Here is a 72,089-nt window from a genome sequence, read left to right on the forward strand (position 1 = left end):
TCACATAACGAGCATCGATGGTTTTAGGAGGTTCCCCATCTCCATGAGTAGCAAGTACACCTATTTTTTTTGGTATTTCGTGTTCCATATCCATAACTACAGATAGAGAACAACTAAGAACAACAAATAAAATCTACTTAGGGATAAAGCAAACAAGCACACATGAGAATATTCACCCCATGCTATTGCTCCCTGTCAACGGCGCCAGAAAAAGGTCTTGATGACCCACAAGTATAGGGGATCAGTTGTAGCCTTTCTCGATAAATAAGAGTGTCGAACCCAACGAGGATCTAAAGGTAGAATTTATATTCCCTTTAAGTTCTATCGACCATCGATACAACTCTACACACGCTTAACGTTCGCTTTACCTAGAATAAGTATGAAAATAGAAGTACCTTGTAGGTGTAAAGGGATAGGTTTGCAAGATAATAAAGAACGTGAAAATAAAAGTTAGGTGCTATTTATATAAAAAACAATTAAGTTAGTTTAACGAGTGTGGAAAAGTGGTGGAAGGATTTGCGAAATTGTCCCTAAGCAATTGACTACGTTACTAGACCGATAGCTAGTTTTCATGTGGGAGAGACCACTACTAGCATGTCATCCCTTATTTGGATTTCAATGCACTTATGATTGGAACTATTAGCAAGAATCCGCAACTACTAATGTTCATTAAGGTAAAACCCAACCATAGCATTAAAATATATATTGGTCCCCCTTCAATCCCGTATGAATCAATTTTTATGGTAGGCGGAAGTTGCTGTAACCCTTGCCCTCCAATGCATAGTCCTATCAACATATTACTAACCCTCTGGTGTGATCCACATGCACGCTCATATGATGGGCAACAAAGGACAGCAATATAACCACAAGAAAATTAAACCAATCATAGAAATTCACCAATTACCCGATAGGACAACCAAAATCTACTCAGACATCATAGGATGGCAACACATCATTGGATAATAGTATGAAGCATAAAGCACAATGTTCAAGTAGAGGGTACATCGGGGATCTCTCTCTCTCTCTCTCTCTCTCTCTCTCTCTCTCTCTCTCTCTCTCTCTTTCTCTCTCTATTTCCTTCTATTTCTGTGCTCCCAGATTCTAGCCTTTCACCATTTTTTAAACTCCTGGTGATCCGTAACTCCGATTTGGCTGAAATTTAACACAATTTTTATCCTGATATTAGCTTTCTTGCAGCAAAAGAAGGGAACCAACCGCCCTACGGGGTGGGCACAAGCCTCCTTGCCGCGCCTTGGGTAGGGGGCGCGCCCCTAGGGCATGTGGGCCCATCGGGCATCGTTTCGCGTTGATTCTGATTCCCAAAAATCACATATGTTTCAAAATAAATCTTCATAAATTTTACTCAAAAGATATAAGTGAAGTGCAAAGAGCATTCTATAAATCAACCAAGGACTATCTCATACCAGCATGTTGCATTAGTAAAATAAAAATAAAAAGCACATGATGCTCCATGATTTACGCATATCATGTGATGAATAAAAATATAGCTCCAAGTAAAATTACCGATGATCGTTGAAAGAAAGAGGAAGCCTTCTGGAGCATCCCCAAGCTTAGTTGCTTGGGAGTCCTTGAATATTACCTAGGGGTGCCTCGGGCATCCCCAAGCTTAGGCTCTTGTCACTTATTATTCCTTCATCCATCATGATCTCACCCAAAACTTGAAAACTTCAATCACACAGAAATTAACAAAACCCTCGTGAGATCCGTTAGTACAATAAAACAAATCACCACTTTAAGTACTATTGCAAACCCATTCATATTTTGTTTTTGCATTGTAGCTACTGTACTATAACTTCTCCATGGCTTATACTACTGATAAAATTGATAGTTACATCAAAACTAGCAAAACAATGCATCAAAAACAGAATATGTCTTAAACAGGACAGTCTGTAGCAATCTGAACATATACCATACTTCTGTAATTCCAAAAATTCTGAAAATTTAGGAAAAAATAAAAAAATGCATAGCAGTACTGTGTAAAAATTTCAGAAACACTAGACGTTCCAGTAAAAAAAATGAAAATTCATGCGCTATAGCCAAATTTTTTGTTTTTGCACTGCACATACCAAACAAGCAATCTAATCATCCTAAAAGCAAATCTTGGCACATTATTTTTATAATACAATGGATTTGTACAAGGGGATAATTATTTTTGTTAAAAAAATTCTGTAATCGAGATTCACTAAGTTTCCATGAGCATGAACAAAGTTCAAGGATGTCCCCCACTTCAACGGTGTTCCTCTTTCTCACTTTCACTTTTCCTTTTGAAAAGTTTTAGGTTCCCCACTTTATTTTTTTGTTTTTAAACTATATAAAAGCACACAACAGAATAAAAAGACTCTCTAAAACTTCCGGGTTGTCTCCCTGGCAGCGCATTCTTTAAAGCCATTAAGCTAGGCATATAGTGCTCAAGTGATGGATCCACCTGGATCCCAAGGTATATCAAAGCCAATTTTCATTAACAATGATTTGTGATTTAGTAGTGAGCACAAAGTAACATATATCATGCAACAACGAAGTCTAACTCTCTTCCTATGCATCATCACGTCATAAAAGAACAATTCATGCACATCAAGTAAAGGCCAACGCATAGTATAAACAGTTTCTTGTAATTTTATCGTATTGGAAACATAGAGGGCGGAGATGTAGTTCCTCTCTCAGGATAATTGCAAGTAGGAGCAGCAAGCACATGCATATTATATTTATCAAAATCCTCATGTGCAATAGTATAACGCAACCCATCAACATAACCCTTAATAAGAGTAAACTTCTCTGATATGGTGTAGCTGGGAGAATTCAAAAAGATAATAGGAATATCATGCGTGGGTGCAATAGCAACAATTTCTTTCATAACATAAGGAACTATAGCAAGTTCATCTCCATAAGCATCATTCATATTGCCATCATGGCCACAAGCATAGCAAGCATCAATTTCACCGAAAAGGGATATTTCAAACAAATCCAAGGGATCATAGCAATCATCCTTCGGTAAGAATGAAGGGAAATTAAACAATGTATGAGTTGAAGAGTTACTCTCATTAGAAGGTGAGCATGGGTAGCTAATCCGCTCTTCCTCCTTTTGTTCTTTGTTCTCCTCATCATCTTTTTCATCTAATGAGCTCATAGTGTCATCAATTTCTTCTTCCATAGATTCCTGCAAAATATTAGTCTCTTCTTGGACAGCGGAGATTTTCTCAATAAATGCATTAATATCGACATTGTATTCATAATTCTCATAGCAATATTTAAGTATAGCAAAATTTTCAGGCCTATAAACATCATCATCAAAAGCTTCATACTTTTCAAACAAAGATTCAATTTCATAAGCACCCTTAAGAGAAACAAATTCTTCCATTCATTCCACATCATAGTAATCATATCTACCATTAGCATAAGAAGCTAAGGTTTCATTATCATTAAATTTGCATGAAAAGGGAAGGTGTGGAGCCTTCATCCTAGAGAAACAAGTAAAATCATATCTCCGGCATAAATTCCAAGCATACCAATGCAACTTATCAATTTGATCCCATAACAGTTTCCCTTTTTGTGTCCAGAGATAATCCCTAAAGTATCCACGTTGATCCAACGTGTCTCCCATTATCAAGTTGAACGGGGTTTTCTCAGGATTATCTAAGTAGTGTTCAATATTTTTCACATAACGAGCATCGAGGGTTTTAGGAGGTCGCCATCTCCATGAGTAGTAGGTACACCTAAATTTTTTGGTATATCGTGTTCCATATCCATAATTAAAGATAGAGAACAACTTAGAACAACAAATAAAATCTACTTAGTGATAAAGCAAACAAGCACACATGAGAATATTCACCCCACGCTATTGCTCCCCGGCAACGGTGCCAGAAAAAGGTCTTGATAACCCACAAGTGCAGGGGATCAGTTCTAGCCTCTTTTGATAAGTAAGAGTGTTGAACCCAATGAGGAGCTAAAGGTAGAACAAATATTCCCTCAAGTTCTACCAACCACCGATACAACACTACGCACGCTTAACGTTCTCTTTACCTAGAACAAGTATGAAACCAGAAGTACTTTGTAGGTGTTGTGGGATAGGTTTGCAAGATAATAAAGAGCACATAATAAAAATTTGGGGCCCTTTAGATAAAGAAACAACTAAATTGGTTTTATTAGAGAGCTTTTTGTCACAAGAAAGTTATTTGTCCTTAGCCAATCGATAACTAGACCGGTAATCATTATTCCAATTTTATATGAGGGAGAGGCATAAGCTAACATACTTTCTCTATTTGGATCATATAAACTTATGATTGGAACTCTAGAAATCATCCGTTACTACTAAAGATCATTAAGGTAAAACCCAACCATAGCATTAAAGTATCAAGTCCTCTTTATTCCCATACGCCATAACCCACTTATCCGTGTTTAGGCTGCTATCACCCCCGCAACATAGACAATAAGCAAACCATGAACATATTGCAAACCCTACAATGGGAATCCCTCACACTTGCGCGACACAGAGAGCACCATAGAACAGCACCAATAATAAAACATGCAACTCAAACCAATCACGATCACCAATCAACCCATAGGACAAAACGGATCTATTCAAACATCATAGGGTAGCCATACATCATTGGGAAATAATATATAGCGTTGAGCACCATGTTTAAGTAGAGATTACAGCGGGTAGAAAAGAGGTTACACCGGTGCATAGACGGGGGAGAGTTGGTGATGACGGCGGCGAAGTTGTTGGTGTAGATCGCTGTCACGATCATGGCCCCGGCGGCGTTCCGGCGCAACCGGGAGAGAGGGGGAGAGAGCCCCCCTCCTTCTTCTTCTTCTTTGACCTCCCCCTATATGGGAGAGGGTTTCCCCTCTGGTCCATGGCCTCCATGGCGGCGGAGGGGCGAGAGCCCCTCCGAGATTGGATCTCTCTCTCTCTCTCTCCATCTATTTTTGTGCTACCAGACTCTGGCCTTTCACCGTTTCTTAAATTCCCAGAGATCCGTAACTCTGATTAGATGAAATTTTAACACGGTTTTTATCCGGATATTAGCTTTCTTGCGGCCGAAGAAGGGCACCAATCGGCTTACGGGGTGGCCACAAGGGCCCAGTGTGTGCCCCCTGCCTTGCCGCCGCCTCAGGAATCGTCTTGCGTTGATTCTTTTTCCCAAAAATCACGTATATTCCAAAACAAATCTCCGTAAATTTTATCGCGTTTGGACTCCATTTGATATGGATTTTCTGCGAAACAGAAAACATGCAACAGACAGGAACTGGCACTGGGCACTGGATCTATATGTTAGTCCCAAAAATAGTATAAAAAGTTGCCAAACGTATATGAAAGTTGTAGAATATTGGCATGAAACAATCAAAAATTATAGATACAATGGAGATCTATCAGCCGAGCCCTATAGCGCCACCACCACCAACCTGTTTGTGGGCTTGCGCCACTGCCTCCAAATGACTCCGCCGCCACCATAGCTCACAATCGTACCACTACCATCTCTGTCTGGGATGGCCGCCCAACCGGGCCTCCTGTCACGCATCAGCAGCCGCCAGTCCCCACACCCGGCCGGCGTGGATATGACCGGATCAAGCACCGCCGTGCAGCATGTCGTGCCACTACCGACTCGCGCGCTCCACTGCGATGCACCGCCACCTGCCAGTAGGTTGCGCCATCCCTCCCTGCCACCACCTATGCGCGCGCCACCCGACATGCCAGTCCTACAAGCTGTGTGGAACCGCGCCCAGAGAAGGAGCCCACCACGGCCCCATATCCAAGCGAGGGTAAAGCAGATGTCGCCGCCGCTGATGGCGCGTGGGCTTTTGTCAGCAACTCCCGCCGGCGATGGCGGGGGGAGGGGAAGACGGTGGGGCTGGGTCAGCCAGCTAGAGTTGGGCACCCGGGCCGCCCGCGGGGGGACGACACGGGGCGAGGATTTTACTCTGAGTGTCTCTACTTTTAGCAAATTATGAACTGCAGATTTGCTCCCAAGGGTAAGAGTACTAATTGTTCAGATCTCTGTAGTCCCAAAGAAAGGTGCTAATGCTTGTGCAAATTCGTTTGCATTGAATTGTAGCTAATTTTCTTCCCTAATGTTGTTTTTGCAGCTGTGGCCCAGGTTGCTGCTACTTGTGATCTGCGTTTGGATTTCCTTGAAGAGGAGAGGATGATACAGTACAATAGAAATAAGTATTTCCCTTAGTTATGAAACCAAGGTTATCAATTCAGTAGGAGAACCAAACAATAACTAGTAAACAAAACTTGCACACAAACAACAAACACTTGCAACCCAACGGGTAGCGGGGTTGTCAATCCGTGGGTTATGAGCAAGATTAAACGGTATAATTTTTTATAGATAGATCGAACAAACATACAAAATAAAATAAATAAAAGCAAATTGCAACGAGGTATTTTTGGTTTTAATAGATGATAAAAGAAAGACTCGAGGGACATAGTTTTCACTAGAGGTTTCTCTCATAAAAATAGCATACGGTGCGCAGACAAATTACTGTTGGGCAATTGATAGAAAATCAAATAATTATGACAATATCCAAGGCAATGATCATACATAGGCATCACGTCTGAGACAAGTAGACCAAAATGATTCTGCATCTACTACTATTACAGCATGCATCAACCGCTAGGGAACTTAGTGAGAAGCTCAAGGAGTCGGACAGCTTCGTCTTGAAGTCCAAGGCGAAAAGTGGAGGCCCGGAGCAGGTGCTTCTTAGGTACAGTGTTTACACCTATTTCAGCCACCCTTTCGCTAACGCATGTTCTTTGCAGGTGGACATGGAGAAGCTTGTGTCATTGCTCCTCTCCATCTTCTTGCTGTAAGTTTGGATATTGGAAGAGGTTCAGATTTGACATATGTGCTCCATGGCATGCGCTTTTTGCATTGTTTGCCTGAGCTAGCAACTCACCACACAAAGCTCGAGAAGGTAACTTGCTCATCCATTTCATCATATATGAATTTCTTACCCTGTTCATTTGAATCTTGATATGCTGCGAGTTCTCTCTTTCTCCATGTCATAGTTTACTCATGAATCACATCATATGGTCTTTGTGTCTTGTCTCTGAATCAGAAGGAGTACCTCATTTAAGACCTTCATACTAGAAGCACATATCTTACGATAGTACCATTATTTCTAATAGGAAGATTCCAACACTTTATAAGAAATATGAGTACTTAAATAAGAAATTCCAGCAATAAAGAAGACTCCAACACTTGATAGGAGATTTCATTATTAAAACCGATTTCAACACTTAATTATAAGACATTTGCTCAATAAAAATTTCCAACATTTAATAAGTCATTCCAGCAATAAAGAAGATTCCAACACTTGATAGGAGATTTCATTATTAAAAACAGATTTCCACACTTAATAAAACAATTGCTCAAAAAAAAGTTCCAACACCTAATAAGACATACCTACAAGAAGAGATATTTCAACACTTAAAAATGAATTCCGATAAATAAAGAAAATATTTCAACACTTATTAGGAGATTTCAACAATAAAAACATATTTCAGCAATTAATAAGATATCTCAAGAATAAAAAAATATTTCAACACTTAATTTCATCTTTTATAAAGATTTCAGCAATTAGTAAGACATTTAAGCATTAAAATAGATTTCAACATTTGAGAATAGATTTCAACACTTAAAAACACATCCTGACAAACAATAAACATATTTCATCATTAAATAACACATCCCAGCAATAAAAACAGACCCCGGTGAAAAATCTAATATATTTGTCTCATCTCTCATCCTAGCCCAACCGATAAAGTCTGTGTGCTGACTCACTTTGACCTGCAACATTGTTCAAAAGCAAAAAATTCCCAAACCTTCCAGTCGCCACTATTCCTGCTCAAACCAACATTTCTGAACAGAATCCGCCCACGACCATGTCGCACTATGCTGTCCGCCAACGGACCTCGTCCGCCGCATTAACACCAACCTCAATGATCTCAATAGTAACACTAGCACGACGTGGCGCTGTGCTCTTGTGTAGTTGTCCCCGTCACAGGTGGTCATCCTCGACGGTGTCGGTAGCCACCCTGCCGCAACCTCGCTTCACATGCGGCGCTCCTTCAACCTTGAACCCATCCCTTTGGGCGCGCTCTGCATCGGCTCTAGCAATGGATGTCTTGCCCTTGGCCTCTTCAATCTTTTCACGACCATAGAGGTTTGTTTGCCATCAATCATCATTGATCTATAATGGTAGGGGCGTTTCCAAGCTTGTATTCTCACCAAGCCCGGCAGGCACGACTTCCTTGCCCCCGCCATATGCGATGCTGATAGGCTCGTCTGTGTCACCGTGGGGGATAGGAGGTGGACCTTCCTCAACCCAGTGTAGCTTAAGGACACAGACCACCTCGTCGACCTCGTGTACCATGAAGAAGGTAGGGTCTACTGCCTCACTCGGTGTGGATATTGAAAGTGCAACTATCCCTAGGTGGTTTTGGTAATTCATAACAACATATAGCTCATTGAGCTAATGCTATTCCAAGACTATTATTTCAGGAAAGCTCAATGAATGGCATGGCATGGATGATGAAAGTGGATCCCTCAAAATACTAAGGACAAAGGATTGGCTCAAGCTCAAAAGCTCAAGACTCTTCATTTTACATTTTAGTGATCCAAGATCACATTGAGTCTATAGGAAAAGCCAATACTATCAAGGAGGGATGAGGTGTTTCTTAATGAGCCTCTTGCTTCATGTGCTTAGTGATATGCTCCAAAATCCTCAACTACTTTCCCACATCCACAAATGACCTAAACCTAAAGCCAAAATTGGTCACACCGATTCTTCCTATCCGGCGCCACCGATTCCAAAAGTCATAGCCACTGCCACAAACCCTAAGCAAATCGATCTTACCGATAGGCTCTCGGTCTTACCGAGATGGGGTTGGAATCTCTCTATTTCCCTTCGTAACGTTTCGGTCTAACCAAAGTGAGCGATCGGTCCCACCGAGATTGCAATGTAAACTCTGTTTCCTTTTTGTAACATTTCGGTCTCACCGAAAAGAGCAAATTGGTCCCACCGAGTTTACCTGACCAACTCTCTGGAAAGCTTATTACCAAATCGGTCTCACCGAGTTTGCGTAATCGGTCTCACCGAGATTACGTTATGCCCTAACCCTAACCGAATCGGCCTCACCGAGATGCATGTCAGTCCCACCGAAAATCACTAACGGTCACTAGGTTTACTAAATCGGTCTGACTGAGTTTAACGATTCGGTCCCACCGAGTTTGGTAAATTGTGTGTAACGGTTAGATTTTGTGTGGAGGCTATATATACCCCTCCACCTCCTCTTCATTCGTGGAGAGAGCCATCGGAACGAACCTACACTTCCAACTTACCATTTCTGAGAAAGAACCACCTACTCATGTGTTGAGGCCAAGATATTCCATTCCTACCATATGAATCTTGATCTCTAGCCTTCCCCAAGTTGCTTTCCACTCAAACCCTCTTTCCACCAGATTCAAATCCTATGAGAGAGAGTTGAGTGTTGGGGAGACTATCATTTGAAGCACAAGAGCAAGGAGTTCATCATCAACGCACCATTTGTTACTTCTTGGAGAGTGGTGTTTCCTAGATTGGCTAGGTGTCACTTGGGAGCCTCCGACAAGATTGTGGAGTTGAACCAAGGAGTTTGTAAGGGCAAGGAGATCGCCTACTTCGTGAAGATCTACCGCTAGTGAGGCAAGTCCTTCGTGGGCGACGGCCATGGTGGGATAGACAAGGTTGCTTCTTCATGGACCCTTCGTGGGTGGAGCCCTCCATGGACTCGCGCAGCCGTTACCCTTCGTGGGTCGAAGTCCCCATCAACGTGGATGTATGATAGCACCACCTATCGGAACCACGCCAAAAACATCTGTGTCTCCAATTGCGTTTGAATCCTCCAAACCCTTCCCTTTACTTTCTTGCAAGTTGCATGCTTTAATTTCCGCTGCCTATACACTCTTTGCATGCTTGCTTGAATTGTGTGATGATTGCTTGACTTGTCCTAAAATAGCTAAAATCTGCCAAACTCTAAAATTGGGAAAAGGTTAAGTTTTTTATTGGTCAAGTAGTCTAATCACCCCCCCCCCCCCTCTAGACATACTTCAAGGTCCTACAAGTGGTATCAGAGCATTGGTCTCCATTTGCTTTGATTTCCATAGCTTTTGGTGGTCATAGCCTTGGTTTCACAACCTAGGAGAGTATGGCGTCTAGCGAGGGAAATTATCACCGTAGAGGTCCTTACTTTGATGGTACTAATTTTGCTAGTTGGAAGCATAAGATGAAAATGCATATTCTTGGACATAACCCCGCCATTTGGGCAATTATTTGTATTGGCTTGCAAGGTGAATTCTTTGATGGGAGAGAACCGAACCGTGAAGCTAATGCGGAAGAATTGAAGATGTTGCAATACAACGCTCAAGCATGTGACATCATCTTCAACGGATTGTGCCCCGAAGAATTCAACAAAATCAACCGTCTTGAGAATGCAAAGGAAATTTGGGATACTTTGATTGATATGCATGAAGGTACCGAGTCCGTCAAGTAATCCAAGTTGGATGTGCTCCAAAGTCAGCTTGACAAGTTCAAAATGAAGGATGGTGAAGGTGTTGCTGAAATGTACTCTAGGCTTGCTCTTATCACAAATGAGATTGCCGGCTTAGGGAGTGAAGAGATGACCGACAAATTCATCATCAAGAAAATCCTAAGAGCATTGGATGGAAAGTATGATATCGTGTGCACATTGATCCAAATGATGCCAAACTACAAAGATCTCAAGCCAACGGAAGTCATTGGAAGGATTGTTGCTCATGAGATGTCACTCAAGGATAAGGAGGAACTTCACAACAAGTCAAGTGGTGCTTACAAAGCCTCAAGTGAAGCCCCCACATCATCAAGTGAGAAACCAACCTTCAATGAAGAATTGACCTTAATGGTGAAGAACTTCAACAAATTCTACAAAAGTAGAAGCAAAGAAAGAAGCTCCAAGTCAAGGTCTTACAATGACAAGAGATCTTCTAGTCGAGAGCGTAATTGCTACAATTGTGGGCGACCCGGACACTACTCCAATGAGTGTACGACACCCTACAAAAGAAGAGAAGATTCTCCAAGAAGAAGGAGTAAAAGAGAAGAATCACCACCAAGAGAGAGGAGGAGTAGAGATGATCGTTATGAACGAAGACCCTCACGGAGAAGTAAGGATTCGGAAAGAAAGGACAAGCCATCAAGGAGCTACACAAAACAAAGACATCAAGCTCATGTTGGTGAATGGGTTTCCGGCTCCGACTCCGACAATCACTCCGAGAGAAGCTATCACTCCGACTCCGAATATACTCAAGATGAAGGTGTTGCCGGTCTAGCACTTGTGTCAACCAACTCCTACGACATATTTGACTCACCAAATGAAGGTGTTGGAAGATGCTTCATGGCCAAAGGTCCAAAGGTAACACATCCCGAGTATGTTGATTTTAATAGTGATGAAGATGACTTGCTTGTGGATGGTGATTTACTTGTTGACAACTCTAGTGATGAATACTATGACGAAACGTCAATTAATCATGCTAATCAAACGAATGACAATGATAAGGAAAAAATTGAGCTTCTAACTAAAGAACTAAACACTCTTAAGTTGGCTCATGAAACTATATTCGAAGATCATCGAGAACTTTTAAAGGCTCATGAGAAGTTACGCTTTGAAAAGCTCAATCTTGAGCAAGAGCATGAGTTCTTAAAGGCAATCAATGATGATCTCCGCAAGAAAAGTTCTTCTTACATTGCCAAGCGTTTACTCTTATCTACTTACATGCCTCAAGTCAAGTCTAGTAACAAGTACAAGAAAGATACTTCCTCTAGTAGTAACAATAATAATGTCAAATCCAATGTTGTTGCTTCTAGTAGTTCTCTTGATTCCACTAATGATTCTCTTAGCCAAGTTACACTTGAGCAAGAAAATAGTTTATTGAAGGGAATTATAGAGAAAGGTGTTTACAAGAGCCTCGCCAGGAGTAAGCAACTCGAGGAAATTGTACGCAAGCAAGGAAGGCACTGGAAGAATCAAGGTGTTGGTTTTGAACGAAAGTTCAACGCCAATGGAGTTGAGTGGGAAGAATATCAATACCCCAAGACAAAGTTTGTTCCTCAACAAGAGAAGTATGATCCTACTTCCTTCAAGGGGACACAAGCTCAAGATGATCTTCCACCACAAGACCACAAGAACAAAGGCAAGGACCAGCTTCAAGAAGAGATTGATGCATTTGAAGAAGCACCAAAAGCCTCGTTCAAGTGGGTCCCCAAGACTACGTCAAGTTCTACTTCATCAAGTACAACTACAACTCCAAGGATTCCCATCAAGATGATGTGGATCCCGAAGAAGAAGAACTAGAGAGTTCTTGAGGGTGACTCTGCCAACATTCTTCGCTCATATCATTTTGGCAAGAACGAGTGCAATCAACTTTCACATCTTGCACTAGTTCAAGGAGTCACAAACCCTCATGTTGGTAAGGCAAGGGACAAGGTAACCTAATGTTTTCATGGACATCATCTTGTGTGTGCATCACTCTATGTCTATGGATATTCTTGTTTGTTCCTTGTGGGACTAACCCATGTAGGCAAGTTGAAAGTGCAACTCACTCCAAAGGATTGCTCCAAATGATCTACATCAACATTGAGCATCTACATCTTCAACACCTACATGAAGTCATCATCGACAAAACCCAAGGTTAGTTCATCCCTCTAAGGGGGGATCTCACATCTAGGGGGAGCTTAACTCTAAGAATTGAGTCAAAGCAACTCTAATGGTGTGAACACATTAATGCATTATGTAAAAGTGGTAACCCAACTTGAGCTTAAACGATGAGTATGACCTATGATCAAATGTTCTCATTTGACTCCTAAGTCAATATACTCATGTATAGATGACCTAGTCATCGCCAATTGCTTGATAGATGCTAAGATTGGTTGTGCATGCTTTGCCACATATTTCAATTGCCATCTTATTGTGTGAGCATGTTGGTGCATATTTTACTCATTCAAGGACATCCACTTGTTGTTTTGTTTGTTTGGATTCTTTTCTTTGTGCCAAGTGGATGGACAAGAATGCCTAAGAACCTTCTTTAGCTATCTATGCTTTTCTCGTCTCAAACTCTATTCATGCTACATCACAAAATTTGATCAAGTCATATTCGAACCACTCTGTGTGAGGAGCACTCGGAGTCCCCGATTCGTCATAGACATAAACTTCCAAAACCTCTTAGTGATTCTCGGTCTGACCGATTCTTCCATTTCGGTCCTACCGAGATCATCAAGTTGATCTGAGTTTTCAATCTCGGTGCAACCGATTTGAACTTTTCGGTCTCACCGATTTGCTGTAACTGAACACAGTTATGCATCTCGGTGCCACCGAGTTGTTCCACTCGGTCACACCGACAGGGTCGAGCTATATATATAGCCATGGGCAAAATTTTGGAAATTCCTCCGAAACCCTTCGCCCGCGCAACAGCTCGCTCTGCCATCGTGGTCTCCGGATCGTCTCCTCGTCGCCAGCAGCCTCCTGTCGCTGGTCTCCGCCACCGTCAACGGATTTCATCCCCGCCGTTGCCGCCGTAGCAAGTCCACCGCCAAGTTAGGGTATGGACTTAATCTTTGTGCAATCCACGTCTGATTCCTGGCACATTGTTTTCATATTGATTCTTGCCACGATTGAAACTCTTCTATCCAGCCAAAGTAGTTCATAGATTAGATGTGATTCAAATTTTTAGGGTTAGGATTCCGCCGAAACCATCTCGGACCCACCGAGTTGAAAAACTCGGTCTCACCGATTTGGCTTATGCCATTGCACTAGTGACTCTCGGTCTGACCGAGAATTACTAATCGGTGCAACCGATTTGAGGATTCTATGAAACCCTAGCAGTCTCGGTACCACCGAACTGAAACTCGGTCCAACTGAGATCATCAGTTTAGGTTCCAAAACTGCTTAGGTATCACCGAGTTTGAAAATCGGTGGATCCGAAATGCTTTCGGTGGAAGACTAAAACTGAAATTTTGAGTCATTCTTTTGCAAAAACCTCTGCATTTTGTGATGCTCATCTTTTCTATCTCATCTATAACTCTTCACAGGGTCAGCAGTCAGCTTTTCCAGTATGTCTGATCAAAGTGACAGCCAGAACAGGTCAGAAGAGCAAATGGACTTGAGTGAGGGCACTAGTCCCTCAACTTTAGATGAAGGGAGCAGAAGTACTCCTAGCAATTTGCCTAAGGCTGCAACTAGACAAAGAAGGAAAAGAACTTCAGATTCAGAGAATGAAGATTACAAAGCTGAGGAAGATTAGGCTACTTCCAAGAAAGTGGTGCTCAAGAAGAAATATGGATCAGCAAAGGATACAAAGCTAGGCATGAAGACCAAAAGGCTTGCAGGAAGACAACCATTGTCCAAGGCCAGAGCATCAACTCAACTGCCTAAAAGGCCTGAATCCCAAAGAGCCAGCTGCTGAAGGAAAGAAGAGGAAGGAAAGGGTCAAGAAGACCATGGCCAAAATTGTTGGTCAACCTTCCATGATGGAAGAGGAAGAGCTTGCTGCACCAGCTCCAAAGGCAGCTAAGCTAATGGGAGATGCAATCAGATCAGGGGCTGCAACATCCAAGCCCAAGGAATCACCCAAAGCTGCCTCCAAGGCCAAGCAAGTTCCAAAGAGGAATACTAGGAGTATTCCAGCTGCTGAGAAGAACAAGGCCCTAGTGCCCAATGTTGCTGAAGATTCAGATGAAGAAGGACAGGTTCTAAGAAAGCTCAAGCCCAAGATACCAGACCACAGTGATGCCCATCCTGTGGCTGAGGACATGAGAATCAGGAAGGATTCAGGGCTGAGACTATGGAGAATGGAAGATCCATATGCTTCAAGAAGAAGAACTGTTGTTGACTACAGGTTCCACACAAAGGAACAACAGGACTTCTATGAAACAATTCTGTTGGACAAGAAGCCCATAGTCTGTGACATGAGGTGGGTTGACTGGAAATTCATCAAGGAAAATGAACATCACTATCCTGGAGTGCAAGACAGCTTTGTTGCTTGTGGAGTTGCAGATTTTGTTGGACAGAAGTTCACCAACTGGAATGATGAGCTTATCATGCAGTTCTACTCCACAGCATACTTTTACCCAGATGGAAGAATAGTTTGGATGTCTGAAGGTACAAGGTACCAGTCCACTATTGAAGAATGGGCAAGTCTGATCAATGCCCCCAAGGAGAATGAGAATGACCTAGACAGTTATGCAAAGAAGAAGTTGGGTCACAATTCAATGGCTCACATGTACAAGGGAATTCCAGACAAGGCATTAGAGACTCACAAGTTTGGATCAGTTCACTTTCTGCTGTCAGGGTTGCCAACCATAAATTGGATTCTGAGGCACACTTTGTTGCCCAAGTCTGGTGACCATAACATGATCAGAGGGCATGCCATCAACATGTTGCATATGTTTGATGTGACACAGAAGATCAAAGTCATGAGCCTAATCATTGAAACAATCAAGAGGACTGCAGCAGATCAGAAGAGGAGCTGTGGATATGCACCTCAGATTCAAGAATTGATAAACTCAAAGATGGGCATAGGAAAATATCAGTTGGATAAGGAACACTTTCCACTTTATCCAGACATTGAGGACAATGAGGTTGTCATGAATGAAGATGATCCACAATCAGTTCAAGCTCAGGAGAAGAAGGAGAAGGCAAAGAGGGAGAAGGCTGCCAAGATGCCAACTCAAGAGGAGGCATCTGAATATTTCTTGAAAACCAAACAGGAGCAGCTTGGTTACTTGATAGCATCATCTCTGAGGATTGAGAAGGGGTTGGCCACCCTAACTCAAAACCAGGAGAGCCTGGAAAGAATCATGGAACAAAAATTCTATGATCTAGATGTCAAGGTAACTGAGATTCAGTCAGTTGTGGAGCAGCTGCAGGATGACATGCAGGAGAGGAAGGGCAAGACTACCACCAATGTGTTTGCCAGAGTGCCCAGAGCCCAGAGGTCAGTTGCAGTGCCAGTGACAGACACTAGAGCAACAACTTCAGCACCAGCCACTGCCCCTACAGTTCCAGTGCAACCAGCTCCAGCACCAACTCCTCCAGCTCCATCCACTTCAACTGAAGCCTTCATCCAAGGAGCCATCTCTACACCACCACCAGAAGATCAAGCCTGAGAGTCGATCTAGCACTATGCATTTTCTATGAACTTTTTGGTAACTTGTTGCCAAAGGGGGAGAAAAATGTATAGATCATAGGCTTCGAAAGAGAGTGTGTTGCTTTTGTTCTCTCTTGCTTTATTTGGTGGTTTTTCAATCTTTGTTTGCTTTTGGTTGAGATACTATGCTTGTGAGACATTGATGATCATGTGTTTGATCATAAGCTACACTTATGCATGCTTGATATTATCCTATCTATTTTATGTGATCACTCACTATGCTTGGTGATGAGTGCATGTATTCATTGTTTATTATTTTGAGCGCTCCACCAAGATGTATGTGACATGGAAGAGTAACCCATGAGGCTAATTCATTGTGCATTTGCAGTCCAAAGCAAATCTAAAACTATGCACAAATTTAGGGGGAGCTCTTGCTTATCACATACTTCTCAAAGCGACGATGTTATTTAAATTTTATTATCATTTGTCGAAGCTTTGATCTATATGTTGTCATCAATTACCAAAAAGGGGGAGATTGAAAGTGCAACTATCCCTAGGTGGTTTTGGTAATTCATAACAACATATAGCTCACTGAGCTAATGCTATTCCAAGACTATTATTTCAGGAAAGCTCAATGAATGGCATGGCATGCATGATGAAAGTGGATCCCTCAAAAGACTAAGGACAAAGGATTGGCTCAAGCTCAAAAGCTCAAGACTCTTAATTTTACATTTTAGTGATCCAAGATCACATTGAGTCTATAGGAAAAGCCAATACTATCAAGGAGGGATGAGGTGTTGCTTAATGATCCTCTTGCTTCATGTGCTTAGTGATATGCTCCAAAATCCTCAACTCCTTTCCCACATCCACAAATGACCTAAACCTAAAGCCAAAATCGGTCACACCGATTCTTCCTATCCGGCGCCACCGATTCCAAAAGTCATAGCCACTGCCACAAACCCTAAGCAAATTGGTCTTACCGATAGGATCTCGGTCTCACCGAGATGGGGTTGGAATCTCTCTGTTTCCCTTCGTAACGTTTCGGTCTAACCAAAGTGAGCGATCGGTCCCACCGAGATTGCAATGTAAACTCTGTTTCCTTTTTGTAACATTTCGGTCTCACCGAAAAGAGCAAATCGGTCCCACCGAGTTTACCTGACCAACTCTCTGGAAAGCTTATTACCAAATCGGTCTCACCGAGTTTGTGTAATCGGTCTCACCGAGATTACGTTATGCCCTAACCCTAACCGAATCGGCCTCACCGAGATGCATGTCAGTCCCACCGAAAATCACTAACGGTCACTAGGTTTACTAAATCGGTCCGACCGAGTTTAACGATTCGGTCCCACCGAGTTTGGTAAATTGTGTGTAACGGTTAGATTTTGTGTGGAGGCTATATATACCCCTCCACTTCCTCTTGATTTGTGGAGAGAGCCATCGAAACGAACCTACACTTCCAACTTACCATTTCTGAGAGAGAACCACCTACTCATGTGTTGAGGCCAAGATATTCCATTCCTACCATATGAATCTTGATCTCTAGCCTTCCCCAAGTTGCTTTCCACTCAAACCCTCTTTCCACCAGATCCAAATCCTATGAGAGAGAGTTGAGTGTTGGGGAGACTATCATTTGAAGCACAAGAGCAAGGAGTTCATCATCAACGCACCATTTGTTACTTCTTGGAGAGTGGTGTCTCCTAGATTGGCTAGGTGTCACTTGGGAGCCTCCGACAAGATTGTGGAGTTGAACCAAGGAGTTTGTAAGGGCAAGGAGATCGCCTACTTCGTGAAGATCTACCGCTAGTGAGGCAAGTCCTTCGTGGGCGACGGCTATGGTGGGATAGGCAAGGTTGCTTCTTCGTGGATCCTTCGTGGGTGGAGCCCTCCGTGGACTCGCACAGCCGTTACCCTTCGTGGGTTGAAGTCTCCATCAACGTGGATGTACGATAGCACCACCTATCGGAACCACGCCAAAAACATCCGTGTCTCCAATTGCGTTTGAATCCTCCAAACCCTTCCCTTTACTTTCTTGCAAGTTGCATGCTTTAATTTCCGCTGCCTATAAACTCTTTGCATGCTTGCTTGAATTATGTGATGATTGCTTGACTTGTCCTAAAATAGCTAAAATCTGCCAAACTCTAAAATTGGGAAAAGGTTAAGTTTTTTATTGGTCAAGTAGTCTAATCACCCCCCCCCCCTCTAGACATACTTCAAGGTCCTACAGAGATGTCCATGTGCTTCGCCTGTCGGAGCGTCCTCGTGGCCGGGGTGGACCAGACCCAAGCGCACTACCAGCCATGGTTGAGCCCTTGTTGTCCTCTTCCAGCCTTCCATTCGACTTTGCTGGTAGTTTTGCCACACCATACGACATGGTGTCTGGTTACACTAGTGCCAGTCAGGCACTTGGGTTCAAACTTTTAGGTTGGGGAAGCACGTGCAGTTATACATGCAATATTCATATACATGATCACAAGAAACGCTGTGTCTCGGTTCCGGCGAAAACCTGAAGATGTTGTTCATGTGTGAGCTCAAAAGGAAGCTTGTGGTGGTTGATTGAGGGGGACACTTTAATGGTTGCAGATGGGAAAAATGCTAATGTGTTGCCGACGATCAGTCCCATTTGAATTAGGGACCGTTCACATACGAGTCTGCTGACATTTTCCTTCGATATATATTGACGCTAATGATGCTACCATCTAATATTGATTCACCAGAGACGTTCTATGTCAGGCGGCGATGATGCTACCCGTCTGATTTAATCTTGATTCACCAGAAACATGTCACAGGATCAATTTATACACAAAGAAAAATCTTAGAAGCGATAGATTGACCAAAACACAATACCGATAATCAACATTCTATATCATGAGCATGCCCACCAAACTGGCAGTGTAAAATTAACAAAAATTGATTGGGCATCAATGTTTGAAAAACTGAGTTATCGGCAATAATTGGTAACAAAACTTAAAGATTGATGCAACATGTCAAATCAAATTGCAACAACTAATGTATGAGATACTTCTATTCCAAATTATTTTTTCACACAATATCCATTAGGTCCCGGGAAAAATATAGGTAATTCAAATTGAACCTAATGATGACGTGGGAGAGGAGGCGGGTAAAGGAGAGCGGGTCATTTTCATGGACACCATGTCAGCAGCAGAGGGTTTCAGACAATCTTTCTTGCACGCATCCATGGACGGATAGCACTCTTGATTGAGGAGACAACACAACCAGACCCATCCAGCTTTGCATGGTCTATTGTTGACACAAAGCCCATACGGTAAATTGATCTTCTCATCCACGTCTTCTTCGCCCATGATCCGACCTATATATGGAACAACAAATGAATTAGGTGTGAAAGAATTAGCCATTGATATGGTAACTGATCATTATGGACTGATAACGAAACAAGTAACAGGCAATGAAAGGTGAGAAAGAACTGGTAAATCTCTGTGGAACTGCATACATTGCACAGTAGGCGTGCAGCATAGGAGATGGAGAGATAGTAGCAAGCCTAGAGCGTAGATGTGAATCGTGTATTTGTCCATCATCTTCTGATGAAGTTTGAAAATGCTAGGAACAAGATATGCATGCTTGCTCTATCAACACACGGCCTGTATATATAGAGAAGGGAGAACCGGTGCAGAACCGATCAAGCAATAAAATAGTACCTATTAATTGGCCTGAAAAACATATTGCAGCAATTAATAAGACATCCGAGCAATCAAAACATATTTCAGTTTTGAATAAGGCATGCCAACAATAAAGCAGATTTCAACACGTGATAAGCGATTTCATTATTTAAAAACAGATTCCAACGTAACACTTAAGAAGGCATTTTCGCAATAAAAAGTTCCAACACTTAATAGGACATTTATAGAAGAGATATTTCAACGCTTAAAAAACGCTAAATGAGATATCAACACTTATTAGGATATTTCAACAATAAAAGCATATTTCAGCACTAAATAAGATATCCCAAGAATAAAAATATATGTCAAAATTTAATGAGAGATTTCATCTTTTTAAAAGATTTGAGCAATTAATAACACATTTCAACACTAACATAGATTTCAACATTAATGAGACAACACGAATAGATTTCGACATTTGAAAAACACATCCCGATAAATAATAACCATATGTCATCATTAAAATGGCCATCAAACAATTATTTGGTCAGAGGCATGAATACTGGATGGATAGACACCTGGTATTTAAGCTGACATAACACTAGAGTCAGTACTACTCGCTGTAAACAGGGAGCACAAGAAGAGAGCTACAGTTCAGCAAGTCAAAATGAGTTGCTGAATCATTAATATTAGAGCACCGCCTCGATCCTCTGTTGGTTGTTAAACATGTAACGATGAGATTTGTGCTTGCTCATATGGAGGCCACGCATCATCCCTTTGCCTTTGCCGTGATTCTCGTTGCCAGAGCTGAGAGCTATTGTAGTTGCCATTGTCTTTGCCTTTGTCGTTGCTGCCATTCTCGTCATTGCCTTTGCCGGCGTTGCTGAACGCTACCTCCACACCGGTGAAGATGGCAAATTCCTTGCCGGGAAACATCTTGTTGCAGTCCTTGTCGGATTCCATGACATTCAAGAAGTCCACGACAATGAACCTGCCGGAACCGAGGCCGACGACAATGGGCTTGTGCAACATGTTGGGCTGCCACTCCTCTGGCAGGCCATCACGCGCCCAGATCCGCATCTTCTCCTACGGTGGCTCCTACCCTCCGACGACGCCGGAGAGTTCAGCAACGCAGGGGAGATTGTCGGTATTTAATTTTGAAAACAAAATAATTTCAGACATCACTGAAATATGCGAAATTTTGGAAATTTCGCATATTTCGGAAATTATTTCACGTTTTCAGATTTCAAATTTCATTTGATTTTAATGAATTCTAACATAATTTAAATTTATTTTAAAAGCAGTTTGAATCGGCCTTGAAATTTCGGGGTTAAAAATATTTCAGGCCCCACTGAAATATGCAATTTTTTGGAAATTTCACTGAAATTTTGGAAATTTCACTGAAATTTTGTTGAAATTTTTAACCCCCGAGAAGAGATGCCAAACCAGAGTCCAAGCTCGGGGACGTAATCGGCCTTGCCATGGCAGGGCATGAGCCAGTCGCCAGCTTTGCTCCACTCACAAGTCGCGATGTGAAAGCAGTAGGTGCCGGCACCCTCAGCGCCTACAAAGATGGAGAAGCAGATGGTGTCTCCGACTAGGGCGTGGCCATGGACAAAGGCACACTTGTGGTGGGTAATCCACGGCGGTAGTGGGAGGATGTCGCGTGCCAGAACCTGTGAGATGCGGGGGACGGGCGGAACCCCTCCATGCCAGGGCCTCGAACTGCGGCTGCTCCTCTGCCATGCATCTGCCGGTAGAGGAGGCCATTGATGATGTAAATGTCGCTGTTGTCTTCGCCGTCATGGAGGTGCAAGTCGGTGGGAGGGACGAAGACGGACATCGACTTCTTCTTGAGTCCATGGAGGCCTGGCAGGGTGTCGATGCAGCGGGTGCCATTGACGACGTCGAAGCGCAGCATGCGGTTCCCACGGTCAGCCAAGACGACCTTGGTCTTCGAGGCGGCCGCGCATAGGGTCTGATGGTTCCCCATGTAGTAGTCGAGTTGCGGTGGCCTTATGGCCAGCTCGTTTTTTGGCGGGAAGATGTTTGGGCGCCGCCGCCTCCGTCGTCGCCAGATCTTGGGTGTTGCGGATCCTTCTTCTCGTGTTTGGGGCACGGGCCTTGGCAGGCGTGAGCGTTGGCAGCACCTTGCCATGCCCATGCGCGGCCGCCTCTTGTGCCGTCGGGTGAAAAAAATTCATCTTGGAGAGGTCACTCCAATCGGCGTAGCAAATACATGCGTTTGTGGCCGTCATATATACAACCCGAGGTTCAGGATCCTCCGGAGTAGGAGAGATAGACAACACTTGGAAGAAAACAAATGTACACATGAGATAAAAAGTTTGAGCTGAAAGTTTAATGCTTACCAAAGGCTTGCTTAACCTATTTATTGATTTATTAATATCAGCAATACAATTTTATTTAAGTACAGATGATTGTGCTACTGCACATTGAAAGGGAACGAGAAACCTATCCATTGTTGCATTTTCTCAAGATTGTTGCATTTTATGCCTCCATCCAGATAAGATAAAATCAAACAAATAACTTGAAGAGTGCTTCCATGCTTACTCTCACTAGATAGAAAGAAAACTGACCGAGCCTAACATTTTCTTGAGGGTGAAACGAATGAAGCTTCAAAAAATAAACCACGATGCATGTTGTGCATCATGTGAACTTCCTAACATAACAGGTTCTATTTGACTAACATAAGAGGTTCTATTTGACTAACATAAGGAAGAAAATCCAATGAACAATTGGATCGATATTGTTGCTTCACTTTATTACTTCATAAGTGAATTAGGAGTAGATTTTATCTGTCCTGAACAAATGGACTGCTGATTTCTATAGGTAGCAGTAGGAAGCAAAGTTTTAAATAGCGCGCTAAGCCCTGTTAGCGGCAGACATCTTCTAAATGTATAGCGTGCTATAGCGAGCTATTTAAAATATTTGTTCATGTGTTTGGACGAAAAACCCTTAGTACACGACCTCTTCTAAACGCTATAGCGGGTTATTTAAAACCATAAGTAGGATCAAGAAAAAAAATAGCGCACTACAGCAAAATAGCGCCGAGCTCAAAATACGCTATTAGCGTACTATATCGCGCTACAGCGTGCTATTAGCAAGACATTTTACACTGATACATTTAGCGAGGCAATTCTCCATACGCTATAGCAATTTGTTCACTGAGTAGGATCGATGTTAACCAAAGCAGATAGATAAACCCAATAGCTACTAGCACAAGACAAGATCATGTACGTACGTTATAGGAAGATGTGAATTACGCACATCCAAACGAAGCAGAGGACACACGTGCAAATCCAATGAGCAACACCAAAACCACGTACGCATCCGAAGCAGAGGATGAGGAAGGAAATTGAGATGGAGAAAGCACCTTAATGAAACGGGAAACAAACTGCGATCGGAGGAGGAACGGTGATGACGGCGGTGTCTGGAACGGTCACGACGGCGGCTCTGGAAAGAGCTCGGTGAGTCTGATTTGGGGCTTTCGTTTTGCACACCTCCATCCACCTTGGGATCGGCCTATTTGATCTTTTTTTCGCATCCCCTACGTAGGCCAAGCACACGGGTTCTTCTTTTCTATTTTATTTTTTCATTCTTTTTCAAATTCAAATTCTTTTTTTTTTGTAAATCATGCACTTTTCTAAGAACAACTTTTTAAATTTTTTCAAACACGTGAACATTTTCTCAAATCCATGAACGATTCTCAAACCAACAAATGTTATTCAATCCCTTAAAAAAATTTAAAATCCACAAACTTTTTTTAGATTCATGAACATTTTTATTTTTATAAAATTAGTGAATATTTTCAAATCTATCAACTTTTCCCAAGTTCATGAATCGTTTTCAAGTCCGCCAATTTTTTTTCGAAATTTTCAGAACTTTTTCCATATCCTATATTTTCAAAATTCATGCACTGTTTCCAAATTCATGACCTTTTTTCGAACTCATGAACTTTTCCCAAGTTTGTGAACCTTTTTCAAATTTATGAACTTTTTCAAATCCACAAACATTTTACAAAAAATTGTGGACTTTTTTTTCCAAATTCCTGATTGTTGAAATTTTGGGAACTTTTTCTCAAATTCACAAACTTTCCTCAAACTTGTGAACATTTTTCAAATTCATGACTTCTTATTTCAAATTCATGACCTTTTTCAAACATGTGTTCTTGTTTATCAAGGTGAAGGTTCAAAGATCAGCAGTCAAGCCCATTATCCGGCTAGTTACAAGATTGAGTACAAATGATAGAGATAGATAGTAGCAAAGTAGTACAACAAATAAAAGGAGAAATTGTGTAGAAGAACTCAATAATAGAGAATAGACCCAATGGTCCATATTGGTATCTCACTCGAAAACAGGCAAATGACATAGTAAATAAATTACAGTGGAGCAATTGACCGAATTCCAATATTTGTAACTATGCTCGTTCATGGCATAATCTCATATAAGCATTCCCCGCAAAAAAAACTCATATAAGCATTACATCTGTGATAAGTAGACCGTTAATCTAACTGCATCTACTGCTAATACTCCACCCCCAAAATCGCTATCCAACATGCATCTCGAGGTATTAAGTTTGTAAGAAATAGAGTACCACAATAAGTAAGATGACATAATGTAGATAGGAAGGAGTCAATCAATAAGTTTGTTTTGTGCGTTGCGTGCACGTACCGATCACCATGACCTTCACCATCTTCTTACTTGGTCACTAGCATTCACCTCAACTTCATTTGCTTCGCTAGTTGGTGGTTGCCTAGAAGCATTGGGGGCATACACCTCGACCATATCCTCAACACGTGATGCACTTCTACCCTCGCTCATATCATGACTTGGGAAGGAGACATGGCGGTTCAAGTCGATTTCAAGTTGATGACCTTCAACCTTGGCGGAAAACAATTCAAGTGACTTGTCTTCTTATTGCGCAACTTTTTTCCTTGTATACCTCCTAATGCAATTCCGAGATGATATGAATATTCTTCAATCGAGATTTTTATCCCGCTCCAACATTATTCCTTCCTATTAGCTTAACTATATCATTGGGGTCCATCCAATTCAACACATCTCTCACTCCATAAACAACCTCCTCATAATTAGAACTTGTATTAAATACCATGGCTTGCTCATCATCGTCCACATTGTCGGCATTGTTGCTCAAGAACGTCGTCTTGTCCAAATAATGAACGTTTACGAGTCACGCCATATAAAAATAATGAAAAGTAACTTGATACATCAATTACTAGTCTAATGTATTATATGTGTCATGGCTTTACTGATGCATTATTGTTGGGAATAGTTGCATGGAAAACAAAAAAATTCTACGCACATGCAATGATCTATCCATGGAGATGCATAGCAACGAGGGGGGGAGTGTGTCTACGTACCCTCGTAGACCGAAAGAGGAAGCGTTTAGTAACGCGGTTGATGTAGTCGAACTTCTCGCGCTCCAACCTATCAAGTACCGATCGTACGGCACCTCCGCGTTCAGCACACGTTCAGCTCGGTGACGTCCTCCGCCTTCTTGATCCAGGAAGACGACGAGGTAGTGGATGAGTTCCGGCAGCACGATTGTGTGGTGATGGTGATGGTGAAGTGATCTCCGTAGGGCTTTGCCCAAGCACTACGAAATATATGATTGGGGGTGTAAACAGTGGAGGGGGCGCCGCACACGGCTAAGCAATTGTCTGTAGTGTGCTAGACGCCCCCTCCCACATATATAGGTGGGAGGGAGGGAGGAGCAGCCAATGGGGGCGCCCAAGTAGGGGGAATCCTACTTGGGCTCTCTCCCAAGACGCCCCCCCTTTCCTTATTTGGAGCGCGGAAGGAAGGAAGGAGGAGGTGGCGCCCCCCCCCCCCTTTCCTTTCTCTCCTGAGGAGGGAAAGGCAGGAGGGGCCACCCCTCCCCCTTTCCTTCCCCTAGGGCCGGCCAGCCAAGGGAGGGCGCGCCAGCCCCCTTGTGGGCTGGTTTGTCCCCACCATTGGCCCATAAGGCCCATAACTTGCAAGGGGGGTGCCCGGAACCCCTTCCGGTGACCTGAAACTTTCCCGGTACGTCCCGAAACACTTCCGGTGTCCAAATACCATCATCCTATATATCAATCTTTACTTCTTGACCATTTTGAGACTCCTCGTCATGTCCGTGATCTCATCCGGGACTCCGAACAACATTAGGTCACCAAACCATATAACTCATATAACACTATATCGTCAACGAACGTTAAGCGTGCGGACCCTACGGGTTCTAGAACTATGTAGACATGAGCGAGACACCTCTTAGATCAATAACCAATAGCGGAACCTGAATGCCCATATTGGCTCCTACATATTCTACGAATATCTTTATCGGTCGAACCGTTATGACAACATACGTAATTCCCTTTGTCCATTGGTATGTTACTTGCCCGAGATTCAATGGTATGTATCTTCTCGTTCCGTAATACATCACCTCATGACTAACTCCTTAGTCATTTTCTTGCAAGCTTATGATGTGCATTACCGAGAGGGCCCAGAGATACCTCTCCAATACTCGGAGTGACAAATCATAATCTCGATCTAAGCCAACTCAACAAACACCTTCGGAGATACCTGTAGAGCATCTTTATGATCACCCAGTTATGTTGTGACGTTTGATAGCACACAAGGTATTCCTCTGGTATCCGGGAGTTGCATAATCTCATAGTCGAAGGAATATGTATTTGACATGAAGAAAGCAATAGCAATAAACTGAACGATTAGTATGCTAAGCTAACGGATTGATCTTGTCCATCACATCATTCTCCTAATGATGTGATCCCGTTATCAAATGCAAACACATGTATATGGTTAGGAAACCTTAACCATCTTTGATCAATGAGCTAGTCTAGTAGGCTTACTAGGGACACGATATTTGTTTATGTATTCACACATGTATTTAAGTTTCCGATCAATACAATTCTAGCATGAATAATAAACCTTTATCATGAATAAGGAAATATAAAATAACAACTTTATTATTGCCTCTAGGGCATATTTCCTTCAATTATATCAAAACTACATCACTACTAATGTATTCATTAAACCATGACATTAATTAACACATACACTAACCCTAGTTATTCCTACAAACCGGAAGCATAATTCCTACTACACATGAATCATGAACTAGGGTTCCACCTTGATAGCAAAAAATTCCGCCAAAATAACAAGTGATACGGATATGATCAAATACACTAGGATTTGGGGAAAACAATGAACTAAGGTTCCACCTTGATGTTAAAATTGCCACAAAACAACAATGTTTTTAACAAAAAAGTTAGGTATTACGGAGGAGATTACCTCAAGCAAAGAAGGGTGGGGAAGATCCACCGAAAAGACTTGCTGGTGTGATCAAAAGGGTCAGAAAGTCTAATCAAAGTCAAACCGTATTAATCTTTCTGTTAAGGATTATAATTTCTTCGATCAAATGAAGATTTCAGAAGAAGTCATGCCAGTATCAGGACTTCGTTCTGCATGGCCGTGGGGGCAAATGCACCCCCCCCCCCCACCCGCCGCCAATATTGCATGCCAGAAATTTTCTTCAAGATTAAGAGCAACATAGCTTTAGCTTTGTTAGAAAAATGGCATCCAAAAACTAATACATTCTCACTCTCATGTTGTGAGCGTACTATTACGCTCCTTGATATGTGTCAAATGGCTGGGCTCCCTTTGGATCATAGATTAAAGTAGCCCGCAAAATAGCCGCGATAGCTGCGCTATAGCTACCCAGGAGCCTCGTCGCTACGCTATGGCTGCTGCAGCGAAATCCTCCACAACTACCTCTAAATGGCTCAACAATGAGCAAAACCCTTCAGAAATCATCTCTCCCGTCTGAAAAATTTCCGCTATTTGCCACGATTGCCCGCTATGGGGCCGCTATAGCTGCTGGGAGAGGCTGTCGCGAAATCGTTTCTCCCGCGATTTTAATATATGCTTTGGATGGAGATTTGTACGAGGAATTGATTCCACTAGAACAACCATTAGACCCCTCCCTTTGCCTATTCCCTGACTTCCTATCAGATCTATTATCCGCTCATGACCAGCTTGCCAAGAATAATGGTGGTCAGGTGACTTTCCAAACCTGGTGTGATCATTTTCACAACCAGGGAAACCACTTCGTTCCTTTAAAGTCTCTTCGTGAGGTAAGCTTGTATCTTCCTGCATTTAATTTGATCTCATTGGTGCAGGACCTTACATTCACTCTAGTTTCCTTGTAATGGCGTCCTAGATCACTCCAAGGCACCGAATTTCATTAGCTCTGCCAGCTCTTTGTTTTATATATTTTTCTTTGTCGAATCAACACCCATCCTATAGGACCCTGCTATAGGATTAGGGGATGGCACGTCCATTTTATTATTGGTTGGATGGGGGTTTATTTAAGTAAAATGTTTGGCAAAAGAGCAAGATTGGATAAGCTTTCAATTTCTATACTTTACCTGGGGAAATTATCTATGGTGGGAATTATTTTCAAGATTCCACATGATTTTATCCCTGAAAAGGCACATGCTTTCTTCAAGGACTATAATAATATTTCATGGTACCCACCAAATTTGTCCAATAACTAGCGCAGGTCGGCTACAAAAAGCATTCACTATTTCCATCCGACGTGGGATGCTGCCATGGAGAAGGTCTTATTATCACGATGACTTGTGCATTGTTGAGCCGTATCATCCCGATCGGGTTGCTTGACAATTCAGATTAGATCAGCATGTACCATATACCCCATTGCACAGTTTATACACAATAGATGACACAAGTATTACTTATGCATATTGGTGGCCTTTCTTGCGCTCGACCCAAAGCAACCCCACTATATTCCCAACAGAACTTGGGTGGGAAACTCTTCGGTGGCATGGACAAACTGGTGGAACACTTTCATCCAACCATTCACTTGTGTTTTTGGCCAGCTTCGTCAAGGCAATACGATGGGCGAGACTCCTATGAGGAGAGTTTACCAAATACGTATAGAATGGGGAGAATCATATTTTTCCTCATAAAATTTTAGACGAGGATCTTGTTATAGTAAATAAGGTGGGTGCTGAACGGCAAGAGGAGTACCTTGCAACTATTGATGCAAGAGAAATACCTGGAAGGATATCTTAGGAAGTTACCTCTCGGACAACAATGCTTCGCCAAATTTGTTGCAACGAGTAAGCGACTGGATGAGACCGAAATGCACCACTGACCATGCTCGATCTCTTCCTGTCCTCAGCCAACCTTCTATTCGGTCCTGCCACTAGCTTTGTCCCGTCGTATGACATTGTGTCGGGACATAGTAGCGCGAAGAACTTGGTCTTCTACCAGGGCAACCTATACCAAATATGGAGGAACGCGGGTTACACGGTCACTCTGCTGCTGCCAGAAGGCGGCCGCTATCATGTAAGGGATGATGAAATATTCGTTCTGAAATATTATCCATAGCGGAGGGCTACACGGTGTTTTTCGGGAGGAATAATGTGGTATTGATGTACACCGAAGGCGTTCCAAGACTCAAGGGTGACTACCTGTACTGGATCGACGGGACACATTGATGGAAGCGATGTTTGTCATGCATGAGAAAGAACCTGGTGTGAAGGCCCTCAAGATATGGTGGAGTGCAATTGCTTTTCGTGGCCAATAGTTTGTTCTATTTTTTTGCTTTTTGTGGCCAATAGTTCGTTCTATTTTTTGTGGCTTTGTTGTAAAATAATTTGCAGCAGCCGCCTCTTGTGCCGTCGGGTGAAACAAGTCCATCTTGGAAAGGTCCAAGCGTTTGGGTCGTTTGGTTTCGGCGTACGTTTGATTTTGACTCCAAAAAAAAAAAACGCTCTCCAATCTGTTAATCACGGTCTCAAGGCTGGTGTGCATTGCGCTCCATCTTCTTCCATCGGCAGCTTTTGCCACACAAAAAAAAGAACAGGCGCATGCTGCCGGCTCCTCCGGCGAGGTGCCCAAATTTAGGCCGTTCAGCGAGGCATGCCTGGGAATCCGCCCAGGTTTGCGTATGAGATGGTCATGGTAGGGATGGGCTGGATCCATGCCTGAGTCGGCAACAACCTTTGATTTGACGTCTTAGATTCGTGGCGCATCCGTAAATGATTTGTAATTAATTATCTGTTTTTGACCTGAAAAAAATTAAACACACACAAGCCATAGGTCTGAACTTGGCTCGGCGGCGGGCAGCGGAGGTGAAGCGCGCGGAAAGGCTAACTGGAGATCACCCTATCTCATAGACTGACTAGCAGTCGGGCTTATATATGTGTGTTTTTGCTCTGTAGAAGGAAAATACACATGAGCTCCTGGGTGCTCTACACCTATACGAATATTAAACTTAAAAATTACCAACAAAATTCGAAAAAACTAAAATTTGAGGATAACAAACCTGGGTTTTCAATCTACTCCCGTGCGATACCATTTTGATATAGCTAAATTAATTTTTGGTAAGTTCATTGCTATAATTTCCGCAACAACTTGCGGAGCGTTATCTAGTTGCTACAATTCCTTTCTACCTGGATCGGATTCTTCAGCTAAGCTTACGATAGCACAATGGTTAAAATTTCCATCGAATAAAATATTTCTTATGACAAGATGCATCGCTTCAGTAAGATGCATGGATTATTTAAGCTAACTTAACACTATATATAGTTAGTCAGTACTAGCTGTAAACAGGGAGCAGCCACGATAGCAAATTAAGTCCCAGAGTGAATGCCATTCAGAGCACTGCCTCGATCCTCTGTTGATTGTTAAACATGTAACGGCAGGATTTGTGCTTCATCATACGGAGTTCATGCATCGTCCCTTTGCCTTTGCCGTTGCTGTACGCTACCTCCATACCGGTGAAGAGGGCAAATTCCTTGACGGATTCCATCTCGTTCCATTCCTTGTTAAATTTCATGGCATCCAAGAAGTCGACGACTCGACGATGAACCTGCCGGAACCGAGGCTGACAACACAGGGATTGTGCAAGCTCTTTGGCTGCCACTCCTCCGGCAGGTCATCACGCGCCCAGATCCGCATCTTGTCCGGCGACAGCTCCTCCCCTCTAACGACGCCCGAGAGGTCGGCAGCGCAGGGGAGGTTGTTTGAGACGCCAAACCAGAGTCCAAGCTCAGGGACGTAATCCGCCTTGCCATTGAAGGGCATGAGCCAGTCCCCAGCTTTGCTCCACTCACGAGTCGCGATGTGGAAGCAGTAGGTGCCGGCACCCTCGGCGCCGCAGATGGAGAAGCAGATGCTGTCGCCGACGAGGGCGTGGCCGAAGACCATGGCGTGCTCGTGGTGGCTGATCCACGGCGGCAGCGGGAGGATGTCGCAGTGCCAGAACCTGCTAGATAAGGCGGATGGCCGGAACCCCCTCCACACCAGGGCCTCGAACTGCGGCCGCGCCTCCGCCTTGTCCGGATGGAGGAGGCCGTCGATGATGTAGAGGTCGCCCGTGTCATCGCCGTCAGGGCGGTGTAAGTCCGTCGGAGGGACGGAGATGGCCATCGGCAACTCCTTGACCCCGTGGAGGCATGGCATGGTGTCGACGTAGCTGGAGCTATTGGCGATGTTGAAGCGTAACATGCGGTTCCCGCGGTCGCCCAAGACGACCTTGCTCTCCGAGGCGGTGGGGAAGAAATGGACGAAGCGACGGGAGTCCAGGCAGGGGGAGATTTGCGGCGGCCCCATGAGCAGCTCGGGTTTTGGCGGAACGATCTTGGGCGCCGCTGCCTCCACCGTCGCCGGATCTTGGGTGTTGCAGGTCCTTCGCCTGTTGGTGGCACGGGCCTTGGCGGGCGTCAGTGTTGCCATGTTCAGCCGCCTCTTCTGCTGTCCGGTGAAAAAAGTCCATCTTGGAGAGGTCCAAGCGCCGCAGCCGCAGCAAATACAGGCGTTTGTGGCCGTCATACAGCCCCAGGTTCAGGAACCGCTCATAATCGCCGACTCTCTGACGATCTAGTTAGTATGATACCTCTTGATCTCCTGGGAGGGTGATAAGGAAAAAAAGAAATTAGATCAAACTGAAGCAAGATGACCTACAGAAATCGGAAAAATTGATGAAACGTACGGGGGCAACGGACGGCACGGCGGTCGGCAGCGGTGGCTGGAACGGCCCCACTTGTACGGCCTCACTCAACGTGGAGACTTGTACGTGCTACGCCTGCCGGAGCGTCATCGTGGCCACCAGTTCTTCACGGGCATACAACACCTAATCTTCTACGAGGAACACCAGCACTTTATCGATGTCAGAAGGCGGTCATCATCTTGTAGAGGAGACTGGACGAGACCACGGACGGCAACCACTAGCTTTGTCCCGTCGTACAACACGTTGTCGCGCCAAGAACCTGCTCTTCTGCGAGGGAAACCTGTACCAAATCTGGAGAACAGCCTGGTCTTCTGCGAGGGAAACCTGTACCAAATCTGGAGAACAGCCGAATATCTGATAAAATGGCAACTTTTTTTTTTTGAATTTGTGAACGAAATTTGAAAACACAATTTTTTTTTTTGTAATTCTGGACAAAATATGGAAACAAGCACCTTTCTTAAATTTGGAAACTTTTTTCATTATTTTCTCAAATTTGGAAACTTTTTAAAAATCATGAACTTTTCTTAAATTCATGATGAATTTTTAAATTTTTTTCCAAATACATGAACATTTTCTTAAATTCGTGAACGTTTCTCAAACTTATAAATCTTTTTCAAATCCATTAAACTTTTTTCATATCTATGAAATCCATGAACGATTTTTACATTCGTTAACCTTTTACTTTTTAAAAGATAGTGAACATTTTAAAAAAACTCTATGCACCTTTTCAAATCTATGACCTTTTCCCAAGTTTGTGAATCTTTTTCAAATCCGTCAACATTTTCCAATTTTTTTGAAATCTTTCCAAATACTGATTAAAAAAATATCATGGAGTTTTTCCAAATTCCATGATTTGTTTTCAAATTCATGATCTTTTTTATATATTATTTTTTCCAAATTTATGAACCTTTTAAAATCCATGATTTTTTCAAATTTTTTGAACTTTTCTCAAATCCATGATTTTGAACCTTTTAAAATGTGTGCAGGACTCTCTTGAGACACATCAATCCAAAGGGCCTCTCTCCCGCATAGCTCCACACTCTCTGAGTCTAATTGGCCTAACTGTTTAGGCTCCTAATTAGACGGCCTCTAATCTCGGTCTAATTTGTCTAAGATAATTAGACGATAAGCGCCGCCAGGCCTTCTCTCTTCAGTTTCTTCTTCCTAGACGTCAAAGCTCTGCCAAACTACTATGTGGAACGCGTGGATACCTCGAAGGGGTCGTCTACTTCGACTTGTCTTGGAGAATAATTCTGGCGGCTGGGAGGTATAACCTAGCTGCAGGAATCGGCATGATCGTCACCTGCACTGACTCGTCACTGCTTCGGCTACTCTGCACCATCGGCGAGTTTGATCATTACCGCCATCTTCATAGTGTTCACGGGTGTGATCGTGTAGCATATTATTTTTGTTGCGTGGCCTGTTCCCCTACACAGAGGATATCCTAGACATCTGGACGCTCGCAAGCCTCTTATCAGTTCGTTGCTGGATTGTGGGATTTTGAACGTCTAGACCAGTCCAAACAAATTTGATATCGTCGTTGAATGGTCAAAAGTGTCCAAAGCGTTCACTCTAGACATTTGTGGGCGATTTGGTGATCATCGTTGGAGTTGCCCTAACCTGGTTTGTGTAAAGTGATACCCTAGCCTTTGCGCAGTGTAATAGGTGCTGAAGGGAGATGTCCTTTCTTTCGGACTTAACAGAAAACAAAGAGGGAAACCAAAACACTATTTTTCATACTTTCCCCTTTCCTCCCCAGCTGCTTGTGTATGCGGCTCCGGAGGATGAAACCCTAGCCTTTGCGTAGTGTAATAGGTGTTGAAGGGAGAGTTTCCTTTCCTTCGGACTTAATAAAAACAAAGAGGGAAACCAAAACACTATTTTTCATACTTTCCCCTTTGCTCCATGGATGCTTGCGTGGGTGGCTCCGGACGATGAAACCCTAGCCCAACCCCTCCTCCTTCATGCTTCCCTGGGCGGCACCGGCAGTGGCAGCGTCGCCCGACCTCGAAGGCGGGGAGCATGGTCAACACGCTCCGACGGGCTTCCTTCGCGCGAGGGTGAGGCGTCACATAGGCGGCGCGGGGGTTCTTCTAGTGTGGCGACGTCTGGCGGGAAATGCAGCGAAGCGGCGGAGCTCGGCAGGGGAGTCAAAATGGAGGGTTTTGGCGCGTGGGTGTGGGCTCCTGGAGCCGCCGACGAGGGATTTGGTGGCGCCAACATGTCTAGGCCAAGGTGGTCGCGACTCTATGATCTCCGCTAGGAGGTGTTGCGCAAGAAGCAACGGCTGGATTGCGGTGCTGTCCTTTGATGATGCCGACGCGGGTGATGGAGGTGGTGGCGTGCGATATGGATTTGGAGTTGGTGCGGATGTCGGCTACGTGTGGTGCTAGCGGCCCTTGATTATGCTGGCATTGATTGAAGGTCCAAAGCTGTGTTTTCCCTCGATCGAACGAGAGATGAAAGTTGGGTTGCGTGCCCTCGACAGTGCAAAGGTCGGTGTGTTGCGAGATTATGGTCACAATGACGCCACCCACTCGTCATCTCCTTTCAGGCATTCAAGGATGGTTGGTACGCCGACAAGGGAAGTCCAGTTGAAATAGTTGCACTTCGAGGTGATCGGTGTCGGTCGAGAGACGCGGCTTTGATTTTCTGTTTAGGGTAGGTTCCTTTGCGTTGTGTTTATCACGTGTGGGGCGGCTTACCTTGGGATTAGTTTGGGTGTAAAGTTTATACTATACTTGATGTTCATGATAAGTGGTGGTCTTTTGTAATTGTTTTTTCTGTTTTCTATAAAATTTCATACTACTTCATTCGTTCCATATTATTCCTTCTGTCAAAAACATTTTTATATTATGAGACGGAAAGAGTCCTAGTCTTGAAAAAATTAAAAAATGGAAACAAAGACATGCTGTCAGTCTCTACCAACGCGAGGGAGGGAATCCAATCCCCCATTCTGAGCTCACTCTAGATCTAGCTGCAGCGCACACCCGGGATCCGAGCTCACCAGGCCGTGCTGTCCATCGTTGGCTTCGGAGGGGTCGGCAAGACGACCATCGCCACGGCCTTGTACCAGGCATACGGCGATCAATTTGATCGCCGGGCGACGGTCACCGTGTCCCAGAGCTCTGACATTGACGCGATACTGCTGACCATACTCAGTCAAGTCAAGCCTCAATCCAAAGATGATAATGAGGAGCAATGCACCGGTGGCGGCGGCCCCTCTGGGAAGAAATGCCTCATGGCTGCCATTGGAACAGTATGGGCCAGTATCATGCCCAAGGGCGACAAGGACGGTGAGCAGCAAGGTGGCATCACATCCCAGACAACACAAGATCTCAAGAGGCACCTGGAGGAGTACTTGAATGGAAAAAGGTACACCATATTTTCATGTTGAGAGTATGTGTTGCTCAATTAGTTCATCACTAAATTGTAGAGTTGCATAGTACTATGCAGGAGCATAAAACCATTGCAAATCATGCATCTTATTTAAAAGGAAGTAATCAATTGTGATTTGAGCATTTGAGCAACTTGTGGACAATAGTATTGAACATTTAATCAAGATTGCAAAAGCTTCGTGTGTCAACAAAAAGGACATGCCAGTATAATACTTCAACTTTTGGTCATAACTGAATTTTTGTGTGGCCACTTCCTTGATGTTGATATTTCATAAGGCAAAACCCAACATCCAGAGAACAGCAAGTCTTATTTTACCTCTACGCTGTGTAAAAGAGCTTATCTAATATTTATTTTTTTCCCTCTCATTGCAGTTACTTGCTCTTAGTTGACGATGTGTGGTCTGCAACAATGTGGGAGAAGATAAAGAACTCATTGCCTACAAGTAAGAAAGGCAGTAGAGTAATAGTTACCACACGGTTTCAAGCTGTTGCCAGTGCATGCAGAAGAGACAGTGGAGATCACATTCATAAAGTGGTGGTACTTAGCGACGACAAGTCTAAAGATTTATTCATGACCGAATCTGGAATTAGTGAGTGAAAGATAATAAGCGTTCCTACTCCCTCGAGGAGAGCTGCGGTTCTGTTTATATTGATTGATGCTGCCGAAGCCAAGCTTGGAGTACAAGGAATATTACAAGGAGTTTGAGTAGGAGAAGGAAAGGAGTTTGAGATGCTACGGAAACATATTCTCTAACACCCTCCCTTAATCTTAACTACCCTAGATTAAGATTACTCTTGAACTCCTCAAATGGTCTTGATGGCAATGCCTTTGGAAAACCATCTGCTACTTGATCATTGGAGGGAATAAACCGTATCTCGAGTTTCTTGGCTGCAACCCTTTCTCGCACAAAGTGAAAATCAATTTCGATGTGCTTTGTCCTTGCATGAAACACAGGATTTGCAGACAAATATGTTGCTCCCAAGTTATCACACCATAAACATGAGATACGATTCTTCTTGATTCCCAATTCCTCAAGAAGTGATTCAACCCAAATGATTTCTGCAGTTGCATTTGCCAAGGACTTATATTCAGCTTCTGTGCTTGACCGTGACACGGTGGCTTGCTTTCTGGCACTCCAAGAAATAAGGTTAGACCCAAAAAATACTGCAAAGCCTCCAGTTGATCTTCTGTCATCACTGCATCCTGCCCAGTCAGCATCAGAGAATGCACTCACAAGAGAGGAATTAGACCGTTTGAAATGAAGTCCTATTCCCATAGTATGCTTTACATATCTTACAATTCTCTTGACAGCTGACCAATGTGCAGAAGTAGGTGCATGCAGATATTGACAAACCTTGTTGACAGCAAATGAGATATCTGGACGTGTGAGAGTTAAATATTGTAATGCTCCCACAGTACTCCTATACCTTGTACTTTCCTCCTCCTGAAGTGGCACACCTTCATATGCTGAAAGTTTTTCTGAGGAAGACAAAGGTGTAGGAACTGGCTTGCAATTCTTCATCCCCATGCGAGACAGAAGCTCAGTGATATATTTCTCCTGATTTAACACAATTCCATCTTGAGTTTTCTTGACCTCAATACCTAGGAAGAAATGCAAATCACCTAGGTCTTTCAAGGCAAACTCTGAGCTCAAATCATGCAGAAGTGCATTAGTAGCATTTTGTGAAGAACTTGCAACTATGATATCATCAACATATATAAGCACAAAAATGACTACTCCAGCCTTGTTATAAATAAACAATGATGTATCAGCTTTGGAGGCAATGAAACCAAGATATTTCAACTGTAAGCTCAATCTGGAGTACCATGCTCTGGGTGCTTGTTTTAAACCATAGAGTGCCTTGTCAAGCTTGCAAACATAATGTGGTGACTTCTTGTCCTCATAACCAGGTGGTTGTCTCATAAACACTTCCTCTTCTAGAATGCCATGCAAAAACGCATTCTGTACATCTAGCTGTCGTAGACTCCAACCCTTGGATACAGCAATGGCTAGCACAAGTCTGATAGTTGCAGCTTTAACAACAGGACTGAAAGTGTCCTCATAATCAATACCATAACGTTGTTTAAAACCCTTTGCAACGAGACGTGCTTTGTACCTGTCAATGGAGCCATCTGCCTTCTTTTTAATTCTGTAAACCCATTTGCAATCGATGATATTTTTACCTTTCTGATTTGGTACAAGATGCCATGTCTTGTTCCTCATAAGTGCAGAATATTCCTCATCCATTGCCTTCTTCCACTTAGGATCATCAAGTGCACTATTCAATGTTGTTGGTTCTCCTGAAATACACAACATTCCATATGGTATAGTCCCATCTTTTCTTATTTTAGGATTTCGTATACCTTTCTGTAATCGAGTCATAACTCGTGAAGAAACTACTGGCTGGACCACAGGAGCACTCGCCGCAGAAGATCCCGAGGAAGCTGCATGTGATGACACAGGCGAATCTGGCGCCACCTGCGCAGAGGATCCTGTAGCCGTTGGTGTGGCCGCTTGTGTGTCCACCACACGGGTGCCAGCCGCCCGAGCCGGCACAGCGGATCGATCGCCCGACCGCGGTTGCAGGCGCACGCTGGGCGAGGGAGATTCGGCCCCACGGCTGGTCCCGCCTGCTGCTGAGGTGGCGGCGTGGGAGTGGCGCGCGCTGGGCGAGGCGGATTCGGCCCCGCAGCCGACCCCGCAGCTGGTCCCGCCTGCTGCTGAATCAGCGCTGCGGTTGGTGGGAGCGCGATCCGAGGCTGATTTGGCCGCGGGATCCGAGGTCTGCGCACGAACAGGAGTTGCGGGCGCCGCCGGATCAGCTTCGTCATCTGTGCCAGGTTCGTCTCCTTCCTCAGCATGAAATATAAGATGATCTTGAGCTTGATTTTCGAAATTTTGATCATTTTGAGCGCCGTTTTCACCAGGGACCTGTACAGGCAACAGAGAAGAACCAATACCAGCAGGAATATCATCACTTTGGTTAGTACAACTGTCGCCCCCATGATCAAAAGACCGAAGATGTGGAGGAAGAAGAAGGATTTCCTTGCGGAGAAGTGCACCAGCATTGGGATGAAGGGAAGCAAAAGGGAACACTGACTCATCAAAAACTACATCTCTGGATATGTAGACCCTACCAGTAGGAACATCTAGACATTTAACTCCTTTGTGCATGGGACTATAGCCTAAGAAGACACACTTTTTGGAGCGAAAAGCGAGTTTGCGTGTGTTATAGGGTCTGAGGTTGGGCCAACATGCACAACCGAAAACACGAAGAGATGTGTAGTTGGGTGTGACACCAAGGAGTCGTGTAATAGGTGTTTCAAATTTGATGACTTTACTAGGAAGCAAATTGATAAGATATGTAGCGGTTAAGAATGCTTCATCCCAGAATTTGAGTGGCATGGATGCATTTGCTAGCAATGCTAGCCCCATATCAACTATGTGACGGTGCTTTCTTTCAGCAGATCCGTTTTGTTGGTGAGCATGAGGGCAAGAGACATGATGTGAAATACCAAGTTTTTGGAAGAAAGAGTTCAATTTTTCATACTCACCACCCCAGTCACTTTGCATAGCAATGATCTTGGAGTTCAGTTTGCGTTCAACAAGGTTTTGAAAATTGATGAAGACTTGGAATACATCAGACCGTTTCTTTAACAAGTAAATCCAAGTAAATTTACTATAGTCATCAATAAAGCTTACATAGTAAGAAAATCTCCCAACTGAAGTAGGGGCTGGTCCCCATACATCTGAAAATATAAGTTGTAGAGGAGCAGTAGACACACTAGTAGAGATGGGATAGGGTAATTGATGACTTTTTGCTTGTTGACACGGATCACAAACTGACTCAACACTATTCTCATAAGAGAGTTTATTTTTGCTAAGAACATATTTAACTATGACTGAAGATGGATGACCTAATCGACTATGCCACCTTGATGATGATGGCTTGGTGACAATATTTGCTTGTTTATTGGACCATGAAGATGATGATGATGATATGAGTGGATAGAGGCCTCCCACGCACCGTCCTCTAAGAATGATTCTCCTTGTGCTCAAATCCTTAACCAAGAAAAAGTGAGGATAGAATTCTATAAGAACATTATTATCAAGGGTGAATCGATGAACAGAAACAAGATTTTTGGAAGTTTGAGGAACATGCAAGACATCTTTAAGGTGCAAATTTTTCATGGGGTTTTGAACAATTGAACTACCAATGTGGGTGATATTCATACCAGAACCGCTTGCCGTGCGAATTTGGTCGCCTCCGTTGTACTTCTCCCGTACTGTCAGCTTGTCAAGTTCACCTGTGATGTGATTTGTTGCTGCACTGTCTGCGTACCAATTAGTGTCCACGCCATAGGAGACAGCATGCGCCTCCTTCTCTTCTTGATCATTCTCTTCATAGCGCCACCAGCAGACACGTGCACCTCCTGGATGATGTCTATAGCATATCTGGCACTCAGGATAGTCATGCTGCTGCTCGCGTACCTGCTGTTGCTGTTGCTGTCGAGGGCGTCCTCTGAATCCGCCGCCTCTATTTGCAGGAGAAGGCTGGCGGTCACCGCGGTCACCGCGGCCGCGCCCTCTTCCTCCTCGCCCACGGGATCTACCACGGGACTGGCCGCGGCCTCTGTAGACGGCGTTGGCAGATGAATGAAACCCGCCTGAAGACGAGTCTCCCAGCATCTCCATCCTCTGATCAAAGGCGGAGATCTGAGCGAAGAGGTCATCGGCGGTGATTGTGTTCTTGACAGCGCCGATCGCCGCCACCACGGAGTCGTAGTCGCGGTCGAGTCCTGCGAGTATGTAGTCCACCATCTCCGGATCAGAGACGGGACGACCAGCGGCAGCTAGTTCATCCCCAAGGCTTTTCATCTTCGCCATATACGCCGAGCTCGACATTGTGCCCTTCTTGGTATTGGTGATCGCGATCCTTAGATTGGTGATCCGGGACTGTGATTGCGAGGCGAAGAGATTGTTCACCGTCGTCCAGAGCTCATAGGTGGAGTCCTTCCCGACGACTTGCGCAAGGATTTCTGGAGACATGGAGTTGAGAAGATATGACAGGACCTGCTGGTCTTTGGCGATCCAGGGCCCGTACAGAGGGTTCGGCTCGAGGGCCGTCGTCTTGTCCGCCTTCGTGATCTCCACAGTCTTGGGTGGAGCGGCGTCAGAGTTGTCCAGGAGCCCGGTTACCTGCGCACCTCGCAGGGCTGGGAGCACCTGGGTCTTCCAGAGGATGAAGTTTCCTCTTGCTAGCTTCTCAGATGGCGGCGATCCGAGGTTGAGGCCGACGCCGGACGAAGAAGCCATGGAGACGATGATATGTGGTTCTAGGGTTTTGATTTGTAGCTAGATGTAGGAGAAGAGGTGGCTCTGATTACCATGAAAGATAATAAGCGTTCCTACTCCCTCGAGGGAGCCGCGGTTCTGTTTATATTGATTGATGCTGCCGAAGCCAAGCTTGGAGTACAAGGAATATTACAAGGAGTTTGAGTAGGAGAAGGAAAGGAGTTTGAGATGCTACGGAAACATATTCTCTAACAGTGAGGACAAGTCTAAGGAAAAAAAAGAGAAAATTCCATCCAAACTCTGGCAAATGTGCGGGGGTCTGCCATTGGCCATAGTTATCATGGCTGGGCATGCCGCCTGCAACAATGACAAACTGGCAACCAAGTGGAGTGAAGTTTGCAAAGCACTGGTACCAGACTCCGGGAAAGCTCTTGGCCAGGACGGAGTCACCAGGATACTCAATCACTGCTACAATGATATGCCTGGTGAGATCAGGACTTGCTCCTTGTATCTATGCATATTTCGAAAGGGCAGCAAGGTCAGCAGGAAGCGGCTGACGAGGCGTTGGCTGGCAGAGGGATTTGTCTGCGAGAAGGATGGGCTGAGTGCGGAAGATGTTGCAGAGGCATATTTCAATCATCTCGTGAGGAGGAAGATCATACGTGCTGTGGAGCACAGCAGCAACGGCAAGGTGAAGAGCTACCAAGTCCATGACATGGTTCTTGAGTACATTGTATCCAAGGCAAGCGAGGAAAACTTCGTCACTGTGGTCGGCGGCCACTGGCTAATGGCGCCACCTAGCAACAAAGTCCGCCGGCTGTCCCTTCAAGGCGGTGACTCGAAACACAAGAAAACAATGGAGACCATGAATTTGTCTCATGTCCGATCTCTGACCATATTTGGGAGCTTAACCCAACTGCCTTCTAATTCATTGAAGTTTGGAATTGTGCAAGTACTAGACCTCGAAGGTTGCCAGGATTTCAGACAACATCATGCCAAGGAGATATGCAAGATGCTTCTACTCAAGTACCTAAGCCTACGAAGGACAGACATCAACAAGATACCCAAAAAAATTGGAAAGCTCCAATATCTGGAGACTCTTGACATAAGAGAGACCAATGTCACGGAGTTGCCGAACACCATCTGCCAGCTTGAACGAGTAGCAAACATACTTGGTGGGAACAAAAGAACACGGAAGGCACTGAAGCTTCCTGAAGATCTGAAGAAGGAAACAATGAAAAGCCTGCGCATACTGTCAGGTATTGAGATCGTCGAGGGACCAGCTACAGTGGCAGACTTTCATCATCTGACAGATCTGAGGAAGCTCACCATTTACAAGCTCAACATCAAGAAGGATAATAAGATTTTCGAAGAACTAAGCTCCTCCATTGAGTACCTTGGTGGCTATTCTCTCCACACCCTGGTGATTGATGATGAGTCGTCTGAGTTTCTAAAATCGCTAGGTGCTCTCTCTACCCCTCCGAAGTTTCTCAATGCCCTCGAGCTGTCTGGCAAGCTGGTTGAGCTCCCAGGATGGATCACAGAGCTGGAAGCTCTCACGAAGCTAACCCTCTCGGTGACGACGCTCACTACTGATGCTCTGAAACAGTTGAGCAAGCTCAAGACATTGTTCTCGCTCACATTTTCACTTAACGCAGCAAAGCTGGATCCGGAAACAACCGCCATTATCGAGGAGAATAAAGAGCACTCTGATGGGGAGATCATAGTTCCGGCTAGTGGATTTGAGAACCTAAAGCTCCTTCGTATCTCAGCTCCTTCGGTGCCGCCGCTAAGCTTTCCAGAGAAGGTGTTACCAAAGCTCGAAAGGCTTGAACTGCGGTTCAGCAAGCTGGAGGGACTATATAGCTTAGAGAACCTTGCATAGCTCAAAGAGTTACATCTCAGAATGCATGACAAAGCAGGCAAGTTTACCCAGTTGTTAGTAGAAGATCTGCCAAGTGCAGCCACCAGGGAAGATGGCTCCTGCGCCAGAATAATTGTTGATCGGTATAAGGTGTGAGTGACCCAAAAGCCAACCTATTGGGTTATATTCATTTATGCTTATTTTTTCTACGAAATACTGTTGTGTGCAAGATCAAGACTCTATTTCCTTGATATCTGCTTGTAATTGTTGTAAGAAATATCCTGTTGTGCTATTCTAGTAGGTGTACGTCAAGATTATGAGACTGCTTCCTTGATATCTGTTTAGTAATTCTTGTAAGCAATATTCTGTTCTGTTATTATTCTAGTCTGCATTCAAGATCCAGATACAATTTCCTTGAGATCTTTTTTGTAATTATTGTAAGAATTATTATGTCGTGTTATTCTACTCTGTGCGCAAGATCAAGGCTCTACTTCCTTGATTATATGTTTGTAATCCTAGTCCTTCAGCTCCATTTGAGTTTCATCGGCGACGGTGCTCGGTTGTAATTCTAGCTTTCATCTATTTTGCGAAACATTGGCAAGAGATTGATACTTGATGGGGGCATTCTTCTCTTGCCCTTGTCAGAAGAAGAGGACAGGATGTCCATGCTGGAAAGACCTTTTGAAGGTTAAAGACATTTATATGCCAGGCAGGAAGTTTGTTGTGAAATTTCCGAGTGCAAATTTCTGTGTGTTGATAGGACAGTCTTAGCCAAAAGTTCCCACAACTTTGAGATTTTACACTGGCACAAATATTCTGCTGCATAATGCTTTGGAAATTGGAATGTATTCATGATGATTGATACAAATGAAATCTGTTTGTCTCTTGTGTCACTGTGAAACTTGATCAGAATAATGCAATGTCCTATGCTCAAATAACACAACTGCCAAATTCTGTGAAGGAAAGTAGTAAATTAAGAACAGCTGCATGAAAATAAGATAAAATCATTTGAGTATTTCATTTCTGCACTGAAGAAAGCATAGTTCCATAAAACATCTATTTTGTAGCTTGGAATCATTTGCTACAAAGCTGCGAAATCTGAAGTAAGTATTTGACAGTCAGAGAAGGCATTCAGAGTGACACAAGAAATGCTCCACTAGTGGTAACAATCAGAGATCGGACGGGAGGCCACGGCACATGCAAGTTTAGAGTATAATATGAATATAGGTTCAGAAGAAGTCACAATTACAAAACAACTCATCAATTGAAAGTTCATAAACATAAGCTGATACAAGCATCATCAGGGTTGATGGTAGTAAACATAAGCTGATACAAGCATCATTAGGATTACACAATACACATTATCATTAGGTTTAAAATGGAAACAGAAGAGGGTGGCATGAGAGCTGATACACAAATATGATCCAGACAACAAGATCCTAGATCCAGATACATGGTGAATTTGCTCTGAAGACCAAAGCTCCGCATCTGTTGTAAGAACAAGATGACAGTTGCCACGGTGATCAGACGTGAAGAGTGAAGAGGTGGGTGCTGCGACGAATAATGCCATTGTTCATCATCTCACAGATTTGCTTCTCGGTCTCTGTTTTCTGGTGATCCATCAACATACCTGCAAAGTGCCAACCAGTGCTAGTTCAAGAACACTCAGGCAGGGCAGGCCTCCGATCATCTTCAGATCCTTCTCCTCTAGTTTCCAGACCCTGATAACAAGAAGAGCAAGAGTTCTGAGCTGTCCAATCCACACTGGAACTTTGACAAACCTTCCTGCCACCTTTAGCTTCTCAAGTTGGAGAAAGTATGGGGATCCAGGAGAAAGTTGGAGAAAGCACGGATTGGAATCACCATAAATTGTCAGAGATTTAAGGTTGCTGCACGTGCCTACAGAAGACAGTAGCTTATCATTCCATTTCTTGTCATTCGGTCCATCATTCCGATCCCTGTCATTAGTACTCTTAGTTCCATCATTCCGGTCCATGTCATTCGGTCCATCATACAGAACTACTTCAAGCTCCTTTACTTGTTTGGGTATAATATCCTTGACAGCACTCTCCGAGCAATCTCTGGAATCTTTGACTGAATTTGTTACACACTACGTTTACTGAAACTGTTGTGGTCTGAAGAACAGCTTACTGAAATTGTTCTAGTCTGAAAAACAGTTATCTGAATCTGTTGAAGTCTGAAAGAGTTAGTGTGAGCTGTCTGCAACTATTGTAATCTTGTAGACAGAGTAGATCAGTTGATTCATCTCTTTTCAGCCTTAACAGAGAAGATGGTGATGATATCCGTTTGATTTAGCCCATTTTGCTTGTGTTTGAATAACCTCTGAACAAAATTCAGGTTTCAACAGTGGTAAATTAAATGTTGTTACTGCACATGATTTGTATTCAGGTTTTCTACACGACCCGTCGTAATATTATGATACATTCTGTTAGAACCCGGCAATTGTTTGAAACTGCTGTAGTCCTATAGAAAGTAAAAGTAGTTGGATGGGAATAGTGTATTTATCAAAGCTAGTTGGACATCCCTGTTCTTGATTAAGATAATTCAGTTCGTCCATTCCATATGTTTGCCGCTAGTAGAAATTATGGAAGCTTAAAGGCCAAATCAAGTTCAGTCATCTCATTTTACCGCTAGTAGATTTCAGACTTTTATTATGTTGTGCGCACACACATACAACATGTTCGGCACAGTCGCGGCGGCGGCACTGTTGGCTACTTATCTGTACTCCTCACCAGAGTTTGAAGTGGCAGAAGCTGGCAGAGTGAGCTCGTTAGCATGGCATGAGAAGTGGTATTTGATAAAATAAAGCATGTCAGGTCAGGTCACTCCTTAGTGCTTGTATGGTTTATTCACGTGTGATGCTCCTCTTTGGCCATTTGGCTGAGTGAGTAGAACTAGACGAAGTAAGGGCCGCGTGAACTGCACGGCCATTTGCGTGAACTGCAAGGCCTAATATGCCTCGGGTTGTTGAGCTGGAGGATGGATCTAAAGAGGGGAGTGAGACTCGCAATATGTATACTGTTGAGTCTCCTACTGGATCTCCTATTCATGAAATGCAGCGTGAGGTGTCTGGAATTGAGGGTCGCAACCAATACCAAAAGCTTGCTAGGGTGGAGCAGAGGGCAGCTGATCGGCTGAAGAAGCGCAACTTCGAAGGTACTCCCCTCTTTAGATCTTCTAATGGCAATCAATTTTCTGCTCTGTCCAATACTGCTATCATGTTACGTGCTTCTCTTATGGGGGTCAATATACCTGATGATAACTTCAATACTATTGATATTCTTCGTGAACTTGAAACATCTAGACAACTGCTTCATGAATAAAAAACCAACCCTACGGATATCACCATCAAAGATGGCTTAGGTAACGCTGCCCCTCTTTCCTTAACTTGGGAAGATCAGGACACGGGAGATGATGTCCCATTTATTCATGTTCGTTCTAGAAGAAAGCAAAAAAAGTCCCCTATGAAGGATAAAGTAGTGATTTCGTCCCCTAACATCACAGTTAGACCTGTGACTCGGAGGCAGAAGAAAGAGGCTGATGGTAGGGCTACTCTGAATCCTAGTAGGCCTACCAGGGTGAGAGAGAAACCTGAACGTTATAAATGATTGGGGCCTTCTGGAATTGTAGGGGGGCAGGAAAAAGTGGTATGGCTTCCTGCCTCACTGATATCATTAATACCAATAAAGTGGATTTCATTGGTTTGCAAGAGACCATGAAAAAGAATTATAAGCCCTCCTTTTTTAGGAGGTTCGACCCTCATTCTGAATTCAGGTGGGAATGGATTCCTTTGATTGGGAAATCTGGTGGGATTTTATGTGGTTTGAGGCTAGAAACACTTGAAGTGATAGACGTGGTGCGTGGCAAATATATACTTCAGATCAATCTTTTTGATAAAGCTAAGAAATGCAAGTGGGCTTTATTGGTAGTATATGGTGCTGCTCAGGATGAGAATAAACCTGAATTTTTAGCTGAGTTGTCCTCCTTTTGTCATAGAGTTGACACTCCATATTTGGTGGGCGGTGATTTTAATATCATTAGACATTGTGGGGAAAAGAATAAAAAGACTCCTCTATCCCACTTTTCTGATGTTTTTAATGCCATTATTCATTTGTTGGGCTTGAGGGAGATTTTCATGGCTGGTGGCTGTTTCACTTGGTCTAATAAACATGAGCATCCTACTCTAGAAAAACTTGATAGGGTATTAATGTCTACTGACTGGGAAGATTTATATCCTTTAGTATCGATTGCGAAGATGGTCAAGGACCTCTCTGATCATAATCTTCTGTTACTGGATGGAGGGGTGGCCTCATCTAGGGCCCCAGGCAATAGGTGTTTCAAATTTGACAACGCTTGGTTGAGCAACCCAGAGTTCCTCCCTCTGGTTGCCGAAATATGGGCTAAACCTGTGTACACGGACGACCCTATTGATATTCTGAATATCAAGTTGAAGAGGGTGAAGACATTTTTTAAAGGGTGGGGCTCTAACAATTTTGGCAATATCAGGATTAAGAAAAATATACTTAGGCTGGAACTCCAAGAGCTGGAGCTCTTGGAAGAGAAATCTGATTTGAGTGGGGAGGCATATATGAGAAAACATAATATCCTGGTGGAACTCAATAATATTTACTCAGAGGAGGAGTTATCCTGGCACCAAAAGTCTACCAAAAGGTGGCTGCTGAAAGGTGACAATAATACTGATTTCTTCCATAAAGTGGCTAATGGGAGACGTAGGAAAAAAACGATGCGTTCTCTTGAATGTGGCTCAGTTATTATCGAAGGAACCAAAAATTTATTAGCACATGCTACTGGGTTCTATAAGGAGTTGTTTGGACCTGCACCTGGCAATATGTGTAGTGTTGACGCTTCCTTGTGGTCTAATGAGGAAAAAATATCCTCGAGTGATAATGAGGAGTTAACTAAACCCTTTTCCCTAGAGGAAATCAAAGCTGCTCTTTTTGCTATGGAGTCTAATCGTGCACCTGGCCCCGATAGCATTCCTGCTGAGTTCTACCAGCACTGCTGGGGTGTTGTTTGCATGGACCTCTTTAGTCTCTTTGAGTGGTTTCATGAAGGCAAACTTGATGTGCAGCGTTTGAATTATGGCATTATCACCCTTCTGCCCAAAACCTCCGAGGCTAATAGAATTCAACAATACAGACCTATTTGCTTGTTGCGTTGCCCTTATAAGCTGATCACCAAGGTCATGGATAGGAGAGTGAGTGTATATGCCCCCAAATTGTTTAGCATTCAGCAAAACGCCTTCATTAAAGGGAGGAACATTATGGATGGGATTTTATCCTTGCATGAAGTCATGCATTATACCCATGTTAAAAAAAGGACGGGTATTGTTCTTAAGCTCGACTTCGAAAAAGCTTACGACAAAGTCAATTGGGACTTCCTTCTTGATTGTCATAGCAAAAGAGGGTTTAGCCCTAAGTGGTGTGGGTGGGTATCTCAGATTCTTCGAGATGACACGGTTAGTGTCAAGATTAATGATGAACTTGGGCCCTATATTAAAAGCGCCAAAGGGGTGCGTCAGGGTGACCCTCATTCCCCTTTCCTGTTCAATATAGCCGCTGAGTGTCTGACCAAGATGGTCTTGGCTGCCCAGAAAAATAAACTGTTTGAAGGGCTAGCTCCTGATCTCATTGAAGGGGGAGTGGGGATTTTGCAGTATGCAGACGACACAGTAATTTGCTTCTCCCATGATGTGGGTAAGGCGTTGAATGTCAAGCTGCTTCTGTATTTGTTTGAACTGATGTCTGGGCTTAAAATTAATTTTGATAAGAGTGAGGTCTTTTCGATCGGTGGGGATAACGATATTGACCAAATTTATGCTGAGATGTTTGGGTGCCAGATTGGTAAGCTTCCTATGAGATATCTGGGGGTCCCAGTAACGTATGCTATGCTTAAAACTATGGACTGGGATTTCCTAGATGCCAAACTCCTTAAAAGACTAGCAGCTTGGATAAGCTATATTGCTTCGTCTGATGCTAGATTAACTTTGGTTAACTCTAGCCTCGATGGGATTCCATCTTATTTCATGTCTATGTTCCTCCTTAACAAAACGTTCATTGAGAAGATGAATACACATCGAAGACGTTTCTTTTGGAGGAAGAAGAAAGATAAACGGGCTTATCATTGGGTCAAATGGGCTAGGGTCTGTCGTTCTAAGAAGAAAGGGGGATTGGGTATCAAAGATCTTCATAAGCAGAACATTAGTCTCCTTGTTAAATGGTGGTGGAAATTGGAGTCATGAGACGGGTTGTGGCAAAAAATTGTACGGGCCCGATATCTTAAACGCAAGACGGTGGCTAATGTACAGACTCGATTCAATGAGTCCCCTTGTTGGAAAGCTATTATGAAAGTTAAAGAGGTTTATATGGAGGGCAGAGGAATCCGCATTAACATGGGTGACCTGGCTAGGGTCTGGTATGACCCCTGGCTGTCTGAGACTCCTCTGAAAACATGTTATCCTGTTCTTTTTGATATTTGTCAAGATCAGGAATGCACCATAGCGAAATTTGTCGCTAATAACTTCGTGATGGGATTCCGGCGCAATCTCTTCGCGGAGCTTTCCGATCAATGGGCTCCTGTGGTGGATGGGGCCAAAAAGCTTCCTTTGAATGGCTCTCCTGACCATGTTGTCTGGAAGTTTAATAGCAAGGGGGTTTTTACCACAAAATCTGTTTATGAGTGGTTAGAAAAAGATTTGTCAGGACCTGACTACAAGTTGATCTGGAAAGCTAGGATTCCTTTGAAAATTAAAATCTTCCTCTGGCAGCTGTTTCAGAATGCCATCCCTACTAGGGACAACTTGCGGAAAAGGAACTGGCCCGGGAACCCAACATGTTCATTTTGCCATGATATTGAATCTGCGGATCATCTTTTCTTTGGGTGTGTGTTTGCTCGGTCTGTTTGGGGGGCGATTGGGTCAGCCCTGGGAGCATCCTGCACTCCTAAAACCATTTGGCAAAGTTTGGCATGGCTCTATAAATATCTTCCTGGTGGTAAAAAGCATTACATGACTATTGTTGCTGCTGTCTGTTGGGGCATTTGGTGCACTCGTAACAGGGCAACGTTTGACAAATGTATCATTCGCTCCCCGTTGGAGGCTGTTTTCACTGCATGCTCCTTTTTGATGTATTGGTCAGGTCTGCTGAAAGGGATCAACAAGGAAAATGTCAAGGCTGGAGTGCAGAAGATGGTGCGCGCGGCTGCTTCGTTGGCGGATCGTTCTGCTACCAGGGGGAGGCTCATGTTGGGAAATGGTGCTTAAAGTTGTTCTGCCCAGTAGACTTAGAAGTTTGTGATCTCACTGGGGTTTGATGCCCGCTGAGATGTTCGGTGGTTCCTTTTGGTGGTGGTGTCCCGTACTTGGCTTCCTGGTTTCGTGGGATGTTCGTTTCGTGCTGTTCGCTTTGAGGATGGGATGGTTGGTGTCAACAGGTTTTTGCCCCGTGGTGGATGACTCGTTTTAGAGTCATTTGTTGCGGGTTTCCTGTTGATGCTCCAACTCGCTCTCCCCTTTCGGTCTCCTTTTGCTTAGTCGTTTTCTAGTAGCCCAATGGGCGATGGCTGTAAAAACTACTGAGACTGCTGTATTTCCGTTAAGCAATTAATGGAAAGGGGTGTGAGCCCGGTTGGAAAAAAATTTGTGCTGAAAATTAAGTGGGCGCTGGTTCAGCAAGCAAAGACCCAATGTGTTAGTCTATTTCAAAAAGAAGAGGTCCTGTTGGTTCAGTAAGCAAAACACCCAAGAGGTCCCTGTCTATTTGAGAAAAAGGAAAGTGCAACAAAAATGTCAAACATCGCGTGCATGGACAGGATTAATCTTCTGGCCTGCATTCCGGCATTTACCTCAAATTTTGACCAGGATGTATGACTTTGTTAAACAGCAATGTCCAGATTGTGCAATTTAGGTGCGCATCACTTTTGTTTTCATCAGGCTTTACTTACTTCAATTTAGTTTCATTTTGGCATTACTTCTTTTCGACATGGGTTGGAGTGGGAGCTATGATATTCTCTTTTAATGATATATGACTATTTGAAAGAGTATAAGCAAATAATTATAAAAAAGGGGGCAGCCCCAGTGCATGTAGCTCCCGCTTGCGCAGGGTCTGGGGAAGGGTCCGACCACTTTGGGTCTATTGTACACAGTCTTTCCCTACATTTCTGTAAGAGGCTGTTTCCAGGACTTGAACCCGTGACCTCATGGTCACAAGGCAGCAGCTTTACCACTGCGCCAAGGCTCCCCTTCAAATAATTATATTTAGTACAAATGCGATAGGGGACATGTGTTTGTACTTCCTCTGGTTTTGATAGAGTTTAGCCACTCCATATATTTCCTCTCTGGCAAGTCATTTTGCCTATGATATATTGTATCCTTTCTTTCTAACCTGAAAGTTAGCATGTCAATTTTAAATTAATTAGAGCTCATTTCTTCGCATGGTTCACTGATCCATACTTAAAAAATGAACTTCCATTTAGTTCATAATGTGTTCTTGGCTTTCTTGATAACTGGAAATAAGTGTCCTATGTTTCTGCGTTTAATGCAGTTTCCCAATCGTAGATTTTACTGATGAAATAAATACGTCGAAAGGGGATTGGACATGTTACTAACTAAGGAGATAGCGCCAAACTTTTGTATTGATTATGTTGCTATTTTCATACTTCAGTCAAGTTCTTGCCTTATGTGATGGGCAGGTTAGTTTACACTTCCTGAATGCCTCTGTATTCTGTTATGGCACTATTAAAACTTCTATCCCATAGGGCACACAACATTCAGAGGGAAATTTGTCTGTTTTAATACCTTGCTTGTCCATACGACTATTGTCTTTTGTTGCATGTGTAGTATTTTTTAAGTGTTTGTAAATCATATATATTCTGTAAATTGTATATTTTTGAATATTAAGGAACCCAATTTTTGCGTCTCCAATTGTAAAACCGACTCTCTCTGGATTTAGGAGATTAACTCATTACATGCACAATTTAACTTCTAAATTAATCTCCTTTTACATGTGGTTTAATTTCAAAATACACGCAGTGTAGATACGACTAAATATGTATTGCACACAATGGAAAATATTTGATATCATCGATTTCTTTGGATGGGGTTAACATTTTGGTAGATGCTACACCATTGGTAATTTCCAAGCATTCAGTTATCCTTCCGTATATCATTATGTACATTTTGTGCCCGTTGACCAATTATTTGGCCTACAGGCCTACCTTGAGTGTCCCTCACCTATTTAGTAGTGTCCCTTCTGCTTACAGATTGCAAGCATAGTTCTTAACAGTCCACTTATTCTTGCTGAATGACAGGTTTGTAATTCATGGCATTTGGCGCATCTGCGCTTAAATTTTTGCTGGAATGGTGAACAACGATTCCATTTGGTACATAACTGAAATTGAACACCCATTATGCATCTGATTTCTCTACACTTCAATCATTCATGATTGCTGGGAAGATGAGTTTCATAATCTGCACAAGAAATATGAAAGAAAAGAAAGTCGGACTAGATGTCTCCACCCACGCCTCGACTATCAGGTCATTCTCTGTTCTTTCTTTCCTTGACCTCTTCTCTCTTCTATAAATTCATCAAATTTGATTATTCTATTTAAGAACTAAATAAAAATCATATGTCCTGTTTATCTTCATAGTGCAGGTGATGTAATGCACCATTTCACAAGTAAGAACGGGACAAAAGCTACTACACGCGCTCAATAAATTTCATAGTTTTGGATAGAAAAGGGGGAGTTGTATAAGAATTAATTATAGGGCAGTTGTATCTGTGGATACAGACAAAGAAGTAAGGAATGGTATATGAATGATATCATATAAATAAATTGGTGGGCAGAAGTTGGTCTGATTTTATGGGATTAATTAATCCTGTATGTGGTTGCCAATTTTGGTTAGTAAGTACCAGGTAGCGGCTATCTTTTCATAATCCTTCTACCACTTCTTGATGCACCTATCTTTTGCTTTCAGATTACCATCAACAAAATGAAGAAAACCAACAATTTATTTTTTCAGTAAACGGCAATACGATGTGAAGGTATTCAAGAGGATCTGGTCTTATTTTTCTGATCCCTATGGTCCATGTGAAGCTTAGAATGGCTAATGCTGATTGTTTAGAGCTTAGTTATAATGATTTCTTGTGCGTCAGGTTATATTGTACAAGTGATTGCAACTGATTTATTTTCAAAGTTACTATTATTTACACGTACTCCCTCCGTCCGAAAATGCTGATTGTTTAGAGCTTAGAATGGCTAATGCTGATTGTTTAGAGCTTAGTTATAATGATTTCTTGTGCGTCAGGTTATATTGTACAAGTGATTGCAATTGATTTATTTTCAGAGTTACTATTATTTACACGTACTCCCTCCGTCCAAAATTACTTGTCATGAAAATGGACAAAAGGGGATATATCTAAAACGAAAATACATCTAGATACATATCTTTTTATTCATTTTGATGACAAGTATTTCCGGACGGAGGGAGTATAAGTTTAGGGCTGACCTTTTATTTGTCTATGGCAACTACATATCTACATTGTTCCATGTATCAGCGCTTGTATGCACATGCGTCAAACATATCAAAAACAGGAAAGTAAAAGGGGCGCTTTCCACCTGGCACCGCCCAGCCACCTCTCAGGAAGCCCGCAATAGCGGGCCCCAACCGCTAGTTAAACCCATTAAGCTAAGCGTAAAGGGCGGCCAACCAGCTATGCCACGTGGCGCAAGCTGGTTGGCCGTGGTGAGAAATCTTTTGAATTTTTTTAGATGAAGTTGTAGATTATTTTTCAAATGTATTTTTTTTAGATGAAGGTGAGGACCTCTGGTATTTTTTAAATGGAGGGTTATGCAAAGTGGCACTTGCTGGTAGGCTGCGGTGGTAATTTTTTTTCTTATTTCTTTTTTACTTTTTTTAGATGAAGGTGAGAATTTTTTTTCTGAGATGTTTTCTTAGACGGAGACAAGGACTCTATGTACTTTTAAAGTGAAAATGTGCTCATAGCTTCCTCTCAAGCGGCGGCAGAGGGTGGCGCCCCAACCACTAGTATTTGCTCCAAGCCGTCGCGTCTATGCCCACACAAAAATTAGTGAAACGAATTGACATGCATGATTGCATCGATAGATTAATGCATAAATTATAATTTATGACCACATGCTTGACTTGATGATGTGGCACAGTTGAATGAAGAGAAAAAATAGGTAGTGTATTGCAACTATTTAAGAATAGAGGATGCATCCAGCGCGTCCCTAGGCAGGACCTATATATGTCAAGCCTCACATCGGACGTATGTGTTTTTCTTTGGACCCCAATATCCACCTGATGTTCGATCTAGGCAGGTCCTAGAATGAACAAATCGTTCCCCATGGAAAGATGTACCTGTTTTCGTTTGATCTAGGAGGAGAGTGGAGTGGAGCGAACAGCTAAGGTATCTATATTTGTACCATTTATAGTATTTTTACCGTGTTGCTTCAATTTTGAAAAATATTTAAATTTGTAATTTAAATTGTTATAAGAAGCAAGAGATCATATATACATATATAATAAAATCCATTAAAATAGATTTTTGAAGCTTCGGAGGAGAGCATGATTTATCATCGCGTGACTTGATGTACATTGAAACATATAGCAAAGCCAGTACAATGATATGTAGGTGAGTTATCCTCTCTAGAGTAGAGCAAGTACTCCATTTTATTAATCTCTGGAAAGAAATAAAATGACAGTTAGTAAGACGGAAAGACAATAGTCTGCTTAATCAGCTGAACTCTTTAATCCCTGGCTAGTAACATGCATGGTGTGAATTGTGAGTGAACTTGCATATTTGAGTCCACACATGTAATGAGGATGGCTGCACATTAAAATAAAGAACATACACATGTAACATTCTTCCTGAATGCTCAACGTTTCACTTCTGTACATGTGACAACTAGTAGTATTCCTCTTCCAACGCTGCCCTCCAAACCTTTTACTGCCACCGGCCCCCGAAATCAATAAAATGAAATCAGCTGTCATTGCTTTTTTTTTTTGAGAAAGAAATCAGCTGTCATTGCTATGCTCCGCTGTAGGACGGCGGCCTTAAGCGACTTCAGAATTTTAGTGGGCCGGCCACCTTGCAGCCCGGCGATGAGTGTGTGGTTGGGCATGTAGGTTGGTATCATCGTCAGCGCGCGTTCTGCAACGTCACTACTTGGCAGTGGCAAAGATTAAGGCCCTTGTGCCTGGTGCTTCTTGAATTCAGCGAGGACGTGACCTTGGTACCATTTGTTGTTTGTTTTTCTTTAGTTCATAGTGCTTAGACCGGAGGTTTGTTCACTTAGGATCCCTGAATTTTTCTACCTTTCAGATTTTGGTTTCAGGACATTTATTGTGCACATATTATTTCGTATTTGTTCATGCAAATGATTAATCAATGGACTCTTGATCGTAACTGTTTTTAACTATAAAGCATTTATTGAACTTGATGTATTGCTTGGTACTAAGTATTAGCCTAAACTTGTAAATGCCCCCTTCACGATTTCCTTGGTTTGGGCTTGATATCGTCAGCATTTAGCCCCTTGCCCCATTCAAAACCAGCCAATTTAAATGTGTATTTAAGAACTACTAGCAAAAGGAACCATGCGTTGCAACCGAAGAAAAACAATCATAATCTCCAATGGGCCATGACCACATTTTGCTGCATCACCAAGATACACTATCACTCTCAATTTCGTGAAATCATGAACAATTTTTGAAATCATGCATATATTTTTTAACTCATGAACATATTTGAAATCGTGAACATTTTTTAAATTCGTGAACACAATTACAAATTATGTATTTTTTCTAAAATCAAGAACATTTTTTGAATTCATAGACATTGTATAATAGTTTTAAACATTTGTTTAAGATTACAAATATTTTTTAAAACAATTTTCTTGAATTGACAAACATTTCTAGAATCGACGAACATTTTTGGAAATGGTGGAACAATTTTTGAAACTCGAGAACTTTCTTTATTTAACGAACATTTCTTGAATCAGCAAAACATTATATAAATGAATAAACTATTTTCTAAGTCACGATTTTTTTAAAACAAATTCGATATTTTCCATTCATGCAAATCTTTTGAGTTGGCGAAATTTGTTCCATTTCATTAACTTCTAAAAACATTATGAACATTATTTTAATTTCCTGAACATTTATTTTCAAAATTTTGAACATTTTGTGAATAAGAACACATTTTTTACAAAATCACAAACACTTATTGAATCCACAAACATTTTATGATTTACAAAACATTTTATTTAATAATTTTCATTTTTTTTAATTTACAGAACTTTTTTGAAGTCCCAAATTATTTAAAGTATAAAAAAAGGAAAACGTAAAAGCAAAATAAAAAATAAAAAGTAAATTTAGAAAACAGGCTGACTGAAAATGGGCCGGGCCAGAACGGACGCGCAGCATATTTTTCCAGCGCATAGAGCATAGTATATGAGGTCCATGCTGCATGGGCCGGCCCAGGCGGGGGATTTCCCTGTGTATAATGTTTTTTTATCACTTATAGGGGCAATTTTCGTGACATACTGACTATTATTAGGTATAGACTAGCCAACACAGACCGTGCGTTGCAATGGGAGAAAAAAATCACCCCCTTTATAATTTTGGGACTATAATTTTTATCGTTCCATGATATTATAGTATCAATTTTGGATGTTTTATATGTGATTATCTATTATTTCGGGACTAAAATTTAATTTAGTGCCAAGTGTCAGTTGTTGTTCTTGCCTGTTTTTGGTTTCCAGGAAATCGGAACCAAACAAAGTCCAAATGCCACGAAACCTTTTGACATTTTTTTTTCTGGACATAAAAGACACTAGAAGCTTCGCGATGAGACCAAAAGGCGAAGGGGGTGGCCACGAGCCACCAGGGCGCGCCTAGGGGGTAGGCGCGCCCTGGTGCCTCGTGGGCCCCTCGTTCCTTCGTTTGACCTAATTCCAACTCTATAAATTCTCTAAAATCGGGAAACCAACAGAGAGCCACCGAAAATACTTTCTTCGCCGCCGCAAGTTCCTGTTCTCGCGAGATCCCATCTGAAGGCCTTTTTCGGCACCCTGCCGGAGGGGGAATCAATCATGGAGGGCTTCTACATCAACCTTGTTGCCCTCCGATGATGTGTGATTAGTTTACCACAAACCTACGGGTCTATAGCTAGTAGCCAGATGGCTTCTTCTCTCTCTTTGATCTTTAATACAATATTTTTCTCGATGTTCTTGGAGATCTATTCGATGTAATCCTTTTTTGCGGTGAGTTTGTTGGGATACGATGAATTGTGGGTTTATAATCAAATTATCTATGAATATTATTTGAGTCTTCTCTGAACTCTTTTATGCATAATTGTTATAGCTTTGTATTTCTCTCCGATCTATCTGTTTGGTTTGGCCAACTAGATAGATTTATCTTGCAATGGAAGATGTGTTTTGTGATGGGTTCGATCTTGCGGTGCTCAATCACAGTGACAAAAAGGGACATGACACGTATTTGTATCAAACTCGCAGATAGAAGTTCACCGAGTTTCCGATAGAATGAACTCGGCGAACACTTGGAACTCGGGACAAAACCAGATTCTAGTAGTGATAGAGACATGCATGTATATGTAAGATGAGTCAAAGAAAAAAAAAAGACATGTAACAACAACTAAGCTCGATGCCCCAAACGTCAAAACTGAAGAGCATTTATGTAGCGCTGGCTTGATGCAAAAACAATGCCTCAAGGCATGTGGACCGATTGAAGCCTGTAATATAATCTTACAAACAACATAATGCAGCTTATATAGTCCACTGTGGTGGATTAATTTTAAATACATATTGTAACGATACACAACCACATCAAACAGAGGTACAATCGCCTTTCAAAAAAAAAGAAGTTACATTCGACTTTCATAATTTGAAAAACAAAACATGCTAGTGTCCTGGGACGTGCATATAGCAGATGTATAAAATCTTCTTTCGTATAGTAGAATTGTTACTTTTTAAGATATTCTAAATACATAGCAGGCCGGTGTGTAGTGCATCAGTTCGTGAAAGGACTAGCCCTGAGGAAATCCAGCTCCAGCATATAGCCATGTACGTAATGTGCTTTTCCGACAAGATTCATGCCTCCGTTGTCCTTGAAGACATAACATCCATAAGGACCAATGGCGATGGTGTAGCCAAGTTCAGCAAGCTGGCCAGTCGCGACGAGGTTCACATCAAGCCCAGGGACGTACAAAACGTCCTGCAGGGTCATGCTCGCAGTGTTCACCGATCCGCGGCCATGGACCGCCATCGGCCCCATGTTGGGCGTGTCAACAATAACTTGGTCACCAAAGGTTGGCGTGAAGTCGACCAAATGATTCAGGTAGCCCGTCATATGTTGCGGAGCAGCAGATGCAACACGCCAGGTTTGCACGGGCGTACTGTCTCAAGTCAATAAGCTCGACTTGTCCGCAGCTATAGGGTAATCAGATCTGGTAATCATAGCAACAGAGGAACGTACCCAAGAGTATGCAAGCTTGCGATAATAGAAACAAGTATGCTAGTCGTCAGTACCTCGGTGAGGCGGGTTGAGGCTCCATGGCGCAACGAGCTTGGGGGAAGAATAAGAACGAGCTTCGGGGAGTAATTGGAATGGCGGAGCCTAATTAACGCAGCCGTGTGGAAGAAATCTCCAAGCTGTCGCTTACTGCGCGGGTAGGCCTAATTAATGCAACCGTGTGGAAAAATATTCCCGCCTCTTGTCGACAGCTTAAGGTCTAAGCGGGAGTTGCTACTCAGAGAGTCAGAGTTCATCCGCAAGCTTTTGGATAACGGAGGAGATGCCAGCTGCAAGCAAAAAGACACTGGATTGCCACGTTGACAGGAGGTAATTAATTTCCATTTGAGCTTGGGCTTATACATCCCTTTTTCTCCATTTTGATGACAAGTATTTCCGGACGGAGGGAGTATAGAACAACACAGAATCGTACGTGATTCACCCGATCGATCGATCCTCGTTTATCCCAGCTGCATGCATGCATGATTCACAGCTACCATCACCATCAGTTTGAGTTTGAATCGACACCTCGGCGCGCGTACATATACATATACATATACATATACATGTCGCCCTTGACTAGCTTGACCCTAACAATCTATCTTACTAGTATTTCTACTGTTCCATTTTGCAGATGTTCCAAACCAACAGTCCTAGACACGCACAAAGTGGTCCAACTTACTGGATCTATGGCCATGAGATTGTATGGTCCTAGCATCGCTTTGATGGCCTTTCTGCTTCCATTGCTCCAGCAAATCTATTGGGGCATAACTTCCCAACAAGGTAAGGTCGTCAGTAATGAGATCCAGCGTCTCAATCAAGGTCTCAGCAGTGGGACACCCTTCACCGTCAATGAGATCGCCAGTTGGATCGTGGCGCAGGATCTTTACGACCTGGACAAGCTTCGCAAGCTGCTAGATAAACAATTGAAGGAGGTGGTAAGTATCTCTAGCTAGATTTCCATGTGTCTAGAAAGCACACCAATATTTGCAAAACCTTAATATAACACAAGTTCTCATGGAAATTTCAGTGCCGGGGTCTTCTATTGGTGTCTCAGAGTCCGAACATAAGATTGTTTCTCAAGAGCATGCTCGCAAAACTCGAGGGTCGATGGGCCAAATGCGTTTGTGATGTGCAAGGCAAAAGGTATGTGTTCGATATCCAGGTGGTGGCTGGAGACTATTCATCTTGGCAAACCATGCATGCCTACGTGCTCCCATATGTCTGTACAGGCCCCGAGGACAGTCATACCAGTTTCATGAAAGTTCATACACATATACACACCAGTTCTTTATTTTATTTTTTTGAAGATCAAGATTCTTGACATTTTTTAGTCAACTATCAGGGCAGTGCCTTAATTCTTATGCTTTAGGAAGTCACCCTATGCATAATGACCACACTTCATTTAATCAATTAACGTGGAAACCAAAAACAACAAAAACTACATTGATATCTATATTTTATGCCCGGCTTACATTTTGCAATATTACATCAAGTTAAATAGTAATTTACAACTAACATAGAAATACTTTCTTGTGTTCTTCTTGACTTTGGTTTTAAGATGAAATTTTAAAGTCTACTTCTCATAAAAATCTATTGTTGTGCCGTAATAATAGAGAGGCGTAGAATAATTGTTCTTCACCTTGGGTGATGAGTAGTGCGACCCTAAATAGGTAGATAAATATATAGCAGGAAAATAATTCCGCACCACTCCAGAACTTCTGCAAAATGAAGGTATAAACTTCATGTCTCCGCTCTCCATATTTCTTGCTTTTCTCAATATAACTTTCAAGCATGTGTGGGAATGATGCAAACTATATATCCTGGGTTAGATATGGATTAGCTGCAATATTTTATACATAACATGTTCTCAAATTTGTTAGGGTTTACGAGGAGTTTTAAAATACAAATTAAATGACATTAGATGTTTTTTTAATCATAACTACCAAACATTTTGTCGGAACAATGCGCATCATCTGCCATTGGAAATATATTTATTAGACGCAACTTTTCTATATATAATATATTTTTAAAATTCCTTATGGTTTAAAATCAGTTTTATTGATGGAAAATATGCATTGATATTTTACTTCGTACTTCCAAATGAATATGTGAAGATTTGTTTAGATATTGATTAGGCACAATGAATCAATTCTTGTGCCCTTTATTTTCATAAGAATCTCAATATGAGCTCAAATCTCATTTCTTTTTCTTTTTAGAAACCCAATGCACTTGTACTCTATCTCTCTCCCTCTCTCTCTCTCTCTCAAATTTATTAGGGTTTAGGAGAAGTTTTAAAATCTATAGTTATTAATAAAGTAAGGTGCATTTCGCCAATTGTTTCATCCATTCACCAGCGAAAATAATTTTTTTTCTATTCGAGGTGCTACTAAATTCTTATGCCTTCGTCTGCTAGAAAAAAAGGTTTTACCAGAATTTCGTACGTGGCCCCCGCGCTGTGGCCCAGCGAAGACCGCCCACTTATTTTTCTTCCCACGCAACTGGGAGAGTTCTATTTTCCGCACAGAGCTACAAATAGTCGGAACTTCGCACAGGACAACCAATAATGGGCTGGCCCATTTTTCTTTGTTTTTGTTTTTTACCTCTATTTTTATTCTCCTTCCCCTATCTCTTTTTTCCCTTCCAAGTTTATTTTTATTATAATACTTATTTCATAAATTCTAAAATCTCAAAAGAACATTCATAATTTAAAAAGGTGAAATTATAGAAAATTTTCAAAATTTCAAATTTTTGTTGCTATTTTGAAAAATATTCAGAACTTGAATAAAGTTTCCCATTTTTTCAAAGACTTTTTTAAAATTGTTTGAGATTTCTTAAAACAAAATGGAAGTTTAAAAAATGCTCAAAATTTGAAAATTATTCTTATTTTAGTGAATTTTTCACAATTCAAAATAATGTTAAAACATACACAATTTTGAATAATGTCATGAATTTTCAACACATGTTTCCGTTATAAAAAAATGTTCACAAATTCAAAGAATTTCATGTTTCATTAAAAAGTTGGTGTTTTTAAAAACTGCTGGTGAATTTTAAAAGATGGTCCTGTTTTAAATTTTGTTCATGTTTTTTTAAAAGTGTACATAATTGTCAAAACACTGTTCAAGTTTCCTACAGCATTCAGAAACTTCATAGCTTAAAATCTGCTTGATTGAAAGGAAAAGTGGATTGAATAATTCATGGGCCTTCTCTGGCGTACGAAGACATAAAAAACACTTAAACGCCCTCGACCAATGAATGGAAAAATAGTGGATTGATTACTTCACGCCCGGCGAAATCGATAAGCTAAATGTTCCTTTTTCACATGCGCAAAGGGTTTTGCTTGCACATATAATTCTCACTAACTTTAAATACATATTAATTTTTGTCCCGTTGCAACACGCGGGCACATGTGCTAGTACATACGGCCAAAATTCTTGTCTTGTGGATTTATCTAGATACGGATGTATCTAACACTAAAATGTGAATAGATACATCCGTACGTAGTCAAATCTAAGACAAGAATTTTGGGACGGAGGGAGTACTAAATGACATTAGATATTTTTGTAATCATAACTACCAAACTTTTTGTCGGAATGATGCACATCATCTGCCATTGGAAAGATACTGATTAGACGCAACTTTTTTGTATATAATATATTTTTAAATTTCCTTATGGTTTAAAATGTTTTGTTGATGGCAAATATGCATTGATATTTTAGTTAGAACTTCCAAATGTATATATGAAGATTTGTTTAGATGTTGATTAGGCACAATGAATCAATTCTTATGCCCTTTTATTTTCATAAGAATCTCAATATGAGCTCAAATCTCATTTCTTGTTCTTTTTAGAAACCCAATGCACTTGTACTCTCTCTCTCTCTCTCTCTCTCTCTCTCTCTCTCTCTCTCTCTCTCTCTCTCTCTCTCTCTCTCTCTCTCTCTCTCTCTCATAAAAATGCTTGATCAAGTATTGAACATGCAGAGAGATGATAGATTGGAATTTTGGGATACATGAAATCAGCGAGGATGAATTTTTATCTATGATTAAACACAGTCCTGTCCAAATTGGGTACAGTCCTAATCGAAAGTGTCTTGAACTGAATGTGACCCCGTACTTCGGAATGTCGTATTTTACTCCTGTGGAGTGGCACACTAGGTATGTGTATGCGCATCCACAGAATGCATTTTTTTTAATCTTTCTGTAAACCAATGCACCTTGTCTTCTTACCTGAACTGAAGGAGTAATGAGTGTCTTGTACTAAGCAGCATGCGCCGCAAACTTATGCAACTGCTGATGTTTGAGGGCTGGAGGTTTTTTCAAGGGTGCGTCACCGGAGGTCGTGGAGATTGTTTGGAAACGCTTCAGCCTCACGAGGTCAAAGGTGGGACTTTAACCATCGAATTTTCCTGTTTGCATAAGGCTGTTGGAAATAATCTTACCTTTCATCATAGTAGAGTGATTTATTAATTGAGCCGGTTTGTGTCTATATGTGAGTCTACTATAGGTTGTTCATAATAGCTAGTACCATGCATGTTAACTAGACAATGTTAACGAGATGATATAGAATTAAATGAAGAAAGAGATGGTTGAGTATCATATTATGATGCCGTATCTAATAAATGCTTTCTTCGTCCCAATTTTTTTCTTAGATTTGTCTAAATACGAATGCATCAAGTTACGTTTTAGTATTAGATACATCCGTATCTAGACGAATGTAAGACAAGAATTTTGGGACGGATGGAGTATCATACTACTATGTATCTTGCATGGCAATAAATAAAGTTATCTATGATACTAATATATAATACACTCCCTTCGTTCCTAAATATATGTCGAAATTTCGATATAGACAACATATGGATATGATCAAAGTTGATGTAAATTAGGAGTCAAAGTAGTACTGGTTTATTAGAACGGTCAGTGTACAACTCGTATCCGGCTTGCACGCCGTGTGTTTAAATCGAGTCCAGCTTGGAATACATGTTGTGTCCGTGTAGTTCTAGGCGAGTTCCAAGGGTCGGCTGCTGATGTATACTTATAGAGTTATATGCACAGCGCTACATGAGTTTATTGTACTGTAGAAACAACCGAGAGAAAAGGTGAAAAGGGCAAATAAAAAAATTAAGGGTATAATACGTACCCTCGGCTATCACTAAGGGTATGCTTGTGTTTATGAAATCATGTGTGAATATTGGTCAAAAAACTTATGAGCTTTTGCTTCGTACCATGGATCGGATCGAGGCTAGTGCCAATCATGCATCACACGAAAGCTAGTCCTTCCGCATGTTGAAATTTTCTCCTCTACAACTCTTCTTCGGGTCGCCGGCAAAATCATTCAGATCATCGTCTTCACCGTCCTCTTCCTCCTCTTGCTGGACAGCGGCCCAATCATGTTGCTCTGTGCCTGTGATGGTCTGGCTGTACGCCTACTGCGTGCCCGGCTAGGTGTAGCCATGCTACGTGTGGGTGTAGTTGTGGGACTGGGTGGGACCGAGTCTTCCACCTGCCCATCCTCCTCCTCCGCCTCCGGTATAGATGATGCCGAATATCTTCCTATCCACATCGTCGTACGACGGCTCCCCCATTTTAGGTATAGTAGCGAAGAACATGCGGGCACCTATCTGCTCTCTGCCCGCCATCCGCGCTCGGACAAGCTGTGGCGAAGAACACCCCGAGAAAACTAGTGGTGTCGTGTTTACGTCGATGAAGTAAGGCATTTGCTTGAGTGCGGTTGGCGTAGACTGCCTTCTGAGTTTCTTGGCAGCATAGAAGTACGGAGCCTTGTAATGCTCCGGCCATGGCGGCGTATGTACGGCGGGCGACACCACCGGAGCACCGCGACCCAAGCCGTGACCTCCACCACTTCTGCGACCATCATGCCCACCGCCACGTTTGCCACCAGCATGCCCTCCGCCGGCCTTCTGCTTCTTTAGTGTTTTCCCCTTTGCGGCCTTCGCTTTGATGCGGTGATTTTGCCACGTTGCCGAGTTGATCTTCTGGGCGAGCGTTATGCTCGGATCTTCTACCGCCTCCACCTTTGGCAGGTTTACCTCCGTTTCCATGTGTCAGCGGCAGGAAAGAAGAGAGTGGAAGAAAAGGGCAGGAATTGGGTGGACAATGCCGAGATGGAAGAAGGGAGTGTAGGATTTTGCTGACAAAACTGTGCGGGCAATTACAAAAGCGCGGGCTCCACCTTTCTTTTGGGTGGGCCAGGGGTGTTAGAGCATTACTAGTAGAACCCTCAAACCCTCAAATCTTAAAAGCAGTTTTAAGGGTTGAGTTGTGCCACTTTTTGACACTTTTAAGGGTTGAAAAACAGGGGCAAATACTAGAACCCTCAAACCCAACCCGTAAACTGCTTTAAGGATTGGATTTGAGGGTTCTAGTCTTTGCCTCGACCCCAACCTTTAAATCTATCATTTGACATCTCACAATTCATGACAACAAGAACACAATCAACTTCCAAACAGACTACCAAATGACAATTATTGATGCATGGTTTAATAGTTTACATCACAAAATCATCATCTTCCTTCTCTCATCGGCACCATCACCCAAAAGTTGCACCTCGGCGCCATCTCATAGACCACAAGCGGGCTCCATCAAGCATCTCCATCGGCACCGGTGGAGTCGTACACACCACCATCACCACAACTACTCATCGGAGTGTCACCTCGAAAAGTAGAGGACGCAACACGGAACATCCTCTTCCTCTCCGCGATGTCTTCCTTGTAGTCCTTCCACCATTGCAATTGGTCTTCATCCATGTCCTTCTTGGACATCATCATGTGCTCTTTCTCTTCCACCATGAGTTCTTTCCATACCTTTGCCTCTTTGAGCTTGATCATCCTCTCCTCCAACTCGGCCTTGCGCTTTGCTTCTTCACGCTTTGCTTCAACTTGTGCAAGCTTGACCTCTTTCTTCTTCTTGGTGATAAGAAGCTTCGTCTCCAATGTCTTCGTTGTCAATTCCTCGCTTGCCTTCATCATGTGGTCCATCTTCTCCCTTAGGCTTGACGCCTCTTCTTCCATCTTCACCCTTAGCTTGCCCTTCTTGTTTCCCTCGGGCTTGCCCAGGTTCCTCTCCTCCTCATCTTCACTATCATCCATCCTTAGCATTGCCGACTTCTTGGGTGCGGTCTCTTGACCCCTCACCTTCCACTTGTCAAAGGTTTGAATAATTGACCAAACATGCTTAAATGGGAATGGCTTGCCCTTGGAAGCAGCCATCTCCTTGTACCTCATGCCGGCAATTGTTTCCTATGAACCACACATAAATCACATAAGAACCCACCAATATCATCTATCAATTGGTCCATGGCACACACATAATCAAACTAGTGAAGAAATATGTACTCACATAGTCGCTCTCCACGGTTCCACTAGGTGGTGCATCTCTCACTTGGTCCATGGCCGCACTCCAACGAGAACAAGCGGGCTTGATCAACTCCCACCGGCCTTGAAGCGACCGGAAAGAGCGATGGATGAACCCACTATTCTTCGTCTTGATCTTACAATAGACGTCCTCGATCCTTTGCCAATACCGTTTACCGGTTTGATCGGTGCCGGTGGTTGCATCCATTCCCACAGCTGCCCAAGCATGAACCAAGAGGACATCTTCCACCTCGGTGTAGTTTGTCGACCGCGCGTGTGGGCGGGAAGCGGCGGTGAATGCCTCCTCCCCTATCTCGGCCACCTCCTCCTCGTCATCCCCCACCTCCTCCTCATCTTCCTCCTTCTCCTCCAAGTCGTCACCAACCCTAAAGGGGTCTAGAGGCGGAGCTTCCAGGTCCACCTCCGCGTTTTGGAGGAGGTCCATGAACGAGGATGGGTTTGCCATTTCCTCGAACACCTCGTGCGCGGCGGGAGGAGGTTGGGCGACGGCGGCCGCCGCGGGCTTCTTCCGCGGCTTCGAGGCCGCCCCTCGCGGCCCAAGGGAGGCCGCCTTCTGCCTGCTCTTCTTGGTAGCCGGGGCGGCAAGCGGCGGTGAGGCGGCGAGGGCGGGAGCCGGTGCGGGCGAGGCGGGCGGGGCGATGACGGGGGCGGGCGCCGGGGCGGGGGCGGCAGGAGGTGGTGCGAGGCCCGCCCGCCGCCGCTTGGCCCCGACGTGGGTCGCCGCCACCACGTCGGCGACGGCCGGTTGGGCGGGGGCGGGGGCGGGGGCGGGCGACGCGGGCGGGACGGCCGGGGCGGGAGCGGCGGCCGCGGTGGGCGGGGGCGCGGCGGCGGAGGGGCCTTCCATGGCCGGCGACGAGGAGGAGTGCGGCGGGACGCGGGCGGGAGGGGAGCGGTTGGCTCCCGCGCGAACGAGGAGCCAGTGACGAGGAGGAGTGCGTGTTGGGGGGAGATTTTCCCCTCAACCCCTACTTCTACAGATTGCAAATTGGTTTGAGGGTTGGACCTCTAAATTTTTTTACGGGTTTGAGGGTTTAGAGGTTCTAGTCTACGGCGTTTTTTCGGCGAAAACTGTAAAAAAGCGGTTATTTTTAGGGGTTTGAGGGTTTAAGGGGATTACTAGTAATGCTCTTAGTGTCTGACATGTCTTGTGTCTGGACTCCCGTAAAGCCCGGTTCCAGTTTGTAAAAAAATCATGGGCCGTACTTCTCCACGGAAGGATGGCGGTCGACGTCGGATGGCTTTTGGGTCCAGATAGCTGCGTCCGAACGGATACTACCGGTTTGAGTGTCAGCGTTGGATATGCCTTAACTTTCTCTAATATAATGATAATTTACACACCTTTGATCAAATTACTTGCGTACAAGCACCATTACACAATATAGACCAGATAAATTACATACAAATGTTATGGTAACTTTACCCGGGAAGAAAAAAAGTTGAAACATCTCCCGGTAACTTTCTATGTTAATACATAATAACTTACGTACAAGCACCATGGTAACTATGAACCAGCGATAAGTTGTTGAACATACCATCCCACAGACCTGATAAATTACGTACAAACGTCATGGTAACTTTCACCTGGGATGAAAAAAAAGTTGAAACGTCCCCCGGTATCTTTATATGTTAATATCTAATTACTTGCGTACACGCACCATCGAAATTTTGGACCAAGGGATAAGTTGTTGAACATACCTGCAATTTTTTCGTGTGTAAATAGCATGGTAATTTACACATGATAGAGCAGATAAATTACATACAAATGCCATGATAAATTTCTCCTGGGGAAGAAAAAAAGTTGAAACAACCCCAGTAACTTCCTGTGTTAATATCATAGTAATTTATACATCACAGACCTGTTGACGTACATATAAACACATTGATAACTATTTCATCTGGGAAAAAAACTGTTGAAGCATGATGCCTACTATGTAACTTTTATTCTTGTAGACTCGACTGGGTCTCAAAGCGCAGTTTTGTAGGACAGTAGCCAATTTTCCTCAGGTGGATGACTAAATTTTATCAATCCATGGATGGTGTACGATGAAGATGGTCTCTCTCAAACAACCTTGCAATCAAATACAAAAAATCTCTTGTGTCCCCAACACACCTAATATAATGATAAATTGTATAGATGCACTAGTTCGGCGAAGAAATGGTGATACAAGTGTAGTATGGGTAATAGATATATGTTTTTGTAATTTGAATAAATAAAAATAGTAATGTAGCAAGTAATAAAAGTAAGCACAAACAGTATTGCAATTATTAGAAACAAGGACAAACGTTCATTCTTTCACTAGTGCAATCTCTCAATAATGCTAACTTAATTGACTCATATAAAAATCCCTTAACGTGTGACTAACAAATCACTTCAAAGGTTCTATCGAAGAACGTAGGACAAAAACTTGTATCAACCCCTATGCCTAGATTACCCTAATGCCACCTTAGAAATCCTCAAGTTGATTACCAAAACATATATCAGGTGACTCAATCGAATACTCCATTGTCACTGCGGGTATCCACACGCAACGCATACATCAAGTGATCTCGAATCCAATATTCAATCCAACACAACGAAACCTCAAATACCAAGACTTAATTCATCACAACAAGATAGAGAGAAAAACACCATAGAATCTGACTATATTAACAAAGCTCATGGTTACATCAAGATCATGCCGGATCAAGAACACGAGAGAGAGAGAGAGAGAGAGAGAGAGAGAGAGAGAGAGAGAGAGAGAGAGAGAGAGAGAGAGATCAAACACATAGCTACTCGAACATACCCTCAACCTCGAGGGTGAACTACTCCCTCCTCGTTATGAAGACCGCCGAGATGATGAAGATGGCCTTCGATGAAGATTTTCACCTCCAATAGGATGCCGGAAAAGGCCTCCAGATGAGATTGCTTTGGAACAGAGGCTTGCGGTGGCGGCATGAGATTTCTATGTTTCTTTCTGGGGGTTCCCTGATTTATAAGAATTTTCAGCGCTGGTTTCGCGCCAATCGGAGTTACATGGGACCCATGACCTCAGAGGATACTACCTACCCCCAGGGTGCATGGGGTGAGCTCGTGACTCCCTCGTGGGTCTTCTGGTCCCTCCACGAAGCTTCGGGGTTCGCTTATGTTTAAAAAAATCACCGTAAATTTTTGTGGCATTTGGACTTTGTTTGGTATGAATTTTCTGAAAACCAAAAAATACCCAAAAATACAAAAAACGGCACTGGGCACTAGATCAGTAGGTTAGTTCCTAAAACACATATAAAAATGCACTAAAACCATATAAAATTGTTCTAAAAATGGCCTGGATACTTAATAAATTATAGATATGTTGGAGACGTATCAAAGCATACCGCGGTAACTTCTAGGTGAATAATATGATACTTTACGAGCCGCGGACCTGATAACTTACATATAGACACATTGAAAAAATTTCACTAGTGATCATGGTAATATACACAAAACGGAGATGATACCTTACTTAGCCCACATGTGGTAACGTTTTAACTCGAGAAAATGTTGTTGAAAAACACACCCGATAACTCATGTGGAGATAGCATGGTAACATACGCACAACAGAGCTGATAACTCACATGTCAACAGCCGGTAACTTTCTTGACCCTGGTGTAAAAGTTGTTGAAAAATATATTCGGCAACTTCTATGTAAATAGCATGGTAATATAGCCACAACAGAGCTGATCACTCTTGTACGAACACCGCGGTAACTTTCACCAGGGGGGGTTTTTTGTTTGAAAAAACAACACCCCGATAATTTTTGTGTAAATAACAAGGTAATTTTTTTACTGCAAACCTGATAAATTACGTACAAACATCATGATAACTTTGCCCCAGAGAAACTAATTAGTTAAAAAAACATACACCCAATTACTTTTGCATAAATAATATGGTTTTTATGCACCACATACCTGATCATAGGCGGCCAATAGGCCGGCTCGGGCATGACACGACCCGACACACACCTAAAAGGGCCTGGCTCGGCACGACTATTGGGAAACATAGTTGAAAAAAAGAATCACCCTAACATAGTTGAAAAAAAGAATCACCCTCCGGTCAATCAGGAACACTATGAAGATGCATTAACGGTTTGAATTGGATCGTTACCAACTCCAAGTTGCAGCAGAAGAAGAATAGATGGTGTAGATTGTACTTGAAGTCCCTCGAACAGTCGATGAACGATCCCTTGAAGGAAGACGGAAAGCACGATCTCTCCACAGATTGCAGCGTATGTTCTTCACATTCTGGCTACGCTTTGCTGTCCAGAGCTAATCGTTGCCGGAGAATTAGAGAGATAAGATTAGAACCACATTGGATTTCTAACTATGAGAATTAGAGAATCGAGATATAGATCTAATTGGATCAACTAGGACTAGAACTAGAAAACTAGAGGGAGGCTCCAAAAACTTGTGTGTTCATAAGTGCCAAAAGCTCTACCCGGTAAACTATTTCCACCTATATATAACTTATTGGTATTACCCGGTAAACCCGAAACCCTTCCGGTGACCCCGAAACACTCCTCTTGAAATCAAATATTAATGAAATTATTTCATAAATATTTTCCCATTACTCCTGTCCTACAAACACTCAAAAGATCATGATTACCTTAAACTTGTGACCCTGTAGGTTCGGTAAAATATAGACATGAATAAAACCCATTTCGTTCAATGACCGATAACAGAACCATGGACATCCAAATCGATAATATTAATGACATTCAAGTGAACCTTTGATTATCATGTGTTATTCCCTTTTCTTCACATACTTTACAAAACCCGCAGTGAGATATATCGGTATCTTCTTGAGTCATACACATGATCACTATGTCGGTCTCCTTGTTACTGGTTTTGTTCCTTTCTCGTTGACATGTTTCGGCATCCACGTGACATAGTCAATTGTGTCTAGCCAGACGATGACGGATTTCGTCACAACTAGATGTCCCTAAGAATATCTCTCCATCGTCCACGGACAAAATCCCACTGTTGAGCTATCTAGTCCCTTGTCAAACTTTCTGATGAACCTGCAAGTTGTCATTATGATCACCGTGTTACAGATGATGTTGTAGCATCCCCAAAGTCCACTGTGCGGTAATAAGTGACTATGATACTCTCATGGTTTAAGGAACTAAATCAGATGCTAGCTCTTTGTGTTATAATAATTGACTTTTGATGCATGATTGTATCTCAAAGTATAACAAACAAGTTTCAGTTGATTTATTATGATTTTTCTTCCAATGTCATGTTCTTAAAGTTGTTTTAGGACTATCGTGACACTTAACGATATCTTAAGATCCAGAAAAATAATCACTACCAACAACACTTAAGCTAGTATTAGAGGCGGGACTAGGAATCATATCTTACTATTTATCATTCTACAAGTGCATATGAGTGTTTCACATAATCGCATATTTCAGGACTATAGCAGTTATAGCATAGAATATAAACTCTTAGTTATGAACATGACAATATAATAATACAATATTATTGCCTCTAGGGCATATTTTCAACAACGACCCATAAAGTTCCGTTTATAAGCGATTCATACCGTCGTATTTGCAGAACTAATAATTTACGTACAAACATCACGGTAAATTTTAGCATTAGGAAAGAAAGCAGTTGAAACACCCCTGGTAACTTCAGTATAAACACCATGATAAGTTAAATAGTACAGACCTGATATCGTATGTAGTCCAAGCATGATAACTTTTGATCTGAAAAAAAAATTATTGACATATATCAACATGGAATCTAGTTCCAAAGATCTCATCGCGACAAATTTTATACATGAAAATGGATTAACAATTGGAGCGAACGATTTGAGTACAGAACTTCTAAAAGTTCCAAAATAGGAAGTAATTTGTTGATATAATCATATTTGTCTTATATGCATGCATACATGTTTAAAACTGCATGAAGGTATGGATGCATGCAAACTCGCTCCGCTCGCATTTTTTAATAAAATAATCTGGAGCAAATAAAAAGAAATGAAACATGAGGATTAGCGCTAATGCGGGATTAGCGATTAAAGAAAGAACGAGCCATCACTAGGATCTATTCCCACCTGTCGACTGCTCGAAAGTTAGTGAAGTCTACTATGTAAATGTGCTTAAACGGTTATTTCTTAAGCACCACTGGTACTTTTATATATCGCACATGCTTAACTATGCACCTCTGCTATAGAAATTAGCCCCGGAGGTTAAGAAAATACTGCTTCTCTCAATTTTATAACCACTGCTCTAAACACTTTGCATCGTAGATGGCCTGATAGATCACAAGTTACATCCGAACTAGTTTTGGTGGATTGCGGCTACAAAGAAAGGGGAGTGGTTTTCCTACTCCCAGGTGTCCCTGCACCCTGGAAGAAGAGTAAAATCAAAACAAAAACAGAAACTTGGAGATATCAAATATGCTCAAACTTTGGAGGTGCTTGCAAGATTTAATGCATAAAAATTTCAAGGGGCTCTACAAGAAAAAGATTTCAGTGCTCAAAGTTTTAGATGTTTTTTTATTTTGTTTTCTTTTTTATTAAAAAAAATATACTGTTCATGGAGGTTGTACCACACTTTTCTTCAAAAGAATAACGCGGTTGTATTATATATTCTGCAGGTGCGGTTTGCTTTGTCAGCCGAACCGGTGG

General features: G+C 42.7%; 1 long non-coding RNA gene and 3 pseudogenes across 1 annotated transcript; 2 read left to right on the forward strand and 2 right to left on the reverse strand.

The window, feature by feature from the left end:
- Positions 1–20,505: 20,505 nt before the first annotated feature.
- Positions 20,506–22,075, reverse strand: LOC123186825 (uncharacterized; annotated as a pseudogene).
- An 8,464-nt stretch (positions 22,076–30,539) lies between these two features.
- Positions 30,540–33,237, reverse strand: LOC123186826 (uncharacterized; annotated as a pseudogene).
- Positions 33,238–34,354: 1,117 nt separating this feature from the next.
- LOC123186828 (disease resistance protein Pik-2-like) lies at positions 34,355–42,610 on the forward strand (annotated as a pseudogene).
- Positions 37,043–38,742, forward strand: LOC123186886 (uncharacterized). The gene is made up of 3 exons (XR_006493729.1): positions 37,043–37,619; positions 37,710–38,135; positions 38,223–38,742. It is a non-coding gene; the product is annotated as an uncharacterized lncRNA (long non-coding RNA).
- Positions 42,611–72,089: the final 29,479 nt, after the last annotated feature.

Source organism: Triticum aestivum, chromosome 2A, assembly GCF_018294505.1.
Source record: "Triticum aestivum cultivar Chinese Spring chromosome 2A, IWGSC CS RefSeq v2.1, whole genome shotgun sequence".
Classification (NCBI taxonomy): domain Eukaryota; kingdom Viridiplantae; phylum Streptophyta; class Magnoliopsida; order Poales; family Poaceae; genus Triticum; species Triticum aestivum.